General features: G+C 42.7%; 1 protein-coding gene across 4 annotated transcripts; it reads right to left on the bottom strand.

Annotated features, from left to right (window-relative positions):
* Positions 1-23,112: 23,112 nt before the first annotated feature.
* On the bottom strand, positions 23,113-67,538 carry BCHE (butyrylcholinesterase). Of its 4 annotated transcripts, none has more exons than XM_063408380.1 (4): positions 67,397-67,538; positions 46,610-48,131; positions 30,515-30,681; positions 23,113-23,357 (listed from the first exon to the last, which is right to left on the bottom strand). In XM_063408380.1, the coding sequence occupies exons 2-4, from the start codon at positions 48,124-48,126 to the stop codon at positions 23,236-23,238; spliced, it is 1,806 nt and encodes a 601-aa protein (XP_063264450.1). In that variant the 5' UTR covers positions 48,127-48,131; positions 67,397-67,538; the 3' UTR covers positions 23,113-23,235. The 4 variants fall into 4 exon arrangements, with proteins under 4 accessions (XP_063264450.1, XP_063264451.1, XP_063264452.1 ...); XM_063408381.1 differs by lacking the exon at positions 67,397-67,538 and adding an exon at positions 51,209-51,396; XM_063408382.1 differs by lacking the exon at positions 67,397-67,538 and adding an exon at positions 51,064-51,172.
* Between the last annotated feature and the right edge of the window lie 4,392 nt (positions 67,539-71,930).

Here is a 71,930-nt window from a genome sequence, read left to right as displayed (position 1 = left end):
GAGGGATTGTCCAGGGACGAGATGCATTTGTGTACTCAGGCTGATCAGGAAGAAGGATACAACTGCTAGAAAAAGGCAGAGATAAAAGCAAACAAACCCAAAGAGTCACTTTATTCAGGATCTTCCTTATAAACAGTGCTAGGTACATTTTTATAGCTGTTATGAGAAACGCTGCATTACTGGACAGCAAAGACACAGCACAGCTGCACTTTTTGTTGTTGCTAACCATCCTTTTGTACCAAAAAAGCTCAGTCTTCATCTGTTCTTTGTTTTCTGAAAGCAGGTAAAGGAAATGCCGGAAATTTCACTCAGGAAAACATTTTCCATTCTCTAACCATGTAAGCTTTGTCCCCAAACACACACAGAGATTGGTAAATCACATCCACTGCTTATGAGAGGCACAATATATCCCCCACGTTGCACTCAGTAGATCAACACTGCAGTGATTGTTTTATTAACATTAAAATCAAATTATTAATGAACAATATCAGCAGCTTCTTTATGTTAATAATGATTAATTGCACTTCTATTTTGGAAAACGGCCGACCTCCAGCAATGGATGGGAATAACATTTGGTGCTGGCATCTCTCCTGCAAAGCTTACAAATAATTTGGTAGAGCAGCTAATTATCTGACAAAGCCAATCAGTCACTAATCTCTTAGGAGATTCCAGGAGACCATCCTTTTATAGAAGTCAATCATTATTAATTTTTTTTTTTGCTGTTTTTCACTGGACAGACTCTCTGATGTCACCACTCAAAATCAGGAGCTCTCCTCAGTCTCTGCATGATTCAATCCATTGGAGCTGCACTGTTTTTTTATTAAAATCAAACATTTCTTAGTTCTGAAGTTCTTAAAAGGGAAGTGTGTGCAGAAATTCATCCCAAAAATAAAATATATTATATGGAAATGTTTTTTTCATAGGAATTTAATGCTTAGCACATAGTCAAGTGGGTTTCAGCTCCAACACCAGAAATTGTTTGGATTCTATGATACACAAAGATATTCAAAATAAGAATTATTAAACACTCATCACAGAATTGGTCCATAAAATAGTGGAGAAAACTTCACAAAAGCTGCTCCTATTCTCAGAAGAACACTTCCATATTAATTTTCCTTCCAAAATAGGTCACTCTTTGTTATTAAATAACTATTGCTTGCTTGATTTCTTTTTTTAGAGGAAAACTACAAGGCTGACATGAAACTTGGGAGGTATTTTTGACTGGAATGTGCTTTTAAATGAGACCTACTTCTTCTCCTTCTATTTCTTTTCTATTTCTTGCACCAGTTCCTCTTGTTGAACTTTCAAATTCTGGAGGAGATTATGCCCTCATTTATTCCCTCTTGCTCTGGGTTGCTTACAGAACCTCATTTTCCCCACTCTTCATTCCCATCACTTTTTCAAAAGGAGGTGGGATGAAAGGGGTGTATTTATGGAACCCTTTGTGATTTATTATATATTTTTTAAAACGTGTGGAATACTGGATCAGACCCATAGGTGCACACCTGCAGGCAAATTGAGGAGCAGGGCAAGGAAAAGAGGGCTGGAAAGTGAACAACTGCAAGATTTTACAACATCTCGAGGACAGGGGCTGTTTTTTACCCAATAAAGATGCAAGAAATGACCAAAGCACTGAATTAATTGAAATGAAACATAAAGAATTCACCGATTTTATATGTGAATACATCAAAAGAGGCTTGGATGGAGGTTATCCAGGCTGGGGGTGCACTCCCAGCGAGCTGCAGATCCCAAATTTCAGCTCTTCCAGTGCCCATGGGCACCGTGACCCACTGATAACATCCCTTTGTTTCTGTCCCCACCAGCTGCAGCCCACAGATGCCGTCCCTGCTCCATCAGGGTGTTTGGAGATGGGGAATTCATTCCCAAAGTCAGTTTGTCCCTGTCCTGCACCCCAGAGCCCGAAACGTCCCTGCAAAGATGGTACCCATGGAAACCACGGAGCTGCAGAGCTCTGCAGCCCACATTTCTGACAAAGTGCTGGCAAAGCCTTTCCCATATCTCTTTGAAAAGTACCAATTATGGTATCTCCTGCACTTCAGCTGGCAATAAAACACCTGATTGTGGAAGTTTTTGGGAAATGTCTACGCGCAGCCGTTGCCACTCGGTGTTTTTGGCCTCATAAACCCTGTTACTGTTCACTTTGCTTTGCCTAACTTCAGGCCAGTTAATTTTCCTTTACATTAACGTGCCTGAGCAGGAGCACACAATCCCCAAAGGGGGGATGCAGTGCTTGCCCTCCTCATTTGCTTCCCCAGAGGAGCTGTGGGCTCTTTAGATACCCAACACAGCTGTAAATCTCCCAGGCTGCCTGGGAGAGGTGGGCTGCAGCAGGGATGCAACCCAAAATTCCTCCTAAATGCACTGGGATTGAGCCATGAGGGAGAATCCTTGCAAAGAACTCGTGTTTGGAAAGGGGAAGCTCGGCCACATTCCCTGCCTGTGTCAGGAGGCTGGAATTAGATGATTTTTAAAGTCCCTTCCAACCCAAACCACTCCATGATTTCTTGGTGTGCTCTTTACCAGAGTCCTCCAGGATCTGTATGAATTCCAAGTGTTGTCAAGTCACCTTTATAAATAGGGGACATATCAAGATATGAACTTTTTCTTGTACCTCAGCCATGCAGAGGATGATTGCAGAGCATCCATATGGTTCCTCTTCTGTGCTTGGTACAACTACACCTGGCACCAAAAAAACATTTATTGGATGTAGTATCCCAGAATTATATGGCCCCTGAGGCAGCAGAGCTGGTGTTTCTGCCAGGGTAACTTATGTTACAGCTAAATAATGTTACAGCCCAAAGTTCATTGTGCTACAGGAAGTGTGGGAAAAGGTTTAAAGGGATCTTTGCTTTCCCAAAGGATCTATGTTTCTTCACCTTCCATCCTTGCAGTCTAAAAATGTTATCTCTATTACCTCGACAATCTTTTTTTAAGGCTTTGCCGGTAATTTCTGTGTGCTTGTAGGTTTTGGTGGCTTCTCTCCTCTTTGCTGTCTTTTATGTGTGCATGAAAAATGAATAAAAGCTGCGCAATAAAAGATATTTCATTAATAAAAGCTTTTCAGATCTTTATTAACCACTAGTGTCATTAGTCAGGGAGAAGAGAAAATTCCTCACAGTCAGAATTCCCAAGCTGCTGATTCTCTGAAACAGCAAAAAAGGGTAAAAAAATGTAGCAATAATATAAAAGAAAAAAAAAAAAAGTGGAAAATTCCAAGCTGCTTTCTGCCTTCACTGCTTCATGATTGTGTTACTTACATTTACCTGGCTGCAAATGTAAAACAAGAGGATTTGAAGCAGAGGTGCTGGTGCCTGGCCCACAGTGGAGCCATTTCCAGCACACAGATTGCAGTTATTGCCAGCACGCCCTGCCCTCCCCTCAGAGTTTGTGTTTTTGTGACTAACCACGCACTAAAGAGCTTCACACAAATGCTTCATTAAGGAACTTTTGATTAGTCATGAACGCTCTACAGCCACCAAGGGATTTGCTGGATATTAAAAACTGTTCCTGTTCCACCTCACCATGAAAAAGATTGACATATTTAATAGGAACAGTCATGTCTTTCCTACAGACATTGTTTTGGAATCTGGAATCCAATATCACACTAAGAAATATGTCTTAATTTCCTAATTAATTTCCTTAATTTCCACTTTTTCATCCTCATTATCTACCTAAACATGATATTTGTTTCTCAAACACAGGGACCCATCTCTTCACCTGTGAGCCCTGCACCAAACTCTATTTCTGGGCAATTCCTGAAGCCCTGTTGATGCTGTGCAGCAAAATGTTCTCATAAACACTTTGCAACTGCCCTGCAAAGTCATTTTTCTCTTCACAGGAGCTCTTCTAGGGTGCAGAGGAATTCCTAAAGATATTGTGTTCTTTAAAGGAAGAGAGATCCCAAAGGCTGGATGCTCCATGAGCTAAAGAAAATGGCTTTTATGAGCTGGTTAAAATGGCAAATTTAACTACAGCTAATCAAACACAGGCACAAATGGCCATGGTATTTTGGGGATAATAATTCTGAAGAATATGAGCTCCAAGTTGTCAAAGGTTTGGACTTGGACTTCAACCTCTGGCACAGGATTTGATTTTAGATGGACTGAGAGCCTTATGATGATCCTTGTCGTGATGGTTGAAGTCTTAAGTGAAGAGTCGTAGGAAAAATACTGTGAGGAAAATATTCTGGTGCTCCAAAAGTGAGGATTATATTGAGGTTCCACAGGATGAAGAGAAGCGTTTTTTAACAAATTATTCTGAATGCTTCAGACAATCCTACTTTGTAGACACTGATTAAAGGACAGTAAGGAAAGAATCCAAATATTTGATTTCTCTTGGTAGTTTCCTTTACTGGGGGACTTCAGACATCTCTGATGGTGCTCCCTGACCTTTTGTACCCAACAAAGGGAAGGACAAAAAAACCAATGTCGTGCTGTTCTTCAATGGAACTGCTGGAGTTGAACACACACATTGGAGACACCCCATTCCTGCCCAAACACGAGCTGATTTCTCATTAACTGGGATCATTTTATGAGGTTCTCACACATTGGAGACGCCCCATTCCTGCCCAAACAGGAGCTGATTTCTCATTAACTGGGATCATTTTCTCAGGGTCAGTGGAGACACTCCTTACTCATGAACTTGAGACAAAGGAAGGCCCGTGGTGTTTGCAATAAACTTTGCTTTTTGCCTGAAGAGGAAGCAGCCAGCATTACATCTGCAGCAGGAGCAGCCACAGCCTCTATCCTATTGATTTTCCATGCTGCTGCAGATGGGGAATATTGCCTGCTCCTGCCCAGCTGGAGGTGTTCGGTGAATTTCCAAGATTTAAATATTTATTGCTCTTTCAGTAATTTCTCTAAGTTTTTCCCTGAGTTTTTTCAACTTGTCTGATCTCCGCCTATGGGGAGGAAAACTTTTAAAGCTGCCAAAAGCCAAAGTATTTTTAGAGAGGGCATCATGTATTGATTATTGCCAAATCTCCGTGGACTGAGACACTATGTTATTGTCAGCATTTTTATTGCTGCCACTGCTTTTTCTTTTTTTCCCTTTAATGGTTACAAGTGAGTCTAATATATTTTAGGCCAAACTCTTCTAGCAGCTAGAAGCCACTGAGAACTTTTCATAAGAACCACATCCAGCTTCAAGAGGCAGAAAAATGAATATATTTGCTGTGTTTCTGTTTCTATCAGCCATTGCAGAGAAGAAGAAATGCTATTTCTGTTTGTTTTGACAAGCAAAGAGAATAATCTCGTTCCTCTCTTGATCTCGCTATCCCTTCACAGATTACAGTTATCTCATATGTAATGTAAAAATCTTATAGGCATTGAAATGCGTGAAGGGGAGACAGGAACAGAACTCTCAGGGTGTGTGGAAACAGGAATTTGTCAGGGGAACTGGGCCCAGGAAACACAGGGGTAATTTGTGAACGATGAAGAACCTGCCCATCTTGAATATGTTACAGAGAGTTCAGTTTGATGCACAACTGAAAGGCAAAACCTTCCTGGTTCTGCTCCTCTCTCTCTGCAGCTTGGACAATATTGACCCTCTCAAAACCAGCCCTGCACAGAGCATGGGGACAAAAGGGACATCAGGACCTGGGCTCACATTCATCATCCCTTGGGGAGGGGTTGAGGGAGCTGGGAAGGGTCTGGAGCCCCAGGAGGGGCTGAGGGAGCTGGGAAGGGTCTGGAGCCCCAGGAGGGGCTGAGGGAGCTGGGAAGGGTCTGGAGCCCCAGGAGGGGCTGAGGGAGCTGGGAAGGGTCTGGAGCCCCAGGAGGGGCTGAGGGAGCTGGAAAGGGGCTCAGCCTGGAGAAAAGGAGGCTCAGGGGGCCCTTGTGGCTCTGCACAGCTCCTGACAGGAGGGGACAGCCGGGGGGATTTGGGATCTGCTGCCAGGAACAGGGACAGGAGGAGAGGGAACGGCCTCAGGCTGGGCCAGGGGAGGCTCAGGATGGACATCAGCAGGAATTTCCCCATGGAAAGGTTTGTTAAACATTGGAACTCTGTCCAGGGAGCTTTGGAGTGCCCATCCCTGGAGGTGTCCAAGGAAGGGCTGGAGGTGGGAATCAGGCACAGCTTGGACTCCATGGTCTCTGAGGGCTTTTCCACCCTTATTGATTCTGTTATTTTGTGATCTTCGTGGCCGGCAAAATTTTATTTCTGCGTTTGTCTTCACGAAACAGCCTTTTATCTCTCCTGCCTTAGTTTATTCACAAAAAGGAAATTCATATCAGAAATGTTCTCCTTTTTTTCCTGCCATAATTTGGCACAGACCCTGACATTAAGCAGACCTTTTTTTTTTAGATCCTGATAGCACATTTCTGTTCCCAAACGGACCCAGATAACCAAGGCCACTGCTGATGAGTGGCTTATCTGTGGTGTTTCTGTCAGAGAAAGTGCAGTGCAACACAGGTCAAGCAAGCCAGGGTCTGTATGAGAAAAAGGGAAAATTAATTGCAAAGCCCAGCTTACAACATCCCCGATAGTGAACTCGCTCAGCTCTGCTCTCCCTGATGCTGAAATGCAGGAGGCTGGGGCTGAGCCTGCTGTGTTCCAGCTGTGTGCACAGCATTCCTCCCCGCAGGAATAAACGGGATTTTTATTCCTTCCACCCCTCCCTCTGGGGGGTTTCAGTGGGGCTGGTGTGACAGATCAGAGCCTCAGCACGCCCAGATCTCCTGGACGTGCCATTCCTGTGCCTCAGTGTCCCCTGTGGAACACCCTGGGGCAGAGGGAGGGCGCCCAGGGAGCCCCTGGGAGAGGAGCAGGAATGCTGCAGCTGCTTCCCAGGGCACAGGGAGGGAGCAGGAACCGCTCCAGGAATGAGGGGTGAGGGCAACAGAGCCCCACTTGAAAGGGCTCAGGGAAAACTCACAACTGCTCAGGTTACTGGGTCAGTGGTGACGGGGAGGAGAGCAGCTCCCCTGCCCCACGCAGAGGCAAATCCTTGGAAAACGGGGTGGGAATCACCCAGGTACACACATCACCAGCACTGGAAAACATTTCCTCTCCTCTTCTCTGCTGTTTCCTATTGCTGAGGTAAGGGGAAGCATGGAATGAGAGCTGGAGCTGTGCAGACTCCAAGGATTTTAGAGCCCATTTGCTGACCTGCTCTGGAGCACCTTTCCAACCCCTCTGCCATGTCCAGACCTGGCACTGCCATCGTGCTCATCCCTGCAAATTACCCCGATTATTTTAACAGATTTGATTTATCAGATTATTTTAACCAACTCCTGGGCAAAATCAGATTACTCTGTGGAATAGATTATTATTATACCAGATTATTTTAACCAACTTCTGGGAAAATCTAAGCCCTTCCATAAATTTTGCACACCCAGAGTGCAGTTACAGAGCCAATACCACGGAGCAAATTGGGAGAGTCCTCACCAAACTCTGCCTAAAGCACAACACAGGCCAGCAGGACAATTCTGAATTTATTCAGCAGAGTTCTCCTTTCTGCATTTCTCACACACAAACTTTGTACAAATAACATTATTTTCATGTTTGTTTTGGGTTTTTTTTTTGCCTCTGCTCATTATTCCCAGTGGCTTTTTTTAGTGTTATTTCACCATTTCTCACAAGTTTCTCTGTGCTGTAATTATGCCAGTCTGCTTTCCAAATATACAATTTTTTTTGGTACTGAAATAGAAAGGTTGGGACTGCACGAAGAAAGGGGGAATAATTTTCACAGAATTATTTCGGTGACTTCAGGGACTGCACGCAGTGTTTTTACAGCTTCCCATAGATTTTCCTTCTCCCTCCACTCGCACATGTTTGGAAATCACTCAGGCAACACGACATCCTGAATATCCCAGCCTAGGAAAAGCAACTGCTGTGCCTACAGGAGCGGATATTTTACATGAGACAAGTGGTTATTGTCAACGGGACTGGGAATAACCTCCCCGAACCTTTCCAGGCTGGCTGCAGCTCTGTGTATGCAACAGCAGCAGTGATGGAGTGGTTGCAATATTTCTCCAGCAGCAGACATCAGCAGGTTTTACCAGGCTCACAGGGAGTGTTCCCACTGCTCATTGCACTGGGGAAGTTCTGCCTCCAACAGCTCAGGCCAGATCAGGCTTTCCAAAAGCCCTGATTCTTGAATTTTATATTTTAATGCTTTTTGACTGGTGGGTGTGAAGGGGTTTTTTTGACAGATTTTTATCGCAAGCAAACAAAGAGGCAAAATATTTCCCAGAGACTGCTCAAATGTCCATAATTTTATATCATTTTGGCGTTGAAATGTGCAAACAACAAGATTAGGCAACATGAGAAATGCCATATAAGATAAAACCCCCAAGAACTAAGTTCCTGATAGTCTGAGCAGACTTTGGGGCTGGTGATATTTAAAGCTATGAACTCCAGCTCTCTTAAGATAACCAAGAGAAATCCACTGCAGCTGTCTGCGCCAAGGTGGAGATTCTGGGATATCTCCTTCAAAATCTCTGTTCATCAGTATGGGAGGCCAGCTCTCCTGCCTCAGCTCAGAACTCTCCCTCCAGCAAGGTTAGAGAGTGGCATTATAATTTCATTACAAGGCATAGGATGAGCCCAGCATTCCTGATCTGTGCAGGGCTGTTTGGAACTGAAGGCACCAGGAGGTGCCTCCAATTAAACCGTGGCAAATTGCACAGCCCAGTTAAGATCCTGAGTCAGAACTTTGTGCAGCCAAGGGCTCCAGCTCGAGCCCAGCCTTTCCCAGTAAAGCACTTATTTCTGTGGGTAGCTCCCAGCTGGTTTTAAGAGGGTTTTGCTGCTGAGATATTTGTTGAAATTAAAACCAGAAGAGTTTAGCAAAGGCCACCCAGTTCTGGCAGAGGCACCGGCGCTCACTTTCGCTGCTGTCTCTGCACGCCCTGGGGCAGGGATGAGATTCTGCTCCCTGCCAGCACAGCACCTCTGCCTCTCTGAGCCCTCATCTGCTGGCCAGGGGACAGGCCTGTCACTGTGCCAGCCTGGGGAGGAGGTGTTTGTGCCAGAGGAATTCCGTGTACGTGACCCGGGCACGGCGTTTCTGCCATTCCCTTCCACTTCCCGCTCACCGCCGTCCCAGGATAACTCTGTCATCACCCCTCGGAGCACAGTGGGGACAGAAATCAGATCTCCGGCTCCTTTTCCTTCCAGGCACCTGCTGGAAGCAGGATTAGAAGGATAACAAGCTAAGCCTTCCCCTGCCAGGTCTGCAAGAGGAGCTTGCAGGCCAAATATCCCACCCACACACGATCCAGGATTGCAGCGATCCTGCTGATGGCAACTTACCCACATGCATGAGATAAAAAAATGAATAAATGATTAGACAAAACTTCATATTCTGAAGTCTTAGCCCAGCAGGTGATCTCCACAGGCTCCCCAGCTGGCAGTGTCCCCCTGTTTGTGAGATGGGGAGAGGTTTGAAACCTCACCATGGGGTTTGTGGCCATTCACCACTCCTGGCATGAATCCTCAGGAGGAGGATGGAGCTGCTGAGGCCTCTCTGGTTTGTGAGACCCTTCTGCAGCATCTCATAATACATCATTGATATCAGAATGCTTTGGGTTGGAAGGGGCTTTAAAGTTCATCTCATTCCACCCCTGCCATGGGCACCTCCCACTGTCCCAGGCTGCTCCAAGCCCCTTCCAGCCTGGCCTTGGACACTTCCAGGGATGTGGCATGAAGGATTTGATGTGTCCCTAAAAGCAGAGGATTCACCCTTTCTAGTAAGAAACTGCTCCAAAATAAATGAAACCAATGAGTAATAAAAGGCAAATCTCAAGAGTGTTAAATCCAGATTATCCACACCAGATGAGGACTGAAGACAGCTGATGGCAAAAGATTTTGGTCTCTAAATTCTCAGCTGGAATACCCTGGCTGAGTTGGTGGCTGTATTAGAACACCGTTTGCAGACACTGTGTGGAATCACAGGCACAATAAATCCAGGGAAAGAGCTCCCGAAATCGAGAGGGAAATTTGCACTTCATTGAATTCAGTGTCAGATTTCATTACATTCAAAGGGACAGGAGAGTCTTCACGGGGTTACTGAGCATCTGTAAACACTTCCAAGCATGCCCCAAGTTACAGGTTTATTTTTCAGTTCCAAAAAACTGGCCAGGCGAAGAAACATTTATTTCATATTACAGAAATAGGAGAGCAAAGAAGAACGAGCCAAGAGGCTTCGTAAGTGAGCAAAGAGATCCAAAACACTGATCTAAATATTATGATATTTGGGGTGCTATGCAGGTTAGGAACCTCACTGGATGTGGAGAACCTAATCTGACTTATTTTATTATTTTTCACTGCTCTTGGCAATGCATTTTCATTCCAGGGCAGCCTCAGAGGCACTTGACATCCTCACATTTCATGTCTGATGTGCTTCACGTTGAGGCTCTGGATAAATGGGCACATTCACAGAAGCTCAGGGTGGTTCAGGTTGGAAGGAACCTCCACAGATCCCTTGGTCCAACCCTTCTGCTCAAGCAGGACCACCCAGAGCCAGTCACCATGGCCAGCTTGGGTGGGACTTTAGAAACTGGGTCTAGTGAGTGACACCCCTGTCCAGGGCAGTGGGGCTGGGACAAGATCATCTTTAAGATGCCTTTCAACCCAAAATATTCCATAATTCTATGACTGTGTCCAGACACCTTTTGAATAATTTCAAGAATGGAGACTCCAGAACCTCCTTGGACAGCTGGTTTGGTCATCCTCACAGGAAATGTGTGTCTGTTCATCTTCACAGTGAATTTGTGTTTGTTCACCCTCACAGTGAATGTGTGTCTGTTCACCCTCACAGTGAATTTGTGTTTGTTCACCTTCACAGGAAATGTGTGTTTGTTCACCCTCACAGTGAATTTGTGTTTGTTCACCCTCACAGTGAATTTGTTTGTTCACCCTCACAGGAAATGTGTGTCTGTTCACCCTCACAGTGAATTTGTTTGTTCACCCTCACAGTGAATTTGTGTTTGTTCACCCTCACAGTGAATTTGTGTTTGTTCACCCTCACAGTGAATTCGTGTTTGTTCACCCTCACAGGAAATGTGTGTTTGTTCACCCTCACAGTTAATGTGTGTCTGTTCACCCTCACAGTGAATTTGTGTCTATTCACCCTCACAGTGAATTTGTGTTTGTTCACCCTCACAGTGAATTTGTGTCTGTTCACCCTCACAGTGAATTTGTGCTTCCTGATGCTCCTGGTTTCAGGTTTTGCCCACTGACTCCTGTCCTGGGGCACCACTGGACAGAGCCAGGCTCTGTCACCTTTTCACCCTCCTTTCAGTGATTTACAAGCTGCTCACACCTCAGCCTTCCCTCCTGCAGGCTGAGCAGCCCCAGCTCTGTTTGGAGACTTCCTCCTCATCAAAAAGCAAACTGTCAGCTCCTCTGCAGGCAGGCCAGCAGGATCGCTGGGGTTTGTATTAATTAATCACAACTCTGAAATGAGGAAAAAGAACCCCTCCCTGTGATGAGGTTAAAGAGCTCTTGTTCAAATAAAGCCTCTTGCTTAAATAGCACAGGGAGAAAAGAGGAGAGGAAAGATAGGTAAATATTTCAGTGATAAAGCAGGTTTAGAAGCAGAGCCTCTCCCAGCAGAAATAGGAGAGGCAAGTGCTGCAAAAGTGAACTTGGCACCTCACCCCTTTCTAAATCTTCCTGGGGAATGGTATGGTCAACAAAGCACTGCAAGTCCTGAGCATGTGTGACTTACTCATACATTCAGCTATAAATAAATGCTTGATTGTTCTGGGGTTTGTGTGTGCCTAACTCCAAGCACAGCCCATGGATCCACTGCTGAAAGGGCTGGGGCTGGCTCAGCTGGTGAATTGGGGTTCACTTAAAGCCCCCAAACCCCAACTGCAAGGCTTGCAGGCTTCAGTCACCTTTAAATGAGGTTTTTGGAACAAAACATCGAAGCAGCTGGCAGCAAAAAATCTTAGAGAATGAAATCAGAAGGTGACTGAAAATAAACCCATAAAGTTTTCTTAAATCTTGGGGTTTCATTGTTATTGAGAGCTCGAAGGACAGACACAAGAGCTGGGGAAAGGGAAAGCTCTTCCAGGCTGAAGCTTTAGGAGTTATAAACTGGTTGGAGTGGTGGTAAAGGTGGAGTGAAGAAAGAATGAGGAAATTATTGCAGCTGAATTCTGTGTATGGGAACACCCTGCTTGGCAACCTCTATGGAAAATCCCCTTGTCTTTTCTTTCACCATAAAGCAAAAGGATAGAGAAGAATTGATTTTTCAAAATTCCATAACACTGAATAACAGTCCAGGCAACACAGAGAGGAAAAGCAAAAAAACAGAAAGGAAAGGGTAAAAAATGCATGAGTAAATGAAGCTGACCTGATGCAACTTGCTACAGGGATTCAAAAGAAAAATAGAGAGATAACTTAGTGGTTAGTGAGAGATATTAACGAATGGCAAAAAGAAAATTACCTAAGTGTTTTTCTTATGTGAATTTGGATTGAAACTGGAGATTAAAAAGTGCCAAAATCAGCTGAACTCTGGATTCTGATGTAGAAAAGATTGTATGTGTTCATATTGTGCAACTTGCTGGATTTTAATAATCTAAATATTGACCAGGCTAATTGTTATACACAGAGAGAGAGAGAGAGAGAGAGAGAGAGAAAAGAAAGGCTGACTCAAGGGAACGGTTCCTCTCTCCAAAGATGTTCTTGACAAACAGGTTTTTTCTTTTCCTATGGCCTCCTATTCTCCTTTTTCAGGTGATTCACAGATGCAGCTCTGGAGGTCTCAGATGTGGATATTGGGGATGGTGCATCTCAGGCTGGAATATGACAGGACCAGCAAGGGAAGCAGCAGAAAGCTTTCCTGCCTCAGGGAGGCGGAGGAGAAGGAAAGCTGCAGCATCAGCAGCCCTGCTCCTCAGTGGTGGAGCCTGGCAGGGCTGGGAGGTGCCATCTGCCATAAATGCCAATTTAATTCCAATTAATAAAATATAATTTTATTAATTAAAGAATTACAAGACAGAAATTTAGGTAAAACCAACAATCGGAAGAACACCGCCCATGCCCGGGATCGCCGCTGGGTGAACCAGTCACAGCCCCTAGAGTGCTGTAACCCCTCGTTCACAAATCGGGCCCTTTCAGGGTTGTGGTTTTATACAGATTATTTGGCCCGTGGCAGAGGATTTCCCCACAGTTCTTTGTGTTCGAGGTAGTTTTTTCACATTCATCTCCTCTGTCCGGCCTGTTGAATGGGGTTTCCCCACGAAGTTGTGTTGATTTCTTTCCTCCCTTGTATGAATGGGAGATGAATTTCTGAATGGAGAGGGTCCCCCTGATCGTATCTCTGGTGCTGGCTGGGCATTTCACAGTCCTGCTGCCCCTGGAGGACTGATTTCGATCTTGATCTGCCTTTCATTCTGACATCAAAGCGGAGCCCCGATTCCCAGGCATTGTCCTGCCCTGAGTAGAGGTTCCTGGGTGTTGCCCATCCTGAGATTAGTTGGTTTCGTGCCCAACCTGCTTGTATTTCATTTTACAGAACATATTTACATTTTGCATATACCAAAACCACAAATTAATTCACTGTATTTATTACACATCCATCAGGACTGGGCTCCTCCTGTGCTTTGGGTCCCCCCAGGTCCCAAGAGCCGCCTGGGGGTCCACAAAGGGAAGCCAGCCCTGGTCCCCAAACATCACCTGGGGAATTCCATATCTCACACACAAACACCCCTGCGGCAACCACAATTCACCCCTTGATGTTTTATTTCACAAATTCTCCTATGGTTGCTTTGGTTAAGCTGAAATGGCCTCCTGTATTTCAGGGCTGATCCTGTACTTGGCTTTTCTGTGTGGAGAAATCTTCGGACAATTGAACAATCAGATTGCTGAGGAGCTCTTAAGTGCCTGGTGATGCAAGGAAGTGTGAGCTATTTAAGAACTAATGTGGAAAATGGCAAATTATGTGCTACCAGCTAGGTCTGAAAGGGGAAAAAAAGGAGGAATAAGTCAATACGATTAGACAGGACTATATTCAATAAGCACAATTTTGGTTTGAAATTGTGCAGCAAGAATTTTATTCCTTTGCAGATTTTCCTTTGGATTACAGAAGATGCCTCTGCTCTGCAAGACACATTTTGCTTTTCCAATCCTCATATTTAGAATAATCTGATTGAAAAGAACTGGTCCACAGAAATGAGAATTTCTTGGGTTTTTTTTTACAATGTAGATATTAAAGTGGATTCTCTATATTAAAAACTGCAAAGATTATTTATACAAGAAGTGCCCAATCAATCATTTTCCATGCAGAAAAGCTGTCAAAAAGAAAAATCCTGCATTAATGATCGTTCTTTGGCAACCCTACACAGGTTTCTCTGGAATGAGAAGTTGTTGGGTTCATCTGAGTGGACACAGCACAAAGCCATTACTTTTAGCAGCTGGCAACTTTGGCCAAAGGACCAAGTGAGCATTTGCACAGAAAAATGGAATAAAATTAACTGCAATGCTTGTGTTTGGCTGCATTTTATTGATGGGGATTTACCAAGTCCTCAGTTCTGAACTAAGCCTGTGGTTAAAAATGTAAATATTAACAGAAGAATTCCCACATCACCAGCTGAGGCACTGGAGGTTTAAATGAAAATGTCCTTTTGCACAAACTCAGGAGAAACCCAACAGTGTCAGAGAGTTCCTGGTAGAATAAGAGAGAGTTTGGAATTCTTATGGGATATCCTTGGCACAATAAATTCATCAAATTCAGCTTTTAAACTGAATAATTCATTTTAAATTCAGCTTTTTGAGGTTCTGCTCCAGCTGCCAAACTCTCTCTCTTCAGCCCCAAAAATGCCCCCCTTCCATAGCACCATCATTTCTTGGATTGTACAAGTAAAAAGCTTGAGTTTATCTCCCTAAAATTCTTCCACTCTGGAACTTATTTAGGTTGCACTGAAAGTCTGAATCTGGCTTAGAAGGGAGTGGGAAATTGGCAATGCAGAATATTCAGTAACTCGTGGCTCATGTGCTCATAAAGTGAGAAAAGCTTTATATCAGAAAATACTTTTTATAATATTTACACAAAATACAGCAGAAACTGTGTTTTTAATAGAACCTCCAGCATGGAAATACAATCAATGTTTAATATTGGGGAAAAAATCCAAGAGTTTGTGGTATTAAAGATGAAGTCAAGAGAATTTACCCGACTGCCCATTTCCATCGAAATTTAACTCAATAACAAATTATTAAGATGTTCTCATGAAGCCCAAAGGATTGCAAGGAAAATGTAAAAATACTTTTAATTACAGCATTTTGTACCATTATCTATATATTTACAGAAGCAGCTCTACCCTAGAGAAAGATGGCAAGGGTTTGCATGGAGGAAGGTGAAGGAGGTCACAAAAATTGCACATTCTGTGGAAAATGGGGAATGTGGGCACTGTAATTAATGGATCAAATTGCCAGGGAATTGTAGAGAGGATCAGAGGGTAAAAAGATAATTAGCAGATCAAAGGGTAAGAAGGCAAGAGCTGAAATAAAGTGGTGGTAATAGAAACAGCTAAAGAGGAATTATTGACCAATAATTGTATTGCTTTGGGCAATGTCTGCTTTGATAGAGCTGTTATTAGGGAGGTTTTTAATACATTAATCTGTTTTTATAGAAGTGGAGTTATGAGTATCAAGTGCCATGAATTCACTGCAGAGCTCTGACTGCAGCCTGGGTTTTGGGAGTTTCTAACCAATGCCAGTGGGGAAAAAAAAAAGGAAATTCAGGCTGCAGGCATTGGGAATGTGGTCAGAGAACCTTCCTTTAAATGGAGAAATCACAGAGAGTGGGATTTTCAGGGATTTGAGCATTTTTCTTGACTCAAAACCATATCAGAGTTTGTTCTGCAGCAGGGGAAGCTGCTCTGGGTTTTATTCCTTTCCCTGCAGGCTGAGTTTTGTCTGAGATCTCTCTTTGCACTCTGGACTAACAAGTCCCAGGCTGGGGAGCTCCTGGAGAGATTTATTATCAAGACCCCTCTCTAGAAAGGAATTTTTGGAGGTGTTTGTCTTAATATTTGAAATAATACCTACTCTGAGTGTGGATAAGGATGGGAATGGCCACAGTGGATCAGATTTATGGGACAATGACAAAAATCTATCGAGAGCCTTGGTGGGCTCAGGTGGGCTGCAGACACTGCCAGGTTTTCCAATAATTTCCAAATTTTGGTTTCTGTTTCCATTTCTCAGAGTCCATTTACTCACAAATAACAGCAGCATGGGATATGCAAAGGAAATGGCATTTGTAGTTAGCACCTGATGGATTTTCCTCTGCAGAGAGGAGCGGGTAAACACAATTTGTTCAATCTTTACTCTCCCATTTAGCTCATCATTAAGAGAAATCTGTGGGAAAAATGCACGTTCTGAGGGGTGGAATTGTTTTTTGTTAAATAGTATATACCTGCCAGATTATGAGGTGATAGGGAAGATTGAAAATGTCACTCAAAGGAGCTGCTGCTGAAGGCAATGGCAAAATTTTAATTAAAATCACCCAATGATCAAGAAGTGGGAGTCCTGTATCATTCCCAGAGATAGATGGATACAGAAGTTTTATGGAATGGAGGCAGCAGTGACTGTTTGTGGGTAAAATTTGTGATTTTGGTTTGTAATAATCATTTTTGCCACCAGAATTCTACCTGCAGTGAGAGCTCCAGGGTCAAGATCTTTTTAAGAGCAGAAATGGGGGAAATTCTAACTGTGCTCATCACTGTAACACTGAAAATGAGACATGAAATGGGATGAAAGTCTAGATAAAGATGGGCTGAAAAATAAAATAGGAGATATTTCCTTTTTTCTGCAGTTATAACTCTTAATTAAAAAATAAAATAAAATATATTGGCTTTAGGTCATGAAAAATGAGGCATGGTTAGGTTTATTTAATGACTGATGTAACTTCTGCTAACAGTACCTATAAAATTTATATCTCTGTAATTAGTGAGTGAGGAAAGTTTAATATTTCAGAAGTATGCCTTTGGATGTGTAATTTCAGCTGATTCTCACAGTCCTGAATCAGGCCCTTTGAATTACTTTCTAAACAATTCTGGATAAATGATCAGTCACATCTTTTGTTGCTTTTTCTGGGTTAAAACCTTAATTTTCTCTCATGTGAGATGACAAAATCAGATCAGTATTAAAATGCAGTTGAAATGTAACTGTTTTGTAAGAAAAGGTGCTGCAGAGAGGCTGATGAGGTGATTAAACATCCTGCAAGCAGGAATTTCATTTGGAAGATTGAGAGCTGTGATGAGAACTCCTCTCTGCCTACACACTTTTACCGCTTCTCACTCTAACTGAGGACTTATAAAGAGTTTATAAATTAAAACCAAATTAACCCCAGTGCTCCCAGGCTTACACCTTTCACACATGGTTCTATTAAGAGTGGATAAAACATTAATTCCTGCAACCAGGGCATGTATTAAAGTGGGACAGAGTTGGAAAGATCAGGGGCTGGTGTTCTTTTCCAGGCAAATACATGGATTTGGAAGGAATAGATGGATAATTTGCAATACAACCACGATTTCGTACAATAATAATTTCCTGGCTAGCTCCAGATCCCTGAAAACAATGCTGGGGTTTTTAAAAAGTGATAGATGTAATGAGCAAATTCAGTAAATCCCAAAAAAAACAGCACCCACAGCCTCAGAATTGTCCTCAAGGTGTCACGGAGGGAACTTTTATCATTGGTCACTTTGTGTAGAAGACCCTGTGCAGGAATTAAACTTCATTTCTTCTCCTGCTTCTCCCCAAACCACCACGTGGCTAAAGCCTCCCCAGCCCTGCACCTCTTCCAGCATGCCTGGAAGCCTTGGTTAATCTCACCTGCAATCCAATTAAAAGCCTCTTAAAACTTTGCACCTGCACTAATTGCAGATTCACATCACTGCTTTGCAGTCATTAAGTCCACGAGTCGGAGTTTTGATGAGTGCAGCTAATCTGGTTTATCAACAAAGTGCTGCAAGGTTCCCGTGCTAAGGCAGGATAATCAGCAGGGGTCAGGCAGGAATTATCTTGTCTCGCCAAGCATTTCAAAAGGGCTAATTATGTTTGTTCATGAAAGTTGGACCTAAAACAACCAAAATCCGAGGGAAAAAGCTTTGGAACTTTTCTCTGCGAGTAACTCATTTGGCTGAGGTGTTGATTTATATCGGGAGGTTCTGTGAGTGTTTTATTCTTCAGCAAAAGCCCAGGACACTGGGGCTGGGTTTTCAAAGTGCAGCACTTGAAATTCTGTCTCTGTGCAGCTGAGAAGGGCTGGGAGGCAGCTGCTGCTGTTCTGGAATATCCATTTCTCTGGATATCTGTGTGCACGGATGCATATTCCCTGAGAAACACACAGTGTGCTCCTCCCACCTCACAGAGCCAAGGTTGTTAAATATTAACAAATTCCTGCTGTAAATCCCAAAGCTGAAATATCCAGTCTAAAATTCTATATTTTACCAGAGATTTTTAAAAGAAGTTTCTTTATGCTCATCACCTAGAGCTGTAGATGAGGATAAATAAAAACAGAGCATGGAGAAAGAGATAAACACTTGTAATTCAGCCAGAAACTTTTTTTTTTTTTTTCTTTCCTAAAGGATTCTTGCTCCCAATTCACCCGGAGCACATCAGCACACCTGTGGCATGTGGAACAGATGGAGCAGGCATGGCAAACACCTCCAGCTGCACAGATCCCTTACACAGGTGCTGGGTTCAGGCTCTGCCTGGCCAAGGGCACCGGGGCTTTGGCAAATGCCCAGAATTCCGGGGCTGCAGGAGAAAAAGCAGGGAGAAAGGAGTCAGCTGGCAGCAGCATCCTCCAGAGCAGCCCCAAGCCTGAGCCAAACTGCCCGGCTCGCTCCTCACCCCGTGCTCTCAATCACTGTCAAATTCCTAAACTTATTTGGCAGCTCAGGGGGAGGAATTTTTGGCTGGAATTGTTGGAACAGGGACACTGGGATACTCAGTGCCTCAGTGGATGGTGTTAAACCCGTCCATGGCTGATCATTCTGGGGGAGATGCTCTCGTGTGAGGTCTTCTTTTCATTCCTTCCCCCTTACTCATTTGGGTTCTTTTCACACCTTATTTTTCATCACTCCCATTTTCTGCCACACTTGCTCCCCCTGCTTTGGTTGTGGGTTTTTTTCCATTTCTCCTCTTTGATGCTTTTCCTTCCTCCCTTCCTCCCTTCCTTCCTTTCTTCTTTCCTTTTTTCTTTCCTTCCTTTTTTCTTTCCTCCTTGATTTTGGCTTTTTTTTTTTCTTTTTAAAATTCCCTCCCTTGGTGGTTTTTTTGGGGGAAGAATGGATGCTTTTTGTTCATTTTGTTAAATTTTTTGGGGGGAGCAGCTTTTCATTCGGTCAGTTTGGTGTGGGTTTTGTTCAGTTTTCTATTTTTATTTTTCCTTTGTTTTTTTTCTCCTTATTTATTTTCCTCCCCTGTTTTGGGGGGTATTTATGTTCTCCCTTGTGACATTTTCCCCTCCATCTGAGCAGCACAGTGGCAGTTTTGGGGGCAGTGACAGCCCAGGCTGTCTCTGGACACGCTGCAGGTGTAACTCAAGCACGGTGACGTTTGTTATGTCCCTCTAAATAGCTCTGCTGATGGTGCAGAACTGGTGCTGAGACAGGAGAAATGATAAAACATAATCAAGGCCCAAAAGACGACGTTGTGATGTTGATAGAGAGAAATTTATGTCCCTCCCCTGTCCATGTAATGTTCAGATTAATCCATTTGGTATCTGTGTGTCAGAGCAGCCAAACCACTTGGAAATGATCTGCTGGGACAGGAATATTAGAAAGGCCTATTCTTTTATAAACTAATTTTCTCTCCAAAACTCTAATTCCAATAATAATTTTTCTGTTAAAAAACCCCCCAAACCTAAATTCCTTCAGCTGCAAAGGCGCCTTTGCAGCTCTGAGCTGGTGGGGACGAGCTGTCTCCTCAGGAAGATTTAACTGGGTGCAGATTTCCACGTGTTTATAGAGCAGAAATCTCTGCTGTATAAACACACTGAGCCTCTGCTGACCAAAGAAGGCCAAACCCCAGCCTTCCACTTGGACAGAAATTTGCCTTTTTTAGTGTGGTAACACAGGCCAAGTTTGGGATGGCAAGGCCTGAACTTCCACTCCAAAAATTCCAAGCTGTGAGGGGTAAAAAGCTCTGAGGGAGAACAAGTTGTGAGGGTGATATCTGCAGCTGGGAGGAAGCCTGGAAACTTTGGGAGGGTTTAAGTTGTGTTAGAGACAATTTTGGGCTCTGCTGACAGCCAGAAATGTTCAGCATTGGTTGGTCCAGCTTTGCAGGCCAGGCCTGGATCAGGCACCATGAACATCTCAACTCCTTCTGAGTTTGAGACTGCGGCAGGAGAACGGGCTGGATTTCACACAAATAACGCTTAACTTTACTGAAAGCTTACCTAACAAAAATCTATTCAGACAAAACATTTAAAATGTGGGGAAAAAAAAAAAAAGAAATAATGGTGGGTTTAATTGCTGGGATATGTCTGACTTCAATCCTCCACTAATATCTAAGATAAGTGTGAAATATTTGTCATTAAACCTGAGAGATTATAAACCCAGTGACGACTGGTGTAATGCCAACCTTTTTGTTGGCACTGCAGTTGATTTTGCTCTGATCTTTTATCAACTCTGTGACTAAATTCAGAATTCTTGCTTTGGGTATCAAGGATGGTAAGAAAGAATGAACACATTTTCTCAGGTTTCACAGAGAAACCTGTGCTTCTTGGCTCTCAAGAGCAAAAATAAAACATAATTAACATATCATCTTCAGGAAGGTCTGGGTGAGATATCCCTCTAATATATAATCATCATTTTCAGCAATCACAGCCTTTTTTTCACTCTTCATTACCTTAACACCTTAACCATTTACATCCTTCAGGCTTTCCTTGTTTTGTTATTTTGGGGGTTTTGTTTGTTTGTTTGGGTTTTTTGTTTGTTTTTGTTTTTGTTTTTGTTTTTTGTTTTGTTTTTGTTTGTTGTTGTTGTTGTTTCTGGTTTGGTTTGGGGTTTTTTTGCAGATATGAGCAATGAATGACTACATGATGTATTAATTTCATTTGAATGATAAATGGAGATGATATTTCCCAGCAGGTGAATAAATACAAAGCTGGTAAGTCACACCAAGAAAACCAGTAAAACCTTCAAAAGGTGGTTTAACCTTTGTTTTAGTCAAACAAAAACCACCTTTGCAACCAAATATTTTATAAACTCCTTCACCGCCTTTCCAGAGGTTATTTTACAATTTTAATTGGCTCAGATATTTTTCCCTCATTGATTAGGCTGATCAGACAGATGGATAAGGAAATATTGCTGGGAAGAGGATGGCTGGAGAAATCAGTGCTGCTTTGGTGGTGCTGTCAAGGCTCCCTGTGGCAGAGCAGCACCCAACACCCCCTTAAAGAACAACACAAAAATAAAATGGGGAGTGCCAGAACTGCCCAGGACAAAACATTCACCCTTCTGTGTTTATTTTCAATATCCCTGAGGATATTTGAGGATATTAGCCTGAGGAATATTTGATAAATACCATGCTAATCTATGTGATGGGATAATTGCCTGTGGTATAAACATGTAGTGCTACATAAAGAGGGCTTTTGGATGCCAGACCGTTCCAAGTTTTGATCAGCTTGTTCAAAACTGATCAATTGTTTTTTTTTCCTCTGTGCAGGTTTGACTGCAGCCTTTGAAAATCCTGTGCTAAAAGGTGGTTTTCATAATGTAGCCAGGGAAATAATTGTGTTCTCTTAGAAATAACTGGAAAGATGATAAGCCATCCTCTCTTGTAGAATTTGGCCTTCCTGTATAAATAAATCCTTTCAGTGCAGGGATCCTGTGTGGTCAAACTGATTGCCAGGAAGAGAACACTCTCAGTTCATTATCTGGAGTTCTTCAGCTCAATCCAAGGAGGCATTTTGCAATCACTAGCACAGAAAATAGATGCACTGAGATGCGATTGCATTTACAGAAAGCTTCAGGATAATTCATTTACGAGATGGCTTGTTGCTCTTACATACTACTTACATTCATCAAATTCTTGGCATTTATTCTTCCCAGTTGGGCCAGTGAAAAGCAACCAATTAAGGTAGTGTTCAGGCAGAAAAAAATCCAGCCCCATCCAGAAGCAGGGAAGTAGGAAGAATTCTCCATGGGTTTCTTTAGAGGTTTTTAATCGGTTCAGCTCAAGCAGGTGGGAGGGGGTGTGGGAGATGCCAGCTCACAGGGCAGGGGGCTCACCTGGCCATGGCAAAGAGCCTTTGGGCCCTTCCCACCAAGGTCACAATGCAGGGATCCCCTTCCCAGCCTTCCATCCTGGCAGATTTTGGGGCTGGGGAACTGCTGACACCGAGGCTCCTCGAGGCTCTTCTGCAGGTGTAAAAATCTGCCTGCCCCTTGTGTTCCAGTAAATGTGGGGTGTCCCTCAACCAGGAGGAACTGAGTGGACAAAATAATCATACTTGGAGCTTGTCTCCATAGAAGGGACTTTTCCCAGGGTGCCTGAGCTGGAAACAGGTAAATTAATTATTTGATAATTCTTTACCCCTGGAAAAATGAGGATTGTGAGAAAGGCATCGGGTTTTCCAGCTTATTTCACTGTCGCACTTGTTTCAGGCTTTCAATGCAGCTCAAATCCTCTCCTACCATGGCTTTGTCCTACAGATTTGGCCAGAGATTCACACACTGATTCACAGAGATTCAAGCACTGATTCACACTTTTATGGCAGTCTTAAAACTTTTTGGTCTAACAAGACAATATTGCCTGCTGTGCCCAGCAAAGTTATTGTATCTTTATGTTTATGTCAATGAAATTATGTCTGAAACAAGGCTTGAGTGTGCTGGTGTTGCAGTTAAAGATTAAATCTGATTGTGTTCTGCATGGCAATGCTGTAAAACTGCTATTTCTGTTTAAAAAAAAATCCATTTCCCTCAAACAGATTACATTGTATCTTTGAAGGGTGAATTTAAGCAGGGAGTATTTATAATAATATGTACATCATTAATCTCCAGCCTTTAATCTCTACAGTCCTACTTAACCCAGGGGAGCTTCAAAGGGTGTAGGTGCCTTATATATTTCTTTTTATTGAGAGAGGAGGTAAAATATAAATGAAAGATCTGAAATCAAAACTGTATCTGTAACGTTTCCTTTTAATCTGCATAACATATTTAATGCTCGACACGTTGGGAAGCTACCTGGATATTTGCCTGATGAACAGTTCTAGGGACAAACTGGAAAGAGTAAACATATTAATTAGAGGCTGCACAGCTCCTTCTTGCTGGTGTAATCATTAAATTGATTTTTCCAGTCTGACATGTAATTGTTCCAGCGATGGAATCCTGCTTTCCACTCTCGTTCTGCTTCATCAATATTTCCTGTAAAACATGAAATGGGTTACATTAATCTAAATTTGAATCTCTTTGTATGCTAATTGAAAAATAATTTTGATTATCAATGTCATCTGCTCCAAATACATTATGGGATGGTCTTCTGCTTCTTTTCTTAAACCTGGAATGACTGAAAATTCAGTGATTAGAGTTTTGTCTTTACATCAGAAAAGAAGGAGTGCAAAGATATCATTTTGGCAGGGTAATAAATATACTTCGGATTTTTTTTTCAATATATATATATATTTTTACTATACATTTTGGGTATTTCTGTCCATCAAAATCATCATTTTAAAGTCACTATTTTTTTTTCTTTTTTTATCCTCAAAATATTCCTTTGGTTCAATACACCCTGCATTGAATATACCCACACACCCTGAAGGCTAAATAATGCAAAATGAGAGAGATGCTGGTAAAGATAAGGTGAAATCAGAGCTTTGACTAAGGCAACAAATGGATTTCCACTGTTTTAATGGATTTCAATGCATGTCCAGGATCTCAACCTCCCATGGAATAAATCCCCAAGTTTAAAGAATAAAGGGCACAGGTTTGGAGTAGGATACAGCCAAAGGTGCACTATGTCAACACGAGACCATCTTCTCTCTTCTGCTTCATCCCCACCTTTAAGGCATTTTCCAACTAATCCTGAGTCCCACGGAAATATTTATTGCCAAATTTGTTATCAGCATGGGAGCAGAGGGTGAGGATGAGAAGAGTCACACAAACACAGCATTTCACAGGGCTCCCAGAGTATTTTATGGACAGGGATCCCTCCCTGCAGCCCCAAAAGGTGATTAACACCCTGGAGAAAGGCAGGAACACTCAGACACCACCAAGAAGGTGGATAAAACCTGCAGGATGCAGCAGTCCCTGATGCTCATGGTTTTGTGTCAGCTGTAGGCTTCAGGATGAAGTTCAGAGGGTGCTGATGATCCATGAATGCTTTATCCATTCTGGACCAGCTCTGGTGGTGTCCCACCCCGGCACAGCTCCCTTCCACAAGGGTTTGGTGGTGGTGCTCCTGAGCTTACAGCTCCGTGGCTTCTTTATGCTCCTTTGGCTTTTATGTGCTCCTGCTGCAGCAGAGCCCCTCTCCCTCCATAAATTCACCCCTTCCCCCTTTTTTACAGCCTGCAAGTGTGACTGGTGATGTGAAAATGAAATACTTCTGTGTTTTACACCCCGCCAGAGAAAACATTCGGGGGAGGGAGTTCGCCGATTCCCAGACTGGGCTTGGAGGAGCAGCAGTAATTTGGTCGCTTATCTGCAGTTTAGCTCAACATTTCCAAACCTTTCTGGTCTGGAAATCCAGATGGCAATTTAATGAGACTTTGAAATGAGATTTACTTCTTGGTTCCAGTGAGACCAGAAATAAAACCCAGATACTTTTTCTCCAGGAAGTCCTGTACTTTTACACGCAGTCAAAAAGAAAAGTGCGAAGAACAAATATGGGAAAAAATGTCAATAAATTAACCACATCCTTCTCCCTCAGCTCGAAGTTGTAAACAAGCTTGGTTACAACAGAGACCAAAGCAAAGTTCAGATACTTTCAATTTTTTTTTTTCTGCAGGACACAACTGTCATTAACTCAGAGATGATTTGGAAGTGCTGGTAACAATAAAATCTCATTTTCATTGCTAAGCTCTGCAGAGAAAACTCAGAAACATGGGGACAAAACATGCACAACATTCTGCTTTCCTGACTAAGACCTCTCCTTTGCACATATTTAACTTAAAGACGTAGTCAGGGTCTCAGGCAAAGCCAATTTTTTCACATTAAGTCAAATAGATTGGTAATTTAGTGTATGAAGCAGCAGCAGTATTATTTGGAGAAAACTACCTGAACTGTGTTTCTCATTTTATTCTTGATTTTGGATGTCCAGTTTTATTTATTCAGGCAAAACCTCCACTTATGAATTAAAAAGGAAATTCAAAAACCTCTCTTCTTTAATTATTCAGGCGTAGAGGTGTTTAAAGTCTGCCCAAAGACACTGGAATATCTCTACCACAGACACATCTTGAATTAAAAGTCACTGTTCTGGAGTATAAATTATGGGGCTTTTCAGTCCTTTTAAAGATTTTGTTGAACAAGTGAGCCAGCTGGAGAAAGAAGACATCACAAAATTCAGAGGAGCCACCATTATGACTCTAAAAGACAAAAGGGGGGTGGAAAACACTGAAATAAGAACTCGGGTTCCCATTTGTTTGCTTTTTTTCCCCCCAGTGATAAGATCCAAATTGAAGTCACAAGTCAATGCATCCCATTATCACCAACATCATCAATCTCTGGGAGGCAACCACCCATGACTTGGAAGAGCTGACAGCTGCGAGGCAGAAAAGAGAAAGATCAGAGAGTCCAAGCTGACCAATAATCACAGCTCAGAGCACTGGGTGCCTGCAGAGCCACGGAGGCAGCTAACAGGGAAAACAGGGAATTTTCTACAAGCCACGGGGGCAATCCCAAACTTTACCTTGATTCCTGCTAGCCCCGTGCAAAGCCCAGGGAGGCTGACAAGGAGAAAAGGGCAGGTTCTGTAGGCAATGAATCTGTGCTCTAAGAGGTTCCAGTTTAACAGATAAAAATTTTAAAAAGGTTTTTTTTTGATTCTTCAGCTGGATTTTCCTCTCATTCCATCCATCCCTTACTTTAATGGTGTTACAGCAAAGTTAAATTTATCACCATCCCATCCTTTGGACTGCTGGATGTGCCAATAAAGTGCTAATCTTAATGTTAATACACAAAAACCCATTTAGGATTGGAATAAAGGCCCTAGAGCTGTTAATTTATAAGGGATGACAAGTTAGAATTAATTTTTCCATCCTCAACAGCTCATGATAGCAGGTACCTGCGAGTTTCTGGGTTCAATAATATGATAAATGCCCCAGGGTTATGCTGTAGATTCTCATGGTGAGAGTCTTTTCACAAATGTCCAGAAAGGAGGAAACAAATAATATCTATATTGAATATCTTTTAATCACAGTTTCTGTATATCAAAGCTCTGTTAGCCACAGCAGTATATTCCTTTTCACATGTGTTTTTAAGGACTTTCTTCTATTTTTTTTATTTCTTCTCAAAGTCAGCAGAGCTCTCTGGGAGATGAATTATTCTGAGGGCTGTTATCTTTCCAATGAGATGCTGTGAAATGTTGGGAAGAAATCAGCTGGTTTAGGTACAGAACCTTATTGCTCATAGCTGCAATAAGTCCTTTTTGGGAGGTGTGGTAGTATCAGTGAGGTTACTTGTGATTAATTCACATTTCTTCATGTATCCAACTCCAGGGAAATTTAATTCTGATGGTGAATTTTCTATTTAGTCAAATTTTTAATATCCTTACCATTCACAGTATTTATCTCTGTAGAATCCCAATTCTGGTTGGAGGATCACAGAAAATATAATAAACTTTGTTGCTCATTGGTCAAGAGGTTGAACATTTCTCTGCCTCCACATCAAAAAAAGATGTTTTTAGTGTGGTTTTAAAAAGTAATGTATTTAAATAACCAAGCTTGATTCCTTCATAGATGATACATGATGCAGTAATATCAAATAAAATAGAAAAATATGTATTAGGCACACTAAAATAGTAATGGAAGAGTAAATGGAAAGTTTGGCTGCCTGCAGCGTTCAACAATCAAGAGGAAACGGGCTCATATAAATAGGAAGGGCTTTAGATGCATTAAAGGTTGTGTTGAGGAGCTAAAGTCTAACACAGATGCTTTTATAATTAACATAGGATTGCTCTAAAAGCTACTTAAAAGTCACCTGATGTTTACTGTCCCTCCAGTGGGATTCTCCCAGCAGCAGCCAGCACAAACCCTTCTGGTTTCCAAACGAAATGGGAAATGCTGAGTGGTCCCTGCCTGTCCTGGGCTGGGCAGGGGGCAGGAAAAGGGGTGAAAATCCAGGTGGGAACTGTGTCTGGTGGGAACTGAGAGCCCAGGTCTACTTGTCCACAAGCTGGACATAGAACTGCAGGTTCTGACTTGTGTCTTTATTGATTTATGAATTGAAACTCGAGGAGAGGACATTGAGAAGCCTTCCAAATTCATACAAATCACTCTAGAAGTATCAAGGCCATATTTTATATATGGCTGTTACTCTTGTGTTACTGTGGGGAGCCTTACTTTTTCCTTATTATTTTCCCTCCCTACAACCATAATAATTTTTTAAAAAAGATATCTGATATGATTGCTTGAGGAAAATGTGAATTTTCCAACAGTAAAGATATATATTTCTCATATACTTCACCGCCTCAGGGAAGCTGTCTCACCCAGCCTGTGATGGGAGCAGGCTGGTGCAGATCCAGGACACATTTGGACTTGGCCTTTAAAGGCTTTAAAACCCCTCAGTGGGTGGCAAGGCTTGGGCTAGGAGTGGGTCAGGAATTAAGCAAGGGGTGACCAAGCACATCCATGGCAAATCTGGATCACTTGATGTTGAAAAATTGTAATTTCTGCAAAATAAGTTGTTTTGATTATCCTCTTTGGGGTCTACCTGGTAGAATTCTACTTTGCCTATCTGAACCATACTTGAACTTGTAACAATGAAAACATAAAAATTCCTCACTCGTTCTCTGTCATTTTATATTATCTCATGTTAAAGCAGCCTTCTTTTCCTAAGAATATTTCAGTGGAAGGAGTAATAGAAACGAGAGACCCTCGTAACAAGAGGAAATCTCTGCATTAATGGTGTGCACCGTCCTTTAAAGGACATAAAAGGAGAGAGAAAATGCAAACTAATATTTCAGTGAGGAGAACTATTGCAATATAAGCTCTTATATCACGTTTGTACACAGCATTTTGAAGGGTTTTCTGCCAGAACTGGATAATATTGTATGAGGAACATAATGGAAACACTCTGTTTTTATTATTGCCATGTTTCAAGGACTGACAGATGATACAAGACAAGGCAGTGCCACTTGTTGACAACATTCTTGCCTCTGTTCTATATTTGGATCCAGACACGACGATTCTTCTCTTTTCGCTAAGAATACGCTGGTGAATTTCTTTTAATTAAATTATGCAAATTTATGTTGCGAGTTACCGAATGTGGCACGGTGATGGGTTTGTGTCTGCTGGCAGATCCTGAGTGCTGCTGCCTCATCCCTCACCCCACAGGACCGGGCAGAGCAGCCCCTCTCTCCCCCAGGGTGTGCTGAACTCTGCTCGCTGGAGCTCAGCCCATTTTTGGGATCCACATTTCCCCCAGGGTTTCCCAGCCAGGTTGAAGGAATGTGTAAGAGAGTTCAGTTCTCCTGGCTCAGCACAAAGTTGTCAGGATCTTTGAAACCTCCCTGAAATCCACCCGTAATTGGGAACTACTTTTGTGATTTTAAAATCACACAGTAGGCTTCATAAATTATTCATTTTACCTACTGATTTCGCATCTCTTGATTTAATTGAAAAACATCTGTTGAATTGAGAGGGGATAAAATTGAGCCATAATACAGTCACAGACTCAAATGAGGAGGGAATAAATTATTTCAGAAGGAATCATCTGTGCACCATGACAGTTTACATATTTTTAAAGCTTACGTGTTTTTTAAGACGAGCATTCAAACTGAGTCTTAGAGGAAGATTTTAAATTACTAATTAACATCTTAAAAGTGTATCTCATTTTTGAAACGAGACTTTCCCTCAAGTCAAGCTGCAGAATGTGATTCCAGAGCTGCGAAATCACTTTATAAAATCAATTCCTTTTGAAATCCATAGCACAAAGACTTCATCTGTTGCTGGGCTTTGGTAAAACAGTGCCACAGGTCTTCAAAAAATTAGGGTTTTCTGTTTCCAACTGACCTTAAAGTTTCAAACAATTATTATTTTCAATTTTCAAACAACTATTTTTGGCAGCAAAACCTCATAAACCCACTGTGTACATGGCCAGGCACTAATCAGTCTGTTTTCTATGGGCAAATCCTGCAGCCTCTGGGTTGTCAGCAGTGACACTCCAGAAATAAAACACAGGGCTCTCACGTGAGCTGGAAACCAGAATCCCCTCTTGGCAGTGGCAGTGCACTTCCTATCCTCGGGGGATCAGTTGCATAAAATAGAATCCCATAAATAATAGATAATATAAGCCAAATAGAACATCCTGTAGGGCCCCACAGTTTATACAGAACATCCAAAGCCTCCAGAATTCCCAGTGCAAACTCTCCTTTAGCGCTGATTTTCCTGCTCTCTTTAATACCCAGGAACTCTGGTGGCACCAAGACTCTTTCGGGGGGTACCAAAAACCAGAGGTTTCAGGACCCAGTGTCTCACATTGTGGCTGCACCTGAATTTTGGGACAGAGAAACTCTGTGTCACAAAGTGCTGGCCCTCGGTGTGTCCCCAGGTTTTGTCCTGGTACAAAACAGGGTTGGATCCCTGGGCACTGAGAATTTCAGGGTTTCTGTGCTGCCAGGCACTGACCCCCAGGCAAACTCTGCACTGACCTGAGGCCGTGGAAAAGGCTCCCAAAATTGAGTGACAGCTCTGGGGTTGTGGGGGTGGAATTTGGACAGAAGTGTGTGAGATCACAGGGTGCAAAACTTAGAGTTTAAGGGTTTAGAATACAGGAATAGATATAAAGCAAGATGGAGGTTTTAGGGCAGAGTCCTAAAACCTCCTTTTTTTTTCACCTTCTTCTCCATGGTCTGGGTGGGTTTTTGTAATTGGGTAGAAAAGTCCACATTGCTGGCCATGGGTGGTTGGGTATGGGGTTAGAAGTAAAAATAATTTAGGTGTCATTTTTTAATTGGACAGTTTATCCTTAAAAGGCCTTGTAGAGAGAGAGATATGGCTCCATTTTTACTTTGTTAGCTGGAAGTGCTGTAGAACTCACAGCTTGTGAGACTGTAATGTAGATAAGAATTAATAAACATCTGAGTCCGAAAACAAAATTCTGTCCCAAGCATTTAATCCCGACTCTGGCAAAAAGAAGATAAAAAACAACAGGTGACCCCAAAGCCACAAGTACAGGGCACATTCTGGGTTTCACCCTCAACACAGCATGGACAGTTTTATCCAACACCAATTCAGTTTTACCCAGCTGAACATCTCAGTTACAAACAGGAATATAAAGATCTGAACTCAATTATCACATTAACATCCAGCAAACGACCCTTGCATGAAAGTTTTGTACAAAAGCATCTAGAGACGAACTGTTACCTGTCATTTCCACCACTTTGGGGAAAAAGTGTTTCCAGAACCGACAGTGCTGAGCTCGGAGTTTTGTCAGTACCTCGGAGGTGTTGGTGTTCAGTGTCAAATAGTTTTGTTCAGTGCTAGTGAAGACTGGCCATCTTATTCCATCAGTCAGGGTCCCATGTGGAGCTCTAAAGGAGAAAAGAAACACTTCATTTAGAATGAGAGACCACCTCAGCACACAATAAAGCCTGATTGGGGTTTGTTTAATAGCTGTTCAGCTCAAGTGTGTTAGTTTGGAATGACTGATGTGTCCTTTTGGAAGCAACAGGGGAAAAAAGCCAGATAGATTCCATTTACCCTCATTTGAAGAAAAAAAGAATCTGCTTTTGAGGGGTTCTGGACTCATCAAAGGGAAAACCTTAATAAATGATCATATTCAAACAACTTTTTGAACCTGGAGATTCTCACAGAAGCTGTGAATCATTAGGGATGACTCTAGAACTAACCAGCCTGCCAGTCCGAGAGGCTGAGTGGTTTGTGTTTTAGTTTGACTGCCTTTGATCCCTTTAGATGGACAAACAGATTGGAATAAATGACTGGGATCAACACGCAAGTAAAAGCAGAAATAATGTCTAAATGGGATAAGGTCTGTATTGGGAGGGAGAGCAATTATCCCTCATTAAGGAGGAACAGTCATCCTGGAGTCCTGTTTGTGGAGGGCCAAATGGGAACACTCTGAAATCTTGTGGAAACTGGGAAGAGGTACAGAGGCCTTGACCCTTTACAGAACCAGCTCTGCATGTGAAAGGAGCACAGCTGTTGGTATTAAAAGAGTTGTGATAAATATTTATAATACAGCAGAATTCATCAGGCTCTAAGGACAGGCAGCCAGATTTCACCTCCAGAAATGACAGTATCTGTATGAGGGGAAAAAATGGTTTAAATGTGTAGGAGAACAACAAAATGGGCTAAAGTGTTACATTAGGGAACAAATAAAACAGAACATGAATTTCAGGAAAATAAGTAGATTTGTATTTCAAACAGATCACCATAGCTCAGAAGAGGTTAAGAATAAAAGCTAAACTTTTAATTTCAGTGCAAGCACAAGGAGCCATTTTCTTTCCTAGAAGCTGATGTCAAGGAATCTGGGATTTAGGGCAGAGCAACAGCAACTGATGATGGTTGGAGGGATAAATTAACCCTGAGCTGAGTTCATTTGGTTCTCTCTACTTTACTTTTCACCAGGCAGAAGGCAAAGAAGAGTCCAGGGAGTGGAGCCCATTTGGGTTCTGCATCCTGAGAGAGGCAACAAGGCAGAAGGTGTGGGTGGGAGCACTCAGAGCACAAGATGCTGAAGCAATACTGATATCTCTTAGTTAATTCCAAATTAATTGAGTTTTCAGCCCATGTTTTTGTGTTCTGGGGTCTTTGGCATTGGCTGCTTCAAGAAGCAGTGTTGGAATAAGAGCTTCAGGCTGTCATTTCCTGAGCTGCTCCCTTCTCCACCGATTTTTCTTGACTAATTCAGCTCTGATTAACCCACGGCACCTTTTTCAAGTGCACATTTATTTGTGGCTCCTGAGAACGATGACTTAAGCAGAGCTGACTTGCACTTCAGTTCAAGATCAGGACGCTAATGGTGCTGTCAGTATTCATTTAACAGCTTTTATGCTATGAAATAAATCATGACATCCCACATTATAATTTACAGGTGTGTGGGGGGATTACACAATGCCTCGATGGCGACAGAGGTATTTTACTGAAGAAATGATTGAAAGAACTGTCAGGTGAGCGCAGCACTTTGAAGCCCATGAACCTGCTGATTACGACAATCTCTGCATTTCTAGGAAGTTTACTGTTCAAAGAAATGCCCAGTAATTTCCTTCTTAACTTTATTATTGAAAATTTCCCAAGTTAAAAAGCAGCTCCCAGTTGGAGCAAAAGGGAGATCACAGGAGTATAATTTGGAACGAGTTATGATTATAACCTTGTTTTTCCCTCACAATTACTGTTCATTCCTTCTTACTAATAACTTCATGATGAGAATTGCAGTGCCCAGAATGAGCTGTAAAATTCCCTGCTCTTTGCACCAAATTCAAAGTCTAATAATATTCATACAGAAGGGTAAAGCATGGTGGGAATATCTCCAGTGAGCAGACAGGAATCCAATACCCTGCACAAACTTGTCGCTGCCCATTTGGGTTTGGATGGACAATCTTTGGTGATTGATTACAGAAACCTGCTTGTACTGAAAAAAGAAAGTTCCCTTTGCATGGAGCCCTCCATTCTATTATTTTTTATCAATTCCTCAAGCCTCTGCTCTTTCATCTTCTGGTACTGCTTCATCACCTCTGCTTCAGTAATTCCAGTTTTGCCACTTCAGTGCTGGCATTGAGGCCTGATGGTGTGTCCTGAGCAGGGTTTGGGCTGTGCATCTTCAGGACAGGCTTTTATTTTGTGATTTTATCTTGTCAAATCACCTCTCTTAGACAAGATTCATTCAGAGAAGGCCCAAGTTTTGTTTGGAGAAAATCAACAAATAATATGGCTTGGAAAAGACCTGGGAAGATCCAACCTCCTGAAATGAACAGGGACATCTTCAGCTAGACCAGGAATATGAGCTCCACTCAATATCTTAGAAAGAATCTTTTTCCTTTTCCAGCCTTTTTACCATTTGCAGGAGCAAGTCTTAAGGCAATGAAGAAATACAGTTCTTTGAATTGCTCCCAGAAAAGAAATGCAAGGCAGAAAAAACAAAACTAAAGAAAACACAAAATGAAACAAAACAAAACAAAGCAAAAACAAATCAAAACAAAACAAAACTAAACACAAAATGAAACAAAAACAAAACACAAACTGAAACCACCTGTGTTCAAACTCTGGTGTAAACAGAATTTGTCTCATTCCTGCAGCAATATTTTCTCTTCGCATATGCCCTGAAATTATGGGCTGGGTTCTCTCTACTCTGGTAGTGGCACAGCCGCTCATTTATAGTAAATTATTTTGGTAAAATATGTCTTTAGGTGGAAGTTTCTTGGTTGTACTTGTTGTTACTTAGATCACCTTCTTCCCCCTTTGGGTTTTTCCATCCACAATTGCCAATAACTTTTAGTTTTCAAGATTAATTTATGGCAAGTGTACTAAATTTGATATAGGCGTGAAAAGGGTTTTGGAAGAACTTATTAACCAATCATTTCTCTGTATTTAATATTCATCTTCAGCAACTTTAGAAAGAGAAAGTTAATTTCATTCAAATGGAAAATGCAACATGAACAGAGCTCTGTTAATCATAATAAACATACATACATTACCATTCTCATTAATATGATCAATATAGCCTGAGAAACAATGCATTTTTATTAATATTCACACAGCATTACCTTTACAAATGGTTTATCATACAGATACACAAAAAAATGTAATTCATCATCTGACTGGTTTTGGTAAACATTCAGGATATAAAGTACCTGGAAAATATTCCCTTTTATTTTTTGTGAGCAAGTTCTGAACAGGAGAGTGAAAACTCATAGAGTGAATTCCACCATTACAACAGAGATTAGTCTTTTGTAGTGTGAAGTTGTATTTTGAAGAAGTTCAGAATGGAAAACACTCTCTGCTAACCCTCCTGAAAAAAAATGTTTAGGGTGTTTTAGGATTTGCCTTTGTAAGATGTGTCCTACAGTCTAGCTCAGGCTGTCCCAAGCTGTCACCACGTTCCTGTTCCACTGCTCTGTCTGTGACTCAGGTTGTGTGCTTCTCCAGAGCACAAGAAGAACAATCCCACGTCTCAGTGCCCACTGGGGTGGATGAAAGTTGGTGTTAATTCTGCTGCCCCTGTGCAGGAGGGATTGAAATCCAGGGGAGACCTGTCCCTCTCAGTGTCAGTGGGTTGGTTTCACCCTGCCTGGAGCTGCTGAAGCTCATTTCCAATTTGGCCCCTTTTCTTTTAAAAGCTGGTTTAAAGGCAGGAGAGAGGGATTTGAATCCCTTTGATTGGCTTTTGTGATCTCTGGAGGCTGTTGGGCAGCACTGGCCATCAGCTGTTTCCATGGGTGGCATTTCATGGAGAGTTACCTGGGGCACAAGAAAACCAGGAGGGGGAATGGCCTTGGAGGGAGTGCAACAGCAGAAACAACCCAAGCTCCTGCAGGTTTCCTGCAGCTGCAGTACAAAGCCTCTGAGAATAATGGAAACAGTCAGCTCAGCATCAAACAAGGAGGACAAGCTCAAAGTTTCACCCCCAGGGTAGCTCTGGGAGTAAGGGGTGCCCCTGGACATCTGATGGTTGGATGATCTTAAAGGTCCAAACCAAACAGAGGAACCTTTTCTTCTTTTCCCCCCTCACACTTTGGAAGAAAACATTTTGTTGTTTTTCCTCTTTCCCACTTGGACAGGAGGACACTCCTAATTAGCAGGAATGCTGATGAGGAGCTCCAGGCCCTCCCCGGAGCCAGAGGAGGGGAAGTGTTTGTGGCATTAGTCAGGCCAGCACAGCCAGATGTCTCACATGATTCCTGAAGGCCAGCAAGGGTGATATTTATACCTAAGCTCATTTTCCCATTGCAGCACACTGGCTGCCAGGTTCATCTCAATTTGGGGTGCTGGTGTGGTCCTTGGGGGGATGATGGGGTAGGGTTTGTAAGGCTTTGCTTGAATGGCTCCACGGGTGTAAGAAAATAGTGATCAGTTTCTGAAAATATCAATAATTAAACATTGCTCATATAACTGAAATGAAAAAAAAAAATCTCATATAATTGTTCCTTAATAAGGTGCAAAAATCCTGATTTTGTGGCATTTGAGCCTTACTGAGGTTCCCACAGTAAGGAAGGAAAGGGCTCCTCTGCCGAGCACTACGAGTGTGAGGGATGTGCAGACTCCAGTCCTCCAAACTCCCTTTTTAATCAGCTCGTTCTGGGAAGTTCATTAGAGCCTGCTGTGCTCAGTTCTCACTCCCAGATCACACACACGAGTCCATAATCCAGTGACTGCAAAGTGTCCCTGAGCCAGAGCGAAGGGAAACTGCTTTGCAAGTCCTAGCCTGGGTAAATATTATTCCTTCTGCTGATCCCTGAAGAAAGCAGCAGGATCCAGCTGGCAAAGTCCTTAACTGAGAGAAACTGGAGAAGAACCTTTGCAGCCAGGCTTTCTTACACCTTCACAGGCTAAATAAAGCTCAGGATATTCCTTCCAGATTCCAGCCTGGACACAGCAGCTGCCTGTTGAAATGCCTTTAACTATAAATTATCGTGGGATGTGCCGTTATGACCAATATCAGTTTCAGGAAATGAAGCAACAAGCTGTTGTTCCTTTTTATTCGGGTGTTTGTTATTTGTGCTATTTGCCATCGTGTTTTTTGTCTTGTGAAAAAGTCTTTTGGTCTTTTGGTCTTTTGGTCTCTCCAAAGAGCCTCATGGAGCACCCATTGAGCTGAAGCAATTCTTACTCGTGCATGTCAGAAATTCCTTCTGTGTACAGGGCAGGCCTCAAGGTATTGGTCATAAATAAAGAGTATTTGAGACATTTAGATGCAGGATGTTCTGCCTCAGCTCTTTGCTGAGCATTTGGGAGCTGGGAGCTACCAACCCCTGGCTCCTGGACAGGAGAAATAAGGAGTTTGAGCCGGAGTAACGAGTCCTGCCTGCATTTCTGACACCCCTGGGCCGTGCTGCACTGGGCTCTCTTCACCCTGAAATGTTCCAGCCCGGTTTGGGGCTGCTCCAGGAACCCCAAACCCCACACAGAGCATGGATGAGATGGGATTTTAACCCAGGGGTCTGGGACTGTCCCCCTGCTCTTTGTCAGAGTCACTGGGATGATTTCACACCTTCTCCAGCACTCAGGTTCTGGGGTCAATATTCACATTTTGTATTTATATCACTTTTGGATAAAATCGATAGAGGCAGCTTAGTCCTTCTTTATGCTGCAGGAACAACTTCACCTTTTTTTGTTCCCATGTTCCTGTAAAGTATTTTGTAAGATCCTTCTGCCCTTTTGTGTGGTATCAATTTCAGCCTTCAAGGGCCACTTTTCAAAGCTGTTATTTCTTAACAGTCTTGGCTGCAGGAAGAACTCAAATGGAGCCGTAACTTTTAGTCTTAACTTGTAGAGGTTGAAGAGGGATATTTGGAAATGGAAGAAGTTCCTGAACCCCACTGAGACCTTGAAGGAGGAACTCCCTTCCACAACAGGTAAGTAAAAGAATAAGCAGACAGGAAGGCACATGGCACTTGCCCTTTTAGTCATCCTCTGAGGCTCTTTTATCTCCTCTGCCACCCCTCTTCCTCCTCACGACCTGGAAAAACACAAACTTACAAAACATCTTAACCAGGCTTATCCCTGGAACAAACCAGGGCTTCATCAGAAACAAAAAAACAGAGCGTGAAAGGAGAGAAAAATGCTTTTATAGCCATAAAACTATTAATACTGTGTTTAAAATTCCCAGTGTGTTTGGTAAAATTTGTCAGCCCAGCTGGTTCTGAGGAAGAGTAAATACTGTGCTCATGGATATTATTGCTGGTTCCATTCCTCCCGTTCTCTGCCATTAATAAAGTTCATCCCAGGCACTCAGAAATTGTTGGATAAATGTGTTCAATGCTTTTCTTATCTCTAGAGACTAAATTTGCAATTGAGACTGCGTAGTTGATGCTACACCAGGATATGATATCTGAGATTTGTTTTCAATGGAAATTGCCCTAATCATGATTTATTTTCAGGATGGATGCTCCACAGAGCCCTGCACCAACCAAAATCCTCTGGATTCATCGTGTCCTGATGGATTTCATCACAGTGGCATTTTTCTTTATATTTTCTACTACTGTTTTATTTCTGTGAGTGGGAGGAAGTGCATGAGTCACAAACTTTCACGACCATGTAATCTAGGCCAAATTGAGCACTCCTAAAAATGAAACTATTGGGTAGCTTTCAGGAGGGGGAACTTGTGTTACTGCTTCATCAGCAACAGAACCACTGCAGCTTCGTGCTGGGAGATGTAAACAAGAATACAGAGTGCTCTCAACCCCCTCCCCAAATATATAATAATAATAATAATAATAGTAATAATAATAATAATTTCTTATTGTATCAATTCATCGTAGGTTGGACATTTACAAGTGGAAATTGCATATTACTTCCTTTGATAAAGAAATATGAATTATTTCCCATTCTTGTAACTTTTTCTGAGTCTTTCTTTTGAACTGCAGAAGAGGGAGATCTCCAAATACCAGCAGGTGGACTGGGAGCCATGGAAGGGTTGCTCTTAAGAAGAAATAATATGAAAAGAGAGAAGGAACCTGTTTAAAGTTTTTCTCTTTCAAAATTGAGAGGGTTTTGTGGAAATTATTGTATGCAGACCACTTTATTACTAGGGAAAAAAATCAATGGTTAAACATTTGAGAATTTCCATTTGTTCAGAAAATTCACTTGGACGTTGCACGATGAATAAGATCCATGAGAGGCAGATATTTAAAAGTTCATTAAAATGAAAAACTTCATTAGAATTTTAAAAATCACTGTATTTAAACAGCTGTTTCTGTGGGAAAAGGGATCTCTCAGGTGTAAATTTGAGGTAATGCTCTTTAGGGTTTATATTTTATGAAATTAAGAAGTTCTCTTATGTTCCTGCAAGGAAAGGTCGAGGACACAGATGGTGGCCAGAGGTGTCTGGGAAAGCAGAGAATGGCAGCTTTCAATTTTATATTCCTATAGAATTGTGTAACATCACCAACTGAAAGCAGAAAATGCCCAATTTCTACAACACAGCTTCATATTCTTGGGGACAGGATCTCCCAAATCCCAGCACTGAATTTCCAACTCCATCTCCCCACCACTGCCTTCCCCTGCAGCTGATTGAAAACAGAATTAAACACCATATTGAGCTCCCTTCAAAAATGTGGTGTTAGGTAACCTCTGCTGCTCCTCATTTCCTCTCCTCTCGCCTTTGCCACTTCCCTGGAACAGCCAATCTCTGGCGTTGGGGAGTAAATTAAAATGTGCTCTGAAAGGTTTCCATCCCTCCCACGAAACTCCTCAGCATCACTTCAGATTAGTGTTCCAGAACCACCTGGAAAAATGGGGTTTGCAGACCTTTCCAACTTCCATTTCTGTCTTCTGGTGATGAAACAAGGACTGAGCTGCAGAAAAGCAGCACGGAAGAGGAGGGGTCCTTAAAAGCTGAGTGCCAGCATTAATTAGAATTTCTCAGTGCCTTTTGGGATCACGTGTTTACACACCTGTAAAGTACATTCTCTCTGAAGTGCCTGGCTTTATATGTGAACCTGCCTCAGACACATTTCATTATAAGTCCATGTGTGCCTTTCCCTCACTTCTCTTTTCACAGATCTGTTCTTCCCCTGAAAGTCTTTCAGACATTCTCTTCTGTCATATTTCAATCTCTCTTTTAGTTCTTTCTTCTTTGTGCATTTCTTGGTCACCTGATGTCTTGCATCAGTTACATTTCCCTCTCTTGCTTTGCCATTTTCTTTACTCACCACCAAACACTAAATTATTTCCATCCAGTCTTCTTATGCCCACTCCCAAATCTGAGGTGGCAATCATACCATGGTTTTATTTCACTCTTGAAATAAAAGACACTTTTATTTCTTTTCATGCCTCTCCTTTCTCCAGAATGTGTCCATGTACTCTTTGCCAGGCCCTTGGGACATCAGGGGACCCTGTCCAGGCTCTTCAACCTGTCTCAGTTATGAGGAAAGGCAGAGCCACATCCAAGATTGGATCCATTAAATCACTGAATTAGGCTGGAAAGACCTTCAGGATCTTTAAGTCCAGCTGCTGACCCAGCACTGCCAAGGCCACCACTGTCCCGTGTCCCCAAGTGCCACATCCACATAGATTTTAAATCCCCCAAGGGGAGGGGACTGCACCACAGTTCTGGGCAGATCTTGCCAGGGCAGGACATCCCTTTCCATGAGAAATTTTTCCTGATATCCAACCTACCCTATCCAACCTGGCTGTCCCCTCCTGTCAGGAGCTGTGCAGAGCCACAAGGGCCCCCTGAGCCTCCTTTTCTCCAGGCTGAGCCCCTTCCCAGCTCCCTCAGCCCCTCCTGGGGCTCCAGAACCTTCCCCAGCTCCATTTCTTTCTCCAGACACTCTGCAGCCCCTCAGATCTCCCTCTCTTCCAGGGCCCAGGGGTTCACCTTGCTCAGCCCCAGGCCTGTGAATCACCACTGATGGTTTTGATCTCTCAGCCTTTGACAGCCGAATTCGAGTTTACCCCGCTCCACAAAGCACTGCCAGTGTTCCCTTCCAGGCAATCCTCTACATTTCAGCTCTAGGTTTGAGTTTTTTCTCACTCAAAGACTCCCACAATATTTGGACGTTTCCTTCAGAGATGTTCTCATCTCCTGTTTGAAAACAATGGTTTGACTCATCTGCTGGAGGGAGTGAAATCCGCATGGACAGAACGGCGTTTGCTGCACATGCGGAAAGGAGCCAGACAGCTTCTTGTAATTTGCAATATTTGTCATAAAATTAAACCAATCTCAATAATTTGTATCTCAGACTTATTTTCAAAAGACATCTGAATCGAGTACTCCTGTTTTCAGTTTTGAAATTCAATGACAGATTCCAAGCTGGAGAGGCAGAGCTGCCTGCCAAGGTGAGTCTCTGGTTGCTGAGATTTTCCATGATCCACTGTTTCCTATTAGTTTGCTAAAAAGGTGTTGCCATTACTGTTTCTGAATATAACAATGGATGTAAACTCTGGTAAAGATGATGAGTCACTTCTAAGAACTCTAAACTGAAGGTGGAAAAATAGGAGTAAATTTTCTTAATTTTTTTTCCCTTTTTTTTTTTTTCCAAGACTGTAATTTCTGCAATTTCTGTGCATGGCTCAGAAATTAGTCACATGAAAGACAGTGAATGAGAATAAAGGTGTCCTTTTGGGTCATAATGAAAGCTTTGATTTTCCCTAACATGGAAAAGTGTTTCAATATACATTTTTGTATTTTTGGGAACCTCTCTCTTGCTTTGTTCATACTCCTTTTTTTTTTTTTTTTTAATCCAGGAATCTTTTCTTCTGGATTCTTGACCTGATCAGGAAAAATCACTTGTTAAGATGAAAAATTAATTTTTCTGGAAGGGGGTGAGACCTCAGGAGCAGCAGCCTCAGGGGAAGGCTCCCCTTGGTCACCCTGAGCTCTGGAGAGTTTGAAGACCCTGAGAGGACCAAAGTGACTCCAACCCAAAAACTTTCCTCTATCCCTATGAACCCGAGTGACTCTATGGCAGAAATACAACCCACAGTAAATTTCTTCCCTTGAAATAGTTCAGAGGGACATAAAACTTCCAACTTCCTGAAGTATAAGGAAATTAAAAGTGGTTGGAGTTTTTTATTTTTATTTTTTCCCCGTATATTCAGTGCTTCCCACACCCAGAGTATATAGGTCCCCAGTTCAAGCTCTGCCTGGACTCTATATGAGGCTGTTGGTTTTGTTCTCACTGCTCTGAAACGACTCTCTATAAACAGGTTGTGATAAGTTGGTAACAAAAGCACTGAGATTTATTATGTGTCTGCCCGTGGAACATCATGGAAAGGCAATAATAACCAGACAAAGTGTTTCACAGCTTTAGTGGGACAATCAAAGCCTCACAAATTCCCCCTAAAACATAGGAGGGAATATTTCAAAGGCTTCACTTTATAGAAAAAGCTGCAAAGATTTGTTTCAGCAGTTGTAAAACTGGCAGGGAGACAAGTTTTGCCCGTTTCCTTTTATCCGAAACATTTTTCACAAAGCCTTAAAAAATATTATCTTTGTGTGCTCCATTATATTCTTGCTTGAGTTTTCAGCTCATCTGATTTGTCTGGCTCTTGTTGCTTTGCATCTCTCATGACTAAAGAACACAGAACCCAAACCTAATGGTTAAAGGAATGGAAAAGGCACCCACAGATTTGGGATCCCACCTCGTTATTCAGGATAAATGGAATTTCCTCTTCCCAGACCTGGCAGAACATCCTGGGCCTTGGGATCTGTAGGACCTGTTAGTGTCACCTGCCTGCTTCCAAAAGCTTTCTGAAGTGTAACAAAAGCGTGGCAGAAAAAGGAACTTATATTTTGTATTTAAATATAAAATTTATATTTATATTTTTTTCGTCAGTGTGGCTTAAAATCAAGGGTACTGGGGAGAATTTAGGAACAGGCCGCTGAAAATTAACAATATTGTTAAAATAAATGTTATTTCCACACAGACATAATCATACCTGACCTGATCCAGCCCTTTTTATGTCAGCACATTACAGTTTCCTATTGAATCAAATCTGCCCATCTCTCTTTGTCTAACTGTGATGATATCTGGTATTTTATCAAATGGTTTTGAGGCTATGACTTGATATTCAACTGCCAATACTCCTAAATGCAAGAATAAGCTGAGGAGACCCCAGGTGAAGGTGAAGGGAGGAATTTAACCTCAAAGTGTAAATCCAGAACTTAGATTTTGGAATCTGTTCTTCCTTATAACCCAAACATTTTATTAGACCTGGAATAATAAATCTCTTTGTCTGGAATAATAAGTCTCTTTCTTTCCTTGCTGGTAGAACAAGGATTTTTCAGGGTTTGATGAAAAAGGGTTTGCTCTTTCAAGGTTCAAATGTATGAAAAATGAAAGTATTTTATGGAATATCTTAATGGCACTAGGAATGGCTGGGATATTTGATCAAACTTGCTTGATACCCAAATTCAGTCATGAAAAAGACCTTTTTGAGCAGGGTCTTCACAGAATATGTAAATACTAAAAATGTCTGTCCTAAAAATGACACTATTCCCTGGGATCCAGAGGGGAAATATTGGAGTCTAACAGCAGCAGCAGCTCCAGGGCTCACAGGAGAAATGTGTGCTCCTGAATCCTGAATCCTCTACATCTCCATCCCAGTTTATATTCAAAACTAGAAATGCCTGTAATTTTCCAGGAAATAATAATAATGGTCAGTAATCACTGATGTCTGTTTCTAGCCAGGATGTGAAATGGGAAGTGTCCAGAGATTTGGAAAATTGCATCCACTCCTGCTGAGGATTGTGGAGGACTAGGAAACCCCTGGGTTGGCTGACAGAGACCTCTTAGTTACTGAGAAATGCAGAAATCAAGGATTTCACACTCTTGGGATGCTTTGAAGGAGACACTTTCTGTCCCTAACACCTTTTCCTTTGTCCCTATATGACATTAAGGAGTTCTCACAAATTTTCTTTGCTTTTATCCCTCCAGTTCTCTCTCCCATCTCTCTGTGGAGGAAGGGGACAGCAGTTTTGTGGGGCATAGCTGCTGGCTGGGGTTAAACCATGACAGAAACAGAAAACGCTCCTAAGTGTGTCATATTTTTGATTTTCATATCATTATTTTTATCCCTCACACGATGATAAAACTCAGAGATCACTAAGGTCAAAGTCTGGGCTTGAAGGTCCCTCCTGAGAAGCAGCTCTGGCACCTCTCAGTCCCTCCCAGCCAGAAAACACCAGGAAAAACAGGATTTCTCCCAGTTTTGTTGACTCTACTTCATCTCCTTTCCTCTGCAGGCTGCTCTCCCCTCCCTTGTGCTTTTGTACTTCAGCACATTAGAATATTAGGTCAAACACCCTCACTAAAAAATGGGCTGTACAATATTTCTCATTTTTGCTTGATTTTCCTCTTCATCTGCTGGAGACATCAATGGTAATTTTCCCCTCAGAGGTTTGCCCTTTGATCATGCCAGATTTTCCTATAAAAACTATGTCAAAGCAGGGCTTCCCCAGCTCCTGGTAAATGTTTGCTGTGCTCAAATGTTCTGGGGGAAAAAAATTGTTTATTGATCTTGGAATTATCAGGAATTTTTAGTACTTGCACACTCTGAATAATGGGGCAGAGAGCTTTAGGTGTCTCTGCTCTGGATAATGAGTAAAAGGTCACATGGAGAGTAAATCCTGATTTTTTACTAACACAGAAATGGCTGGATTGTTTTGTTTTTCCCAGTAGTGATGGTTTGGATCCTCGTGGTGGGAGCAGAGGGAGGGATTATTTGCTGTTTGCTGTGGAAGCCACTTGAAATTCAATCTGTGGAGTAATCTAATTATAGTGTGAATGATGATCAGAGTAGGTGACAGGACTGCCTTCCACAAACCTCAACCTGAATGTACCTTATGTTGTCTAATTTTAGGAGCTGCAGTGACAGGAACAGGGTTTTGTAGAGCAGGTTATTGAGATTTATATACATATATACACACATAAAAGTTATATACATGAAAATTAAATATATACTTAATCCAGTGGAAACCGATAGTTCAAAGCAATGTAAATATTGCTCTGCAAAATCAAATATAGACCTGAATTTGTCTTTTTCCACCAAGCAATAGTTCTGCTCAATGGCAGGATGTCCCTGGTGGGAGATCCTGGCTGCAGCTCCTTGAGGGCAGGATGGGGAGCTGCAGGGTGGAGTAAGGAACTTTCAGTTTGCAGGGTGGAGTAAGGAGCTTTCACTCAGTTTGCAAGGTGGAGTAAGGAACTTTCACTCAGTTTGCAAGGTGGAGTAAAGAGCTTTCACTCAGTTTGCAAGGTGGAGTAAAGAGCTTTCACTCAGTTTGCAGGGTGGAGTAAAGAGCTTTCACTCAGTTTGCAAGGTGGAGTAAGGAGCTTTCACTCAGTTTGCAAGGTGGAGTATGGAGTTTTCACTCAGTTTGCAAGGTGGAGTAAAGAGCTTTCACTCAGTTTGCAAGGTGGAGTAAGGAATTTTCACTCAGTCTGCCCTGCACCAAGGGCCTGGTGACACCAGCCCCAAAGGATCGGGGTCACAGAATGTCTTTATGGTGTAGGAAGAGTTCCCAAGCCTTTCCCAACGTCAGAATTCATCTTGGGAATCTATCAGATGCGTGTTTGGCATTGATAAATCAACCTCACAGCTCAATTCCAGACTGTGAACCCCACTGAAAGCTCTGCTCTCCCCACCTGACTCACACAGAGGGGTGTGCTCAGGCTCTGAGCAGAGAGGGAGGCAGGAAGAGCTCGTGGATTAAATTTTAGATTACATTTTACAGTAATTAAACCTGTATGAAAGCATTATGCAGTGAATGAGTACAGCTATTGGTACAGTTATTCTCTGTGTTTTAATATGCTCATTTCATCTGGTAAGAAAAATATTACAAGCTCCAGCATATGAAGGGGTTGGGAGTTGTTAAGGTAATTAATCCTCCTACAAATCAAGGCAGTCAGTCAATCAATCAATCAATCAATCACACACATTGATAAATAAATCTGTTAAAAATGCACATAAAAATAAGCAGTAAGTTCACCATGGAAGATGAGGTGAAGGGACAACACAGGGCTGGGGGTTGGCTGCCACCAAGTTTGGGGTGTCCTGGAGCTGGAGAGAGCCCAAGCAGTGAGAGGAACATGGATTTGGGATGGATGGGGGAGCCTTTGGAAAATGGCAGCTCCAGGATAACACCACAAAGCACAAACATAAATGGATATAAAGGGAATATCCAATCCCATTTATGGGATGGATTTCATCCATCCAATATATTGGATAGATCCAATTTAACCAATGTATTGGATGGATAAAAAGGGAATATCACATTGAACTGGAAGGGAGAGGGGACACCTGGAATTACAACTCCATGGGGATGACAGTGTTTAATTCTGGCAGAGAAAGTTCCAACAAGGAACAGATTGATACAAGAATGAATCACAGATTTAAAGGTGGAGCGTTATTATTTGAGAAAAAGCACATTAGTGCAAGTCTCAAGGGTATGACTTGTTTCTTTAACAAACAAATAAAAAAAGTAAAGGATTATTTTAATAGATCCTGAATAATCCACCTCTATATGGAACAAAAGTCATAAAATGAATCTTAGAAATTGTCAAACCAAATGTAAAACCTGGAAAAAGTAGAGTTAGAATAGGCAAATTCAGTCTAGAAACACTTTTATAATGTAACACTTTAAGTGGAATTAAGATTTAAAACAACCTAACAATGTTTGTTCTGGATTTTTAATCAGTGGAAACATTTTTAATCAGTGGGAGCATTTCATTCCTACCTGTGTTTTGTGTTATGTACAAGGTTGGGTGGACTAAATGAGCACAGTGGTCCCCTCTGGTTTCTAATCTATTAAAAAAATTAATTAGATCCTGTTCCAATGTTGATTTCAGCCTTTACAAATCTATATATCCTTGACAAATCAAACAAAAGATCCACTTTAGAAACAGAATTAATGCAGGATTTTAACATTAAAGTTAAAGAAATGTTTTTAGAGTGTGAATTAACTGGTTGTGTGTTCTCCAAGGCACAGATTTTTGTATATATAATCTTCTCAGGAGAGAGCACAAACCAGGCTTCTGGAAAAAGATACCTCCCCTTCCCACCAGGCTTGGGACTAATCCTACATGATTGTCGTGGTGGGGGCTGCCTTTGTTACTGCTCTGAAATGTTTTCATTTCAAACTGAGCATCTCACTGAGAGCCTCCAGCCCTGCAGAGAGGAGCAAGGGCTGCCTCACTTCTCCTGGCTCCAGGTGCAGAGGGCTTGGATTTAATCCATTCCAAACACCCCGGTGAAATATTCTTATCTGCTCCTTGTGCAGGCTGGGCCATGTTTCACTTCAAGACGAGTGGACTGGAATTGGAGAGTGATTTTTCGTGGGTTTGCACTCACAGCACACGGGGAGGAGAGGCTTTCTGAAATCCCAATCTCTTCATCATGTGAACAAAACACGCCTGCCTGTTATACACCTGAATGTTCGGAGCAAATTACATCCTCAAGGAAATTGCGCCTTTTTTCCTCCTACTTCTACTGCTGGAAGTCTTTTCTAGTGTTTGAAATATTTTGCTTCTAACACTTGAAACCATTACCTGCCTTTGGAACAACTGCTGCGCTGGAAAAGAAATGTCTTTTATTTGCTTTTATGGGTGGATAAACTTTGTTCCCTTTAGCTTGTTCAATACAGGGAGCAACACATCAACAGTTTATTTTATTAAAACAGCGTTTTCATCAGAACGGAAACAGGAATTCTGGATAACTGAACAATTAATCTATTTCCATCTTTCCAGTCAGGCTCCAAGGCAGCATTGAAACAACAAGTCAAGCTTCTTCCCCTGGTGAAACAACATCCAACCAACCAAACTCCCAGAGTGCACTTACCCAGTTTTGGCAAAAGTTGCCCAGTATCTCATCATGGAGCGGCTCAGGAGCTCCTCAGCTTTGGTGTAATTCACTCTCCTCTCCAGGGGCAGCCCGAACACAAACTCGATCTCGTAGCCGTGCAGGACCCCCATCCACTCGGGCCAGGGCAGCTTGGAGGAGCGGTGCTCAAAGAAGTAGAAGAACAGGGGGTGCCCCAGCTGGGCGAAGCTGGCGGCGAATTCCACCACGGGGCAGATGATGTTGTAGTCCCCGACAGCGTCGTCGATGGCATCCCGGTAGTGCTCCGGCTTTCCCACGTTTTCCCAGTCCGTGTACTGGAAGATGATGGATTCTATGGCAAGTTTGCTCACCCCTGGGAAGGCCAGAGTTAAAGCTGCCTCGAACTGGGTTTTGTTGATGAAGCCATCGCTGTCCTTGTCGAGGCCAGGGACTCCGTATGCCAGAAATGATAGCCCTTCGTCTTTGTTAACACCCGCCAAGACCTGGGTCTGTTTGAAAAGACCCTTCTCCATCAACACTTCTGGCATGTCCACCAGAAAATCCCCATCCACGCTCGGACAGAAATATATTTGTAAAAAAGAACCGTGTGGAACGACAAATCTTTCATTTTCCAGGATTTCCTTTGGGTCCTTGTCTTGGAGGCAGAGAATGAGCTCTGACTCGTTGCTGGTGGGGCACTGGAGCTGTCTGGCCAAAGCCACTGCTCTGCTCCTGGCCTCAGAAGAGGTAATTGCAGCCCAGGGTGCATTTGGAGACCCACTCTGCAGGATGGCCCTGGTGAATAAAGGGTGACTTCCAGGAGAAATGAGGTGATAGGTGACAGAGGCTGAGCCAGCGCTCTCTCCAAACAGAGTCACGCTTTTGGGGTTGCCTCCAAAGGCTGCTATGTTCTCCTGGACCCACTGAAGTGCCAACCTTTGATCAAACAAACCTGCATTTCCAGGAGCTTTCTGGTTTCCTGGCAAAGACAGAAATCCCAGTGCACCAGTCCTGTAGTTCATGGAAACCACAACCACTCTTTCCACCCTGGCCAGAAACTTCCCATCGTAGACAGGCAGGGAGGTGGACCCAGTCTCGAAGCCACCGCCATAAATCCACACCATGACCGTGGCGTTCTTGGGCTTGGGGGAAGGAGTCCACACATTCAGGTACAGACAGTCCTCACTCAGGTTGGTTTTTGGGTTCCACATCTCTGACCCAGCAAACCCCGGGTAAGTTGTGTCTATGGGCTGGTAACAGGAGTTGGCGTGTCTGGTGGCGTCCCAAACCTCTGCCCATTTCTCCCGAGGCTCTGGCTTCTGGAAGCGCAGCCTCCCGAGGGGGGGCTGCCCGTAAGGGATTCCCAGGAAGGCTGTGACTGTCCCCCCCAGCACCTGCAGGCTGGTCCCCCTGACCTTGCCCTTCTTGGTTGCAATGATGTTCTCCTCAGGCACCGCACTCCTGGCCAGCATGGGCAGGAGAAGAAATCCCGTCAGGAATCCGGCAGAGAGACTCGGACTGTTTGTCCAGATCATGATGCCTGGAACACAGGATGAAAAATTAATTCAGAATTAGTGTTGCAGTGTGTTAGTACCAAAATGGTCTGTTAAATAAGGGTGTAGGTCATCCCAGGGGCACTGAAAATGAGAAGGTGATACCACACAAGGTATAGAAGTTTTTAACTGTAAGTTCTTACTGGTTATTTGTATTGTAAAGATTGTGTTCAGAATTTAGTATTTGGTCACAACTGTTGAACTGAGGAAGACAAACCAGGAGAGATGAAATCATACAAGCAGGCTCTGACCACTGCAGAAGATTTACCCACCAACCAAAACCTGTATGAATAATTTCTTCTAAGATCTTGTTTTCCTAGAGCACCTTAACCAAACTGACAACCAGCAGAGTAATATGAAGCAGTCATAATTCTACTGTTTAGAATTAACATTAAAATTCTAAAACATCAAGGATTTTTGAATATTTGAAGATAGTGCCTAATAATTTGGGTACGGTCTGCTCTTTCCTTTCTGAGAACTTTTCCAAGAGATTATCAGTGTTACCTTAAAGCTAAGTATTTAAATGATCATTATGTATCACATTTAAGGACCCTAATAATCTTATTTACCCCAACCTTTTCAAATAAAACCTCAGCACTATCCCCTTGAAACTGAAAATTCACAAAAAAGCCTGTTTGCATAAATTTATTTTTATGCTTTACATATCTGAAAATGCTCAACAAAGCTCCTCCTTTTTTTTTTTTTTTTTTTTTTTTTTTTTTTTGTTTGCCTGTTTGCCTGTCACACATCGCATGCTCTGTCCTGTCCCCTTAAACAGGCCATTCTTTGTTAATGAGGAGCACTCGTGTCCATAAAAGGAATGAGGATAATTACTCTGGCAAATACAGCTGTGGCCTAATTTGAGCTCCTCCTGCTTTGCCTGTTCTTGGAAAGAAAATGCAGCAGGGGGGAGGAAGAAAAGATTTTGTGCAAAGGGGTTCCTAACTTTGAGACAGCATCAAAGGAGCAGGGAGGAGTCTTCAGGGACAATATTTTTAGCATTCATCTAAACAGACAGAAAATAGATAAATTTTAGAAAACATAAACATTTATGCTGTGTTTGTTTTGTTAAAATAAAATGGGTGAGGCTGGGAAGGGAGGTGATTGACTCCAGAGCTGGTCCTACACTCCACCAAGTCTTGAGCTTGATTGACAGAAACCTGCAATTGTTCCATTTTTTGTTAAACATTAGAGGTGTGATTTGTTAGCTCACAGGGTCCAGCAGCTCCCAAGGAGTTTGGGTCAGCACAGCTCGCCCTGGCATGGGCAGGAGGCTCAGTCACACATTCACTGGTTTTGGCTCCCCTCTCGCTGTGCCAGGCATGGAATTATGGAATGTCCTGAGCTGGAAAGGCCCCACAGGGATCATCCAGCCCAGCCCCTGTCCCTGCACAGAATCCCCAACAATCCCACCCTGGGCATCCCTGGGAGCATTGTCCAAACCCTCCTGGAGCTGTGGCAGCCTCAGGGCTGTGCCCCTTTCCTGGGGAGCCTGGGCAGTGCCAGCACCTCTGGGGAAGAACATTTTCCTAAAACTCAACCAAACCAAAGACTTAAACAAGAACTTGTGTTCACCCCAGTTTGCTAAAACACTCAAGCCTAAATCCCACTGTCTTTGAGAGAACTGGGCATAACTTACCCAGTTTGCTGAGTATTTCCAGCCTGATGAACCAGCACAGACTTGGGATTATTTTTTTACACAGCATGTTTCATTTTAAAATTTCTCAAGAAGATTTAAGACAGGCCATTGAAGGAGAGGTGAGAAGAATGATTTGGTTTGCTCTGTAAATCTGCGCTTAAAAATTCACCAGTGTTGAGCATCCCAGAGCTTCTCTCAGCCCCTCTGCAAAACCAAATCCAAAATCCTGAAAAGCCACCAGAGCTGGGAGAAGGATAATGATGGAGAAGGGATGGAGGAGGGTTTGGAGCACCCAGTAACTCTTTGAGATGGGAAAAGTTATATCTCTGAGTCTTTTGTTGTGATACTGTTATTTCACTGAATTTGATCATGACCAAACCACAAGCTGGAAAAAGTAAGATATTTAAAATATTGTCATTATGAAGAGAAAATGACGCTAAGAAAAGCAAGAGACTTTAAAGTTCCTCAAGATTAATCCATCTAAATAATAATTAAAATTCATTCTCCTGCACTTCCTATTAATTAAAAAGAGAGGGGAGGAAAACTATGTAGCATTGCAAAATATAGAGGCAATAGTTTTAGACCATGATATTGGTGAGGGGAAACAACAACAACAACAACAAAAACAAGAAAAAAAATCAGTTCTGTATCTTTTGTATCTTTTAAATTAGCTCTGGCATTTCAAAGAAAAAGTTAGATCAAGCTTGAAAAACACAGAAGTTTTGTGCCACTGAATGAGAGGACTCATCTACTCTCAGGTCACTCTGCTAATATTAACAAAAGTAGCAAGTGATAGAGGATTATTATTACACCTTGAATGCCTGGCAAATATTACATTTAATAAGGATTTTAATGCTGCTTTAAACCAAACTCAGCAATGTAAAGCACACCGAGCAAAACAAACATTACTTGATTATTACAACGAGAGTAAAAGGGTCAGAGGATTGCTTTAGCTCATCAACACCCACCCAGCAGAGTTATATCACACAGTGTGTTTGCACATTTTAAAAAGCTGCTGCTGTAGTAGTTTCCCCCAGCAAAAAGTTAAACAGACTCTACTTTTGCATTCTTATTCAGCAAGGGAACACTATTTATTTCAATGCCCGTTTCCTCCCCCTTGCAAATCTTTACCCAGCCAAAAAAATCTACACACCGGACTACACAATCGCTATTTAAGTAGGAAAGAGGGTTGAAGTAATAAGTGATTTCTAGCTCCAGCTTAATTTACTTAGCCCAGGATCCCTTGAATAATGCCAAGGTCTGCTACACACGCTGCTCACTGGTTGCATTTGCAGAGCAGAGGCAGCTTCCCCCGGAGAGCAACAAATGGGCAGAGCAGAGCAGATCCCAATCCCCGCGCAAATCAAGCGCGACCGTAAATTATCCTGGCAGGCAGAGACAAAGTGCAAAGAGAGAATCACTTACCCCGCTTCTATTATAAGAAACCGCAAAGTTTTTAAGAGCGGGGATCTTGGGATCCCTCGGGGGAAGCGCAGCGGTGCAGCTGCTGCTTCAAGCCCGTAAATTGGCCAGTGCTGACATTATAATCAACTCTTTCTGACATGGAGCTCGCGAGAGTTGGCAGCAGCCACTTGATCTGCAGGCAGCCTCTGCCTCCCATCCCACATCTGCTCCCAGAGCAGCCGTGGAAATGCTCCAGGGACAGCCCCAGGCTGGGCAAAACCAGGCACAGGGATTTGTTCCGCGCGTGGGGCATCTATTTTACAAGAATAAATAAAAATGTGAATATAATAATTCAAGCCTCTCTTTCATCTTGCTCAGAGCACTCTCTCACCTGTATTTTTTTTTTTTGCTGTACTCAAAGCTCAGGTTTTCATTGTAAATGAGTATTTATTTTTGGTTTTAACAGCTGTGGCAGATAAAACAGCAATGTGCCCTGCCTGGACATGTCAACAACTGGCAAGCACCAGCTGCATCACTTGGCTCCTGCCCATCCGGGCCGTGGCACAGATCTGCATTGTCCTCTTCTGATTTTAGGGTTAAAAATGGCACCCGTGGGGTGTCACATGCTGCTTGCTCTCTGTTCTGACGCTTCAGGCTGGAAATCACCCGTGGTGCTGAGCACACCTGGCACCCTCCTGTTTCCTGAGGCTCCAGAGCACTGTGCCCACCAGAATTCCACAGTGCAGGTGCAAAGCTGAACCACAGCTGGGGACAGGTCCTACAACACAGCACTAAAATGCAAAAATTCTGCAGGGCACAGATGACAACAGAGGGGTGGAAAAAAGAAAAAAATGCCACATGCCACCCTTACAAATTTTCTTGTCAAACCTCCTTCCCTGAGCCACCCCATGGAACCAGAGAGCCACCCCTTGGAGCTGGGACTGCTGTCCCCCAGCAACATCTGCTCTCTAGCTCTGCTCTGAAAAAAAAGAGCAATTTTTCCACAATTTAATCTTTTTTTTTCTGCTGTCCACATTTTCTTCCCTCTTTAGAGCCGAATACAATTACCTTCCCTGTTTAATAATCAAACTACAGCTCTGTTTCAATTACACAAAAGCAATATTTGGCAACGCGCGGAACAGGAATAAAGCAGAAATAAAAAGTTAAGGATGAAGTTTATAGACCTTAATATGGAGATTACAAGTGGGGTTTTTAAAGCCAGCATGGGAATTCGTGTTATAACAGAGGAAAGTTCAAGAAAGCAGGATTATTTCATTTCTCCTGGTAATTTTACTGCATCCTTTAGGATCAGACCTTCCATGGATATTTTGTTCCCTGGAGAGAATATGTCCCACTCTAAACCTAAACCACCATGGCAGGGGTTGGAACTGGCTGATTTTTAGGATCCCTTCAACCCAGGTTTTTTAAGGATTCCATAATTCTATGGAATTCTATGACCCTAAACTTTCAGCACAGAACTGTCCAATACAGACGAATTCCATGACTCTCAACTGAGATTGTTAACTCAGCAGTGTAACAGAAATATTTAATAATAAAATAGGATTCATTCAGAATTATTTCTGGCGACAACTCTCACTGATCAAAACCTTTCAAGTGCAGGAAACACTAAATGGTGCTACTCAAACTGAGGCAGTTCTCAGTGTTTCATCATTCTCTGCCTTTCTCTGCTGCCTCCCCAGCCCATTTGGGGACGTGGCCAGGTGACACACACTCCCTTCATTTCTGTGACATCAGAGGGATGAATCATAACCCCCAAATCTTGTTAGAGGCCATTTTAAAGCAAATTTCAGGTGCTTAGGACCATGCTTGTGCTCTCAACCTCTTTGCCTTGAGCAGCAGAGAAGCAGCAGGAGAATCAAACACTAAAAAAGCTGCTTCTGTTCTGGTTTCATCTGTTTTCAAACACTGCCCGTTTTCTCCTTGGTTTGCTGTCAGGGCTGTGCCTTCCCCTCCCTGCCCCTGTTCAGAGAGCCCAAGGCACCCGGAGCAGCCTCCTGCTCCGAGGCACTGCTTTCCTAAATGCCAAATGTGGAGTTTTCTGACAAGGTGACCCTGGGATAAGTGAATCACCTGTCTCAGGCTGTTTCCAAGGCACCAGGAAACTCCAAGTTCAGCCTTGGGGTTACCTGGATGTCTTCAGGTAACTGTCAGACCTCTCCACTATTGTCCTTCAGCCTAATATTAGACTATTATGCTGTACTTTTAAGAAAACGAAGCCAAATTCTTTATTTTTTCCCCTTTAATTAAAAAAATTAACATATAAATTAAAGTTTCACAACTGTGTGCTCTGAGAGGAAACACTTCTTTTAGTTATTACTTAGCTTGTTAAAAATACCTGTGCGAAAATTGGACATTAAATACATTTTATGCCCTCGGTAATTGTGTGGAGAGTCATCATTTTCTCAGTGGTCCTGTGGGAGAGCAGAAGAGAAGGAGGTGCAAACCAGTGGGTGAAATATTTTATATTTATATATATATAGCTTTGTAGGTAGTTTATACCAGTTTTGGTCCTGCCCTTCCAAGCCATCCACAGCTCAAAAACAGCACCTGGGCTCCTGCTGGGGTAACTGGGCTGAAAACCTTTGCAGGTGTCCCCTCAAATAAAGAATGTCACACACAAAGAGTGGGCACGTCTGAGGAAATATTTACACACTCACCCTAAGTAGGAAACATCATTTTTTTAACAACTGAGAAGGAAATCAACAGGCAAATTATATCCTAACTGTATTTGCTGTCATTTCTGTGACGATGTGAGGAGGGTTATTGCCAGGGCTCTGTTAATGGAGGCTGGACCCAGCAACACAGAGTACAACAAATACGGCCAGGTCATACTTTCTCCTCTTTATTCCTGAAATGGCTGAAATAATTTACAATTTCAGGTGCATTCTAATTGGCATTCAGCGTGAACAAAAATGTAAATAATCTCAGTTTAAGGTAGCTCTCATACTTCTGCTCTAACTATGCTATCTAATGCAGGCACACACCTTAACTTAAATTCTAACTGTGCCACAGGCTTATCTACTTTCACACAGGCCCAAGACTGAGGCCCAGCAGGCCCAGACCCTAGGCCCAGTTTGGGATAGCTCAACCTTCATTCCATAATAAGGGTATTTTAAACTTCAGCCTGGGTAAACTCCCCTGGGAGGGCTCAGCTCTCTCTCTGGTCCCTGGCTGGATTTCCATGCTGAGCATCTGCGTGACCTTGGCTCGAACCTCCGAGCAAACCACGGCGCCGTGAGAAAAGGCTGTGAGGGAAACAGGTAAACTCGAGCTCCACGGGCTCCAAAGGTCAAACTGCACACAGGGAGAAGATTGCTGAGAAGGGGACACTTAGCAGCTCAAGCAGGGAAACACATCAAAGCTGTGAGCTGTGAAATTTTCAAGTTAAAAAAAAACCCAAAACACAGAAGGTGGGAGCTCAGCAGCAGCAGCAGGGAATTACCGATGCTCAGCCGCGTTATTCCACTGTGAATATTGGGAAATAAATCATTGCCTTGTCCTGAGAGCACATCCTGCTTGCAGAACATCTTTCCATGCCCAAACACAGTGACCCTGAAGGGTTACACCTCTCAACCAGTTCTGTGTTTGTTTTTCCAAATCTCACCCTCGTTGTGAGACTGCCCACCTGTATATCCGTGGATTTAAACCTAAATAAACCTGGACAGGGATGAGGTGTTGCTACAGATGATTGCAGCTGATGGTCAAACCCATCTAAAATCCTGCTATTATTCTGCGTATTCCAAAAGGCCTCACCCCAGAGGGGCTTCCAGGACCAGCAGAAGTTCCCAAGGGTAATTTGATAATATCAGGAAAGATGTTTCAGATACACACCATGAAAATGGATACCAATTTATTAAATATACAGAAGACACTAACACTCATGAATGCCATTACACATGATTGTATTTTCCCCTTATTGGTTCAATTATGATCTGCTGTACCTTTCTCCTTATTACTCTAATTATAGATCGGTATAATTTCCTCTTTATTAGCACAATTATGGTCTGTACTTGTATAAATGTCTCGGAGAGATCGGAGCCATTGAGAAAATACAGCCAGTGAAAAAAATAAAGGCATTATTATTATTATTAATAATAATTTTTTGAATGTTCACATATTCTTAGTTCCTTGTATGATATAATTCCATATTTTGTCTCATATAGGGGTTTGATCATCATCAGGTTTGATGAAGAAAATAAAAGCTGTTAATGTGTACCCAATATGACTTGCACACCATTATTGCAGCCTGGTGCTTATCTTGCAAGAAAATAACGAATAATAAGTTAGGTTTCACAGATTTTTGCAGTAACCTATGGATTTTGAGGGTACAAATCAAAATATAGAGGCCACATTGATTCCAAAGCTTATCTGTGTAGAACTATTAGGAAATATTTTATTATAGAGGAGTTAAAATTATCTCTCATCAGTTTAACAACAGCACATTCTGCTCGTGACCACCCTGCCCTATGCAGATCCCTGATGGTTCATGCACCCCACAGAATTCTCTCTCCTTGCTCCCACTGTCATTTGCACGATGGAAACTGTACAAGCCTGAAACACCAACTTTTCCAACCCCTTGCCCTCTATCATGTCAGAGCATTTTAACTCCAAAAATGACCCTTAAGTGAAGTTTCCCTTAGCAGGAGTTGCAAGAGGTTGAAACAGGAAAGGAGAAGTTCAGGGCAGTGCTGGAGAACCTGGCAGAGCTCGCAGACCTTGGCTGGGGAGAGGAGTTTTTCAGAACATCAGGAATGTTCTGATTCTCTGCTCATTTTCTCCCTTTTGCCTCGAGGCAGGCTCAGCACAAAATGCATGAAGAGAGCCCAGGGCCTGAAAGTCTTTGTGTTTAAGCTGTCAGACCAAGGAGCCTGGGAAATTGAACGATGTGCCCAAGACCATAAGAGAAAACTGCATTCAGACACCCAGAACTTCAGGACAACACCATCCTTCTTTAGTTTGTTTTAAATATTCCACTTTTATAGCTGCAGTTTTCTAGATTTTCTCTCAATATATCATCAAAAATAAGGGCTTTTTGATGGTATTCTTGAGTAAAAGCATAATTTCCATCCATTCTCTACAGTAAACAGAAATCAGCCCTGGGGATTCGGAGCTTGCATTTTCCAGAAGTCACTACAGGCAACAGGTAAAGATGTTATGCAGAATATTCCTGGGCTCCTTAGCTGGCAGCCACCCCCTGGGGAAGGAAAACCACTTGGGACCAGCACGCCCAGGAGCTGCCAGTGCTTCTTGTTGGAGCCACCAGCACAGCTGTGAATCTTGTGTGCACAATAACCAACCCCAGTGACGGCTGCAGGGAGGATTCAGTCTGGAAATGGATTGGGAGAGCACAGATGGAACCTCATGGCACAAACCCCTGTGCCTCCACTTCTGCCAAAGCAACAACTTGCTCAGCGGGAGGAAGCCCATGGGTGGGCGGGTGGGTGCTGCTGATTCCACACAGATTGCCCTCCCCTGCCTCTCCTGAGGGAGCACAGCTTCCATAAACCAGGATCACAGCATCGTTAGGGCTGGCAGAGGCTCTCAGTCTATTTCCCAGAGCCCCTGGAGGAATGAGGAGCGATGGCTCAGTGAAAGCATTCAAGTGATTTTAATTTTCGTGTTCGCGCAAAAGGAAAAAAGAAATGAAAGAGTAAATCCCGTCACCAGCTGCTGAAAACATCGGAGGTGTTGAATGTCACACGAAGAATTGGAAGTGCCTGTGGGCTTGCTTCTCTGATGGAGCCCATTTGTACCTGTATCACAAATGAGCTGCCCTCCCCGCTGAAAGGGCATTTACCAGTGGTTAGAATTTAACCACTGAAAAAGGAAAAACAATTTGATCACCCTCCTATGCTGCCTTTCCTCTCCTCCTCCTCTTATTCCACACCCCCCTCCCCAAATTTTAGTCACTGTTCATGTTGCCAGAATATCTGCAGTGATGTCTTTCCATGCAGAGTGTAAAATAATTCCTCTAGTAAATGTTAACAGCAGCCATAAAACAGCAAAATAAAATAACACCAAGAAAAGCAATCAATAAAATTCTGTACAAAAATTAAGTATTGGTGCATGAGACAGGAAAGAGCCTGCATCTGAGTGTTTTATAGAGAAACCTGAAAGAGAAGATGGGCAAGGAGAAAAATTTATCAAATGTTGCTGGGATAATTAAACCAGAACAGACAGCAAACAAGATGTTTGACCAAAGGGAATGTGAGGGAATAGATCCAGCTCTTTCCATGCTTCCCAAATCATTGTCCTTCTGGGCTTAGGTGACCCCAGAGTGCCACCGTGCAAACGATTTTCAGCCAGTGCTGGGACAGGTCTTACCATGATGGGAGCCCGGGCAGGGGAAATTTAATTTGTGCTGAGCTTCTGGTGCATGAGAAATGGGGATCCTGTTTTTGGGGTTACCACAGAGGTTCTCCACAGTGGGAGAAAAATTACAAATTTAAAAATATATATAAATATATAAATAAATAAAAAGAAAGCAGGAGGCCTGCAGTGCTAACACCACCAGAACCTTTTGTGAAGAAAGGAAGAAAGGAAGGGAGGATGATCCTCATGCAAGGAAGATCAGCTATGAGCAGCCTCAGTGGGAAAAAACCTTTCCATTTATGACCAGTGGCATCTGGTGGGAGCAGAAAGGTGGGAGCCACCTGGGGAAACCCACAAAGCAACTTTTACCAGCAGATACATGGGAATCCCAGGCAGGACGAGCTGACTGAGGAGTGTGCAAATGTTTATGGGAACAGAGAGGTTCAGAGCCAGCCAGAAATGGGGTCTGGAGGTTTTGGCAGGAGCTGGAAGCTCAGCAGCAGTGAAAACAAGGGGTGGGATGAGGACAGGCCTTGAGGAGGAGACTTTGTGAAGGCACAGGAAGGGCTCTGGCACCATCAGGATGAAATAAACCCCTCCTAACGCAGTTATTAGCATTGTGTCCCTTTGACACCGTGCCTGGAGTGTTTCTCTCGGGGCAGCTGCTGGACTGTGTCACGAGCTATTAATGGCTTTTAATGTGATCCCCTGGATCCTGACAATACCTGCCATTAACCACAGGATCACAGATACTGATATGCTTAAACCATTAAGCAAAGACTCAAAATGCTCCTCATTCACAGGAAAATTAAGAAACTTCAAACCAGAGCACCCACAGATCCAGTGCGTGCTGGAAGAAATCTGAATTTTTATTCTCCACGTGTCCACCCGTTCTTGGGTTAATGACTGGGAGTTACAACCAGCTTTTCAAAAAACATAACCAAAAAATATCACTGCTCATTTCCATGGCAGACTGCTTGCATCACTTAAATTTAGGAAGCAAACCGTGTTACAACAACCACAGACATGTAAATGAGGGGAAAAAAATAGTGCTCGTTTTGTTGCTTTCCAAATTTAAGCTGACCTAAATAATTTAATACAAAATTTACAGCAGCGAGAACACAATTTGGTGGACAAATATGGGAACACAGTGAATTTGTACTACAGAATTCGTACTCCTCTGGGTAAAGGATGATTCACCATCTGTGTGTACTGCAAGCAGCTTTCACTCTGGGGGAAAACACAGTGCAGACCCTCTCCATTATCCCTCAATTTAGCACAGAAAAAAGGAGAATTTTCTTTCATCCCAGCAGGGAAATTGGGTGTTTTGTGAGTTTGACACTCGTTTGTCAACACTTTGCTCTCTACAAGTACCTGACAGGGGGTCACACCCAGGTGGGTCTTGTCTTTCAGGTGGGAAATGGCAGCACCAGAGGGAAGGGCCACAAATGGCCCCAGGGGAGGTTTGGCTGGGAAGATTTCCTCACTGAAAGGGTGAAAGGCAACGGGACCATCCCTGGAAATGTTCAGTAAAATGTGTGGGTGTGGCACTTGGGGACATGGTTTAGTGGTGGCCTTGGCAGTGCTGAGGGAATGGAGGACCTTGGAGGGTTTTTCCAACCTTAGTGATCCCATGGGAAGATGTCCCTGGTACTCCATTGAATTATTGCTGACAAATCCTTTGTGCTGACATAAAAACATGGAATAACTTTGTGAAACAGCAGGGGAAGGAGAAGAGAGGAGCGAATTAACCCTGTCAGTGCTGCCCCAGGCATCACCCACGGCTGGAGGAGCTGTCAGCTCAGCCCGGCTGATCTGAGCTTCTCCATCCAGCCATCAGCACCGTCTCCTGCTCCCGAGCAAAGCACGAATCAGTGTCTGAGCTGATGGGTAATAATTGCAGGGTGATCAAAGCACGTCAGGCAGGGAGACCTGACATCCCTGCGCTTGCCAAGGATTTGCAGAGAGCTGAAAAATACTCTGGGTTCTACAGTCTGAGGCAGGATGTGTGGGAGGCTGGGACAGCTTCCATCTCAGGGGTTTGGTTTCTGTCCATGGCTTTGGTTAGCTGAGGCACAACATCCTTCCCATGGCTGCTCCAGAGGGATTCAGGAACTGCATCACCTCCCTGTGCCTCAGTGGGATACAGGGAAATGCTGTGGACACAGCATCTGGTCTTTGATCATTTTGTCCTCTAGTTCAGCACTCAAGGAAGACAAACACAATCTTTCTTTTCTTTCTTTTCTTTCTTTTTTCTTTCTTTTCTTTCTTTTCTTTCTTTTTTCTTTCTTTTCTTTCTTTTCCTTCTTTCTTTTCCTTCCTTCCTTCCTTCCTTCCTTCCTTCCTTCCTTCCTTCCTTCCTTCCTTCCTTCCTTCCTTCCTTCCTTCCTTCCTTCCTTCCTTCCTTCCTTCCTTCCTTCCTTCCTTCCTTCCTTCCTTCCTTCCTTCCTTCCTTCCTTCCTTCCTTCCTTCCTTCCTTCCTTCCTTCCTTCCTTCCTTCCTTCCTTCCTTCCTTCCTTCCTTCCTTCCTTCCTCTTCTCCCCCCATTCTGCACTTTTCCAAAGCTCTTTGTACAATTTTTCAGAAATATCCTCACTATATTCAGGTGTTCCAAGTATTTAATCCTATTTATGTAACAATGTGTTTCTTCTGTAATGAACCAAAGCAGAATAATAAGTATTTCCATGAATTTCAGCAGAATTCATACACATTGGGCCACAATGGTGTAAGTGAAACTTAAGAGAAAGCTTAAGAGTCACTTTAAGTGCATGAGTCCCCCTCCACTGGATTCCAGAACATTCTGGAGAGGATTGTGATTCATTCCTCAGCCATGCACTGCCAAAGGACCAAGAGGAGCAATGAGACACCTCAGCCTTCCCCTGGGGACAGAATCCTGTAGGCACACTCACTGCATAAAGATAATGAACCTTCTGCCCCCGAGCACTGCAGGCGGCTTTGAGAACCCCTCTGCTCTCAGCTCCACACCCTCAAGGTGGAATCAAAGGTTCTTTGTACCAGGTTAAGCAGGACTGAGCAGCCTCTGCTTTAGAGGAATAACCCAGGCAGGCTGTGCACTCCAGGCAGTGCCCAAGGCCAGGCTGGATGGGGTTTGGAGCAACCTGGGGTGGTGGAAGGTGTCCCTGCCATGGCACGGGTGGCACTTGAAGGTGCCTTCAAACCCAAACCATTCCATAACTCTATTATTCCATGAAAAAGCCCTGTCCAGTGTCAGGAGCATCACCAACACTGGAACCCCTCTCTAGTCACAGTCAGTAGCTTTTGTCCCATCCTACATGATCAGAAAATGAACTGAATATGTCATTTTAAGATATTTTGTTCAGCGCCCACATCTGCATTGCTGGCAATCACACAGCCTGTGCTTCACAAGCAAGCAAAACAGAAAATGTAATTAATTTTATTTGAAAATTCTCTCTGAGCACATTTGCCACCCGTTTCATTTCACTGCCACCTCAGAAGCTACACTCTGACCAACGTCACTTACCCTGAAGACACACAAGAAAGAGAATAAATAGCATTATTGGTGTCTGAATATTCAGTCTATGTAAATGCATTATGTACTTTGCTTGACTTTGCCATAAAAGTGAGGCAAATTTACAATTTTTTTCTGCTCACACTTTCCTTTTGTCCTTTTTTCCCCCAAATTTTCATACTGCATATTGCGAATTTTTTTTTCTCAGTTATTATCTTGAAAGCAAAATTCAGACATATCCAGCACCCTGAGGTTCCAGAATCAGGGATGTCGGGAAGGACCTGTTACTTCATCTTTTTTTTGCATACGCCCTTGCAGTCTGCTGTTTTCTATTTATTCTGAAAACCTCGGGTGAAACGGAATCTCTCAAATGAATTAATGCAAAGTGGCTTCAGTCCTGTGCAGGCAGGGCTGTGAGGAAGGGGAATTCCTGTGCACATCCCGATGCTCTGGGAATGTGGAATAACCACGAACCACCAGGCTGTGCTGTTGCCCTTAAGCAATGCACACACCGCAGAGCTGAGCTCGGTGTGTCCGGGAGACCCTGAAATCCTGGAAAACCAAAGCTCTCCGACTCATTCTCACTTGTGATTACACAGCTCAGTGTTTTTTCCCCTGGTTTTGGCTCGCTTTGAAAGCCACCAGCAGTGTTTGCTGGCCGTGAAATTCGGGTAGGAAAAGGAATAAAAATATTAAAATAATGAAAATAAAATAGTAAAAATAAAATAATTAAAAATAAATCAGCCATCAGCATAGCCTTAGGATATAAACATCACACAGCTCACCCAAAAACTGGCAGGTTTTCTGATAGTTTATATCCAAACTATTTATTTTTCTTGCAAACTTCTAAACAAAATCAATCTTTCCAGGTCTCCCATTTCATGTTTTCTAAGCAAAGCACAGCTAAACTGAACAGATTTGCTTCTAGAGGACTGAGCACCTCAGACAGTGGAGTGACCCAGAGTTACTTTCCCACTCCATCTGACTAAAGAGATGTGTTAATTAGAGAGGAGCAATAACAGTTTCCATTAAATAAAGAATATTCAATAAGGGCTGTGCAGAATCTGAACAAAGGTAAATCCACGTAAAATCCCAGGATGGTTTGGGTTGGAAGGGACCTTAAAGCTCACCCAGTGCCACCCCTGCCATGGGGACACCTTCCACTGTCCCAGGCTGCTCCCAGCCCTGCCCAGCCTGGCCTTGGGCACTGCCAGGGATCCAGGGGCAGCCACAGCTGCTCTGGGAATTCCATCCCAGGGCCTGTCCACCCTCCCAGCCAGGAATTCCTTCCCAAATCCCACCTAAACCTCCCCTCTCTTTGTTAAAGCCATTCCCCCTTGTCCTGTCACTCCATGTCCTTACAAATTTTCCTCTCCACCCTTATTTTAGGCCCTCCTTATATACTGAAAAAAAAAATGTATATCTATATCTATATCTATCTATATCTATATCTATATCTATATCTATATCTATATCTATATCTATATCTATATCTATATCTATATCTATATCTATATCTATATCTATATCTATATCTATATCTATATCTATATCTATATCTATATCTATATCTATATCTATATCTATATCTATATCTATATCTATATCTATATCTATATCTATATATACTCTGCTCATCCTGGTGCCTCCTCTGGACTCTCTCCAAACTTTGGGAAAGTTTGCAGAAGTAAAGTAGAAGGGCAGGCCGAGCACAGAATTACACAAGTAAAACTTTCTAGCCACCTTTCGGGGAGTTGTGGAGAGTGAGTTTTGTAGGTTTGGGACAGATGGGACCATCCCACCCCAGAAACCCAAACTGGGACCCCAAATCTTTAGATTTAGAGCTAAATAAATAACTGTGAGTCACATTTGGAGATGATTTCATTGAATTTACATCACTAAGCACCTGATTGTTTATTCTCCTCTTAATGTTCCCAAAGACTTTAGGATTCTTCCCCAACTACCCTTGAACTTTTCCCTGGTGCTGAGCAGCTTTTCCACGTTGTGTGCTTTCCTCCTCTGCTGGTGCCATCCCTACCTTCCCTCAAAGCACTCCAAGGAAAAAAAAGCTTTTAGCTCAGCTTGAAAAGAAGCAGGAGGAAGAATCCTTTTCTTTCATGCACCTCAGAGGGAATTCAGCAGATCAGGAGTTGTTAGAACACAAGGAACACAACTCAGGTTATTCAGCTCCCAGGTGGGAGCTGGGGCTATCCTGGCTCCAGAGCACGGCTTCAGTTGCAGATTCAGCTGCACAGTGGGGTTTTCTCTCCTAAAATAGCCTCCTGGAGGATACAACCAGATTTTTTAGCTCCTGAAATTCCCAGCAGCACTTCAGAGCCTGCTCCTGTCTGTCTGTTCCACCGAGGTGTGAATCTGTCCTTTCACAAAGAGGGTAATTATATGTTGGACGTTCTCAGATTTCCTCCTGTCTAAATTATTGACAAGCAGCTCCTGCTATGTCGAGTTCAGGGGCTCAGATGGGCTGATAAATGTGAATATTAAACTCCAGAATTTCTACAAAGTGGGGAAAGGGAGGGAAATGCTCACCCTCCCTTTGGACTCATTCAAAATCTTCCCCCACAGATCTGTTGGGTGCTGTCAGGAAGGTCTCCACAGAATAAAAACAATCTGAAGGAGATCGTCCAGTGGTGATTTCAGAAGGCTTTTGACCCAATCCATCCCCAAAGCCTGTTAGGGAAATTTGAAAACTGCAGGGTAAAAGGTAAATTACTGCCATGGATTAAAACACATTGCTGAGATAGGGAAAACAAAGGAGAAGAAAAAAAAGATCCAATTCTTGACATGCAGAGAGGTTAATGTGAAGTGCCCTGAGATTTGCTGCTGGGACAGGGTGTTTTTTTTTTGGTCCCTTTACATCCCTGGCATAATGCAAGTAGTCCTGGCTTACTCAGCAAATATTCTGCACCTCTCCTGCAATAAATCCTTGTGCTTGTTTTATCTCAGGCTCCCGAGCTGCTGTGCCTCAAATTGTAACAGCACCCACAAGACAGGCAGGGAGCTCCATCTCGATGTGGTTCCACTTCATTAGAAATATCCCGAGGGGGGAATCTGTATCACTTGTGATTTCTCATAAATCAGAACCAAGACATTTTTTTCTTTTAAACATCCTGCCAGTCTGAAGCTCTGCAAGGTAGATAAAACATATTTTTCCCTTGTATATGTATGAAAAAAAAAAAATTGGGAACCATGCAGGGGCTGTGGAAAATGTTGCTGTTATGTGTGAATGAATGGCATCAAAAAGATTCTTTGAATCCAAAGTAAACTTTTGTCTTGAATGTTTAAGTGATACCACACGTGTGCAGATGTTCAGCATGGAAATAAGCCAGCAAATGGAGCCAGCTGGAAAAAACAGTGGAGCAACTTTCATCCAGATCAAGATTTATGAGTCTACCCATAGAGATATTGATGGATTCAGAGGTGGATGTTTGACTGTTAAAAAAAAATTTAAACAATTCAGTAAAAGTGTCTGCTTATTCTTCAAAACCACCCCAAAATGGTTAAAGGGTTGCATGGCAAAAAAAGATAAAGCCCCAATGAATGTTTGGTGTTATTGCACATCCTCTTGGTTTTGAATTGTTGCAGTCATGAGACAGAAAATATGGCAAACTTTCCAAAGGAGCAGACAGGAATGTCTTCAGGGCAGCAAGAGCTCTGAAAGGTGTAAAAGAAGTTTTACACAGGGTTCTGCTCCTTTTTGACCATTCCAGCTGTGCAATGTCCCAAAAGCTGACAGGCTGCCATGGGCACAGTGCTCAGAGAAACCTCACTCAAATATCCTGGCACACAAAGCAAAATAAAAATCCTGAATTTTTGATGAACGCCCACTGTTCAGAACATAAATTGATCAGTGGCCAGTCCAGCCCAAAAGTTCTCTTGGAGGTGTTATTTCATAGGCACCACGGCAGCAGGAACTGGCAGAAAACAAAGCTGAATATTTAATTTCCATTGTCAGTTGATGCAGTCATGACCTCAGAAAATCAGCTGCCCTAAGCCAGCCTGCACTGATATGTGGGGCCCTGGAATATTTTCATTTGCATTATAAATAATGCTGCCTGGTGGAGCACACCTAAAACACCTCATTTTTCTAAAAATGTGTTTGGGAGCTTTCCCAGCTTCCACAGTACTTTTACCCCTTTGAGAATAATGGAGAACTGAAGTCAATAATTGTATTTTAATTTAGGTTTTGTGTAGCACATGCAAAGAATTCACTTTCTGTTCAAGATTAGCAGTTGGGAAGTTTTGATAATCCCTTATGAAAGAACATTTTACACTCACTCATGATTGGAAACTTTACTTCCCTTTCCAGATAAATCTACACAAATCTCTCTTCATTATAAATTTTACAATTCCTTCCCATTCTTTTCGTTTCACTTTCATGAAGGAAACACATTTCTAAGCCACTCCAAAGTATTTTCAACTTTTTAGGGATAAGAAAAATAATTACTTTCCTCCCATCATCCAAGTAAACTTTGTCCACCCTGTCCTTATTTGAAAGCATCACTCTTGATGTGGAAGGATCAAAAATGTTACATCATTATTTTCATTTTATTTCTTTGAGGTCAAACTGGAAGAGCACAGGTCATCAAAAATGATAGTGCCACCAAGGCATAAAAAAGAAATAATTTGTGTAAAACACACACACACACAGTAGAAACCTCTCCAGATACAATTTCTCTTCAAAAAGCTGCTTTATGTAATTCCATATTGACTGGAAGGATTTGCAGGGGAAAACACATCCAAATGAAAATCAGCCACTTTAAAAACATGGAAAGAAAATTGCTGTGTAAGAGCCACGCTTCTGCCAGAGAAACCCGAGTGCAGAAAAGGGAAGAGAAACCTTCCTGGGGATTTTCCAGCTGGGAAAGCCTGAGAACTTTATTTTTCAGAATTCTTAGAAATGCAAGGATTTGCTGCTAGTGGTCAGTGAAACAAGAAAAGTGTTCCACTGACCACTCTTAATGGAAAAATGTTTATGCAGAGATGAGGATGAGGAGCTCTGGAGCAGCCTGGCTTCTCCAGGATCCAATGACCCCAGCACAAATCTATAAAATGGGATTAATCCCAGGAGGAGGAATGCCAGGACTTCACCAAGCAGCGCTGCAGGATGAAGGTGTTAATCAGCCGAGTTACCTGCAGCACCGACCCCGCCGCTGCAGCAGGTAATGATTAACTTCATTAATTGTGCCAGCCCTGGCTGCTGCAGGTGCCCTTGGGGGAGAGAAAAGGGAAGGAAGGGGAAAACTGAGCAGGGTTTCAGTGTCCTGAGGAAGCTGGAGAAGAAGAAAGAGCCACTCCTCAGGGCTATCAGGCAGGTTACATTGATAATTGGAATTTTTAGCTGCAAAAGCTCTGGGGTATTGATGCCTTTTATCAGGGCTGCCCGAAAAGAGAGGCCAGACAAAATTAGGAGAATAAAAAGCAGTTCTATTTATTGAAGGTATATTTAGGGCTGACAAAGCCCCCCAGGGGCTGCACCCAAAATGAAAACCCCGGGGTTTCACACTTTGGTCAGTTTGGTCCATTTGCACATTGGGGTTCATCTCCCAATTACAGCTCCAGCTAATGAAGATCATGGCAAAGATAATCTCTAATGTCCTTTGCAACCTAAAACTTCTAGGATTCCTTTCTTTATTTTGCTTTTAGAAAGCACCAACACCACGACCCTTTTCCCCATCAGCAATCAGGAAATTGCCCTTTGGGGTTCCCACAGAGGAGGAACCCCCCAGTTTCCTGCTGAACACATTTAATCCCTGGGAGCAGCCCAAACCCAGCCCTGTCCAGCAGCTGCTCCAGGGTGTAATTCCATGGTTTTCCTGGATTTCCTGCAGCTCTGAGCACCCTCCAGCAGCTCTGGGCTGGTGCCAGCCACAATCCCCAAGGAGGGGACAGGGCAGAGTTCAGGACTAAAGGGCACCCCAGGGGCACCAGAGCCCCCCCAGCTGTGCTGCTCTCATCCTGTGCCCGCTGCATTTCTGAGCCACTCCAACATAGTTTCAGCTTTTTGGAGATAAGAAAAAAAATTACTTTTCCCCCATCATCCAAGTAAACTTTGTCCACCCTGTCCTTATTTGAAAGCATCACTCTTGATGGGGAAGGATCAAAAATATTTCATCATTATTTTCATTTTGTTTCTTTAAGATCAGGCTGGTAGAGCACGGGTCATCCAAAATGATAATGCCACCAAAGCATAAAAAAAGAAATAATGCCAGAGCTGTGCAGGTGGCATCAAATTCACCCAGGAATTTAGGGGGGAACAGCAGGGCTTTGTTTATTCACCCTAACCTGGCTGTCTCATCACACCAGCACCTCCACCTCTCCCACTCTGAGCACTCTTGGGTCTCAAAAGGAAGCAGGAAAACACCAACCTTGAGAGCTGCTGCTTTCCCCATCCGGCTGCTTCTTCCCCTGAATCCGAGAGTTTTCCTGGGCCAAGAGCTGACTACCAAAGCAGCCAGGTTATTTCTGCCCAGAATTGCTGGTTAACGTGTCAGATAAGCAGGAGGTGAAGGAGCCAGCAAGGCCATGTGACTGCAAGGATGTGCTATTTTTTATCTGTAAATAATGTACTGAGGTAACGACGCGTTGGCAAACACGGGAATGAGCCACACACACATTTCTGCTCAGCTGTGTTTACACATCTCTGCTTCTCCCACTTTGCTGAGACCCTTCCCTGTTACTGAATATTTTATATAGTCACTGACAAGACCAGGGGTTTGTATTTGCTTTGAAATCCTTTCCAAGGTCCCAAAAAAGTACATGCATGTTGATTTAACTGTTTTATAAAACCACTCGGAGTTTTAATTCATGGGGTTGGCTTGTCATTTGAGTGGAATTTAGATTCCACATTGCTTTTATTAGAAATAAAGAAGCATTAACATCTAGAATAACTCAGTTATTCAGTTTTCATGTCTGGAATTGCTGGGCTGTTCAAGTGTGGGACATCAGCTCAGTGAGGAAGGGCTGGTTCTGCTCAGGGAGCTGCTGGAGCATTGAACTGCATTCTTTTCCATGTCCCATTTTCTGATGAGAAAGAAAACAGTTGGGTTTTTTTGGGGTTTTTTTTAAAATACTATTTTCTGTGAGCAAATCAATTGAATTTAAAACCTCCAGAAAGAAAATGCCTGAAAAATCATTCCAGTTGAGGAAACTCCACAGTTCAGTTCTCAGCAGACCTGCAGCTGTCACTCTCACGTTGTCTCCTGATTGTATTCTCAGCCCTGTGTGTATTTCCCACCTGCATTTCCAAACCTTCAGCCTGAGCCATTTATTCAGTCCTGAATTTTGGCCTTCCAGAACAGCCCAGGGAAGTTCAGCAGATCACCCTTGGCTGGCTCCAGCTGCTGACACCACCACTCCCAGCCCAAGGAGCTGGTTGTTTTCATGCTCTTGATCCCATGAAATGAAATTAAACGTCTTAAAAGGTCCAAAGGTGACCATGGCCAAAGTTGAAGAGAGGGGTGACCTTCAGGAAAGGTTCAAAGCCAGGCTGGAGGAGATAAAGGGATAAAGGGACCCCAGAGGAGTGGAAATCCTGGGGGAAGGTGATGGCAGCAGTGTCTGAGCAGGCTCTGGGAGGAGAGCTGGGCCAGGGAAATGGGCTTGAGGTTGAAAAACTCATCAGGAAACCGGGCTGGAGCCTCTCAGTTGGGATTTCTGTTGATTCCTACAGTGTATATAAAAATGTGGCTTGGATTACATCATTTTTCAGCAGATATTATTGCACCTAAGGAATACTTCACTAATGCCAACAGTGCATTATTTTATATAAGTAACAACTAGTGGCATTTTTATTTTGATTATTAGTGTGTGAAAAATGTTCCCTGAGACCATGATATTTCACCTCTGGATATCTGACTTTTTCTGGGCACATTAAGACAGCTCTGCCTTTCCGTATTGTAATTTGGAAATATAATCTACACACACTTCACAGGAATTTACTGTCTCTCTTGATCCTTGACCTGTTTATTTAGTAATTATTAACCAGCTTAATTCTGAGAACTCTGCTCGTGTTATGTTTTACACAAGATATCCTGGCACGATAAAATGATGCCTCATACAAGTCAAGGTTGTTTTTGCTCAGCCAGAACAGCCACATTAATTCTAAATTCACTGTAAACAAGGAGCAGAATAAATGTTTTCCAAGTAGAGGAACAAACCTGGCAAGGAATAAAACACATTCATGCTTTTAAGGCTCATAATACAAGTGTGTAGAAATACAGAATCTTGGTTTTCAAGAATGTCAGGGCATTTTACAGTCCGTGGTTTATGGATTGTTTTCCCTTTAATTTTGAGCTAATTCTTTGCTTAACCAGCCTTAATCCTTAATCTGTTTCTTTCCAGGTATTTATAATTTGTGCATATGTCCAAGACTGAATTTAATTTGAGTCTGAATTGGGATTGATCCTGAGTGTCTTTTCAGGCAAGTGCAAATCAGAGCAGTGACTGAATCCATTGAGGATAAATCAGCACAGAGCCCTGAGCTTTCACTCCCAGAATTGTGGGGCTCCACTGATGCCAGTGCAGCTCTGAGTTTGTGTGAGGATCAGAAGAGTTACTGCTTTTAATAATTTATTATTGCATGGTTTCTCACATCAGTGCTCCCCTGACTTCAGGGAAGTCTTCCTCTAAACCACTCTCGTATAAACCAAATACATTCAGCTCCCTGACTTTCTCTCCATAAAACATCTTCTCCAGGTAGCCCATTTTCCTTTTTTCAGAATATTTCCTGTTTTCAGAGTCAGCCTGGAAATCAGGCTGCAGAGTTTATTTTACCTGCTCCAGTAAAGGTCTCAGATGCCACCTCCTCCCTGCTTTTGCCCCTTCCTCTCCTGCTTTTTTGCCTTCTGGTGTTGTGTCCTTGCCTGATTTTTGCAGCTGTACTGACACTGGACATTCAGCTTCCCACCTCTGATTTCTGCAGTGCAGGACGTGTGGATTTTCCAGGCATAAATTTATGGCATTGCAGATGTACAAAACGTGTTTTGCTACAATAAAATCTATTGATTTGCACATGGGAAACCTTCCCTGGTATTTCCTTAATGCACAATTCCTTGTGCATTAGTACCAAATCAAGCAGAAATGGCCAAGAAGTCTTTTTAATGTGTTCTACCACAGACTGTAGCAGTGTCTAAAGTCTAAAAACTGATTTAGTGTTGCCTAAGCTCATTAGTGATCATTAAAACTGGTACTAAAGTGAGTGAAATCCTGTAATTTACCACACCCTGGAATATCCCAGGGTATGGATCCTCCCCCAGTGTGAACAGTCATGCTCAAATCAAAATGAGTTTATTAATTTGGGATCATTTATACCAAGTAAGAACTGGCACTTCCCGTGTTTACAAATATTGGGCTGTATTTAAAATTGCCTTTTTCACACTGAAAGGGAAAAAAAAGCCTTCCTGATTTATCATCTGAAAATTTGTCTTTGCTTCCTACGTTTGGTGGAGAGCTGGGAACCAAAATGCAGGGGGTGGAAAAAGGCAGGAATTACTGGATAGAAATAACTCCCTCCCCTATCATGGACTGTGTGATGGAATAAAGTCAGATTTTTATATTTTTTATAAAATATTTTTATATTTTTCTCTTTGATTAATATTTTTAGTCAAAAATATTTAGTCACAAACTCTTTGCTATGTGAATGAGTGGGCACATGCAAATAAATAAATTTACTAATGGTCTTTAGAGTTAGTAGTTTTAGAACCTAAAGACCTAAAAAAGAAGAAAACTCCAGAAAAGAAGCCTTACACCACCTCTAGACAGTATTTCTAGCAGAAAAATGAGTATTCTGAGACAAATTGAGGTTAAAAAATGCCCTCTACTAATAAGTCTTTGGGTTACTGCTACAAATATCCCCATTTCCCACCCCAGAAAAGATTTTTTTTTTATTATTTTTGCTTGAGCAGACGAAAGCAGTTTGAAGATATTGGCTTGAGCAGCCCATTTGAGAAAAGGCTGTGATCTCAGCCAGACAGGGTGGGAGCAGATTGCTCAGTCAGAAGACATGAGCAGTGTTTATTGCTTATTAAGAACAATTTCTCCTCTGATATTTCTGCACCTCCTGGTGTGGGCTTTAAAACACGTGGAGCTTGCACGGGAAGAGGCGGGAGAAGATCCTGATCTTTGCAAGGCAGATGCATTTCCTGGTGTCCTGGGGAACTGAAAAGATTCCTCTCTGCATTCCAATGTCTGGCATTCAGTGTGAGCCTCACAAATCCCAGACCACAGCACTTCCATCTCCTCTATTATTCAACAGTTTAATATGCAGCATTTCCTGATATTTACATCAAACGTCTTTCTTCCCTCATAATATATTCCCTTCACCTGTTAAACTCGTTCTGCCATGTAACAGAGTGAATAATTATCATCCTTTATACAGAAATATGTCCTCAGACATTTGAAAGCTGTTATTGTGTTCCTGCTTATTCCTTATTTGGCCAAATTATAACTGCTTAATTCCCTTCATTTTTCTTCCCACTTCAGCTCTCACAAAGCCCCTTCATTTTTTATTCTGTCTCCTCTCTGATTTGCTGCCAATTTAACATCTTGCTGGGAGAGCGTCTCCTGTTGCTGCGTGCAGTGGCCAGAACAAGGTTCAGATAATCCCTGCTTGGGGACTGCCAGCCCTGTCCAAAATCCTTTGAAGTCCGTGCCTGCACTTCCATTGGATGCAAAGGATCCTGAACTTGCATTTTGCTTTTTATGATTCCTGTGGCATCCTCCTGCTCTCTTATCCATTGCCACTGTTCCATCCCTTAAAAGATAAACTGTTGTTCATCTTTTGAGTTACTCTGGTTTGTGCTGGTTTTGTGTTTATATAAAATCATTTTATTCCCTTGATGACTCAATTTTGGCCATGTTTTATCTGTATTTCCTATCAATCCTTTTTTTATTTCACTCTCC

The sequence above is a fragment of the Prinia subflava genome, chromosome 11 (assembly GCF_021018805.1).
Source record: "Prinia subflava isolate CZ2003 ecotype Zambia chromosome 11, Cam_Psub_1.2, whole genome shotgun sequence".
Lineage (NCBI taxonomy): Eukaryota > Metazoa > Chordata > Aves > Passeriformes > Cisticolidae > Prinia > Prinia subflava.
This window is presented reverse-complemented; position numbering and strand designations above follow the sequence as displayed.

Coding starts and splice junctions, on each gene's coding strand:
- BCHE (XM_063408379.1), bottom strand. CDS start 51,072: ATGCAACCAGTGAGCAGCGTGTGTAGCAGACCTTGGCATTATTCAAGG. Junction 48,132..51,011: donor TTCAAGGGATCCTGGGCTAA/GTAAATTAAGCT, acceptor CCTGTGTTCCAG/GCATCATGATCTGGACAAAC. Junction 30,682..46,609: donor GCAACTTTTGCCAAAACTGG/GTAAGTGCACTC, acceptor TTTCTCCTTTAG/AGCTCCACATGGGACCCTGA.